The following is a 72,089-nucleotide window of genomic DNA, read 5'->3' as shown; positions in this document are numbered from 1 at the left end:
AAGATTGATTCACCCATAATCTATACATTAGAGTCTCTTCAAATTCCTCAACTCTCTTCCTCTCCATTGTCAAATCCTTGAGAGGCATTTTACCAAACCTTGTTCTCACCATATTTATCACTGTGAGAGAGCTGTTTGGATTTCTGGGAAGCAGTTAGGAAGGAACCAATCTTCATTGGTTGATGCTATGGTCTAGTAGCGGAATCCGGGAAGTTAGAAAAGAAAAAGGTTCGGCGCAACCTCGTTGGAGCAAGAAGCTTGGAGGGCTTAGGTGCACTGGGTAGATTAGGCTTGGAGGGTCTATTACTGTCCATGTATCCCAACTATATTTTCTAGTGGATTGTTTACCGCTTGGAGGGTGGCGGAGAGGTTTTACGCCGAGGGCTTCGGTTTCCTCTTCGATAACACATCGCGTGTTGTCTTTGTGTTTGCATCTTCCTTTCCTTTTATCTTTGCCTTTTATTATCTGCTGTGGGTTGTGATTTTGATTTGTCTTAGATAGTTTATCCAATTCTATATTGTAGCTTATGTTCATTTTCCGCACACTAGTTGTTTGACATAATGCTTGAATTGGTTAAGTTGTAATTTGGGGGTCTAAACGTTCAAGGGTGTTTATACACATATTTGAACTTTCAAAATTTAACCCTCTCTCTATTTATAGTTTTAAATTGAACATCACATAAGTGACTACAATGTCTCACATCTTTGTATAATGAACATCCCTTGTATATTTAGAATACTGAACCCATTCTTTTATAGAAATAATACTTTTTCTCCTACATAATTGATGGATCACTCTCTTTTTTTTTTATTATTTATTTATTTATTTATTATTATTATTTTTTTTTTTACAAGATAGTATTTCTACTCTAGCTTAATCTAAGTGTATATGTGTGTGAAATTCTCTCTTGGAGACTTGAACTCTGACCCTTGCCCTTTCTTCTCCCTCACACCCTACAAGCATTTATACTTGTGGAGTGACCACCGCACTAAAGGTGCGTGGTATAGATAAATCACTCTTGAACTATACACTCACGTAAGGAGAACAATTTATGTTAATGTTTCGTATTCATATCGTATTGGCGGGTCAAGTTAAAGTATTAATGTTCTACTATAACTTTGACTCATTTAATAACAATATCAAAAATACTCTAATATGACCCTTTTAGTATGGAAGTTGACATGACATGATCTGTGTAATAGGTTTAATAAATGGTACGTGTTGGACACAAATATGACCCACGTGAACCTGTTTAATAAACATATTCTATTAGTCAATGACCCATTTCAACCCATTTAAAGAATATGACACAAAATGGTTAATATGTTTTTATATTTTGTATGCATATAAATTATTATAAATATAAATAAATATGTTCTACGCAAATTCTATTTCTTAATAACATCGATTAAACTAATAAAGTACTAGTAGAATGCGAAGTAAAGGCTTTTTTCAAACATAATGAAGTTTCACTCAAATTTAATTATAAACATATTAAGAAAGATAGAATTAAATTAGAGAATTTTCCTTGTTTTGGATAAAAAAGTTAGAGATGTTAGTTAATTAGACCCCTGAAAATATAGATTGTTTAATCTAATTTAAAGTCAAGTTATTACTTAGTTCAATTAACCAGATTTAGGTTAAACAAACATCAATCATATTACAAATAGTGGAAAAGTAAAAATACAAACGATATGATGACCTAGGAAAACTAATGGAATCATCTAGTTTAAAGGTAAAAAACTTGGGGAGGATTTAATCTAAAAAATCCACAAGGCAACAATTTACTAATAAGATGGAAGTTTTTATAATAGACTTAACCCTAAATCTACTACTACCTCTTGTAGTACTTATTCACGTGACCATACACAGCTCCAAATTCATGGACTCTTCTATTATTAATCTGTTGCACACAAACACTCTAGTTTGTGATGCCAAGACCACCCTTGAAGGTTTAAATCTCTAGCACCTTTGATAACTAGTGATGGTAGCAACTTCTACAATACCAGATCTTGAAGTTCTTTAAAGAATAACACTAGTAGAAGATTTGAGAGAGTTTTGGGTACAAAAACATTATATCTACAATAGGAGGCATAAGAAGCACTCTTCTCTCTCTAAAACCGCCTTTAAAATGTGCCTTAGGGTTTCTTTAAATACCAGGAGAATTAGATCTGAAACCCTAATTACTTAATGGGCTTAATGAGCTATTGGGTTTTAAATAAATTCTGCAGAAACGCATCTCGATTGATCAAACTTGGTATGTTTCAAATTTCATAAACCTATAGTTTTCTTATTCTTGTATTTTAACTTGCAGCACCTTAAGCATTGTCTAATTATACCTATAGACTTAGGAATCTATATCTACATAAGATTGTGTTAATGGTTTGCCAATTGTTTAAAACTTTTAGAAACTAACAAGAGACTTTAAAGTTTTAATAAGAACTTATTTAAATTCTTTTATCTATTCAGTTCTATATTTAAAATTTAAATTTATGTTGGATAAAAACAATATTTATTTATGAGTTAAATAAGCTCATGTTAAAATAGGTCAGCTCATCTTGACATGAATAATGAATCATGTCATTTCATGTTGATTGCGGGTAAAGCAGCTCAAATAGGAAATTACCTATTCATTAATTAATCATGTTTGGGTGGATTGACTTGCTTTGACCTAAGTCCATTTATAGTAAAATTTTGACCCAGAAAATATGCGGATCATATTTGTGGATTGTGCCAAATATTACTAACTCTCTTAAGATCTAATTTTATATTTGATATAAAAGTTTTTACCCCATTGTAGAGAAATCTTTATGGGTTATTGGTGTAGGTACAAATAAATATTTTCTCTATTTTGTTGTTGTTGTTGTGTGTGTGTATTTTACTTTATGTGAAACAAAAGATTTTTATTTTGAAGTGAAAGTTCAAATAGTGTATGAAACATCCTTGAACGTTTAGACCCCCAATAACAAAATTACCAATTCAAGCTTTATGACAAACAATAAGTGTGCGGAAAATGAACACAAACTATAAACAGAATAGGTAAACAATCTAAGCCAATTAAAATCACATCCACAGCATAAAGTAAAAGGCAAAGATTAAGGGAAGAGAGATGCAAACACAAGGACAACACAACGATGTGTTATCGAAGAGGAAACCGAAGCGCTCGGTATAAAACCTCTCCGCCGCCCTCCAAGCAGTAAGTAATCCACTAGAAAATGTAGTTGGGATACATGAACATCAATAGACCCTCCAAGCCTAATCTACCCAGTGTACCTAAGCCCTCCAAGCTTCTTGCTCCAACGAGGTTGCGCCAAACCTATTTCTTTTCTAGCTTCCCGGATTCCGCTACTTGACCATAACATCAACCAATGTGAAATTGGTTCCTTCCTAATTGCTTCCCAAAATCACCAAACAGCCCTCTCACAGAAATGGATATGATGAGAAAATGTTTTGGTAATAGGCCTTTCAAGGATTTAACAATGGAGAGAAAGAGAGTAGAGGAATTTGAAGAGTCTCTTATGTGAAGATTGTGGATGAATCAATCTTGTTTTACTCTAGGGTTTTTCTTTCAAAATTCTCTCTGGAAGCTCTCTTTCTTTTGTAGGTATGAGGGGTATTTATACTTGGGTGAGAATGGAATGTGAAGAGTCAGGTTTTTCAAAACAGGACTAGCTTGTGGCTTGGCCTTGCGGCTTGACTGAGTTGCGAGATCTAGCTGCGAGATAATTGAATGACCAGTTGTCCTATTTTGTCCTGTAGTGCTCCAACTAGCATGACGCTTCAACTTTTGGCATGCTTGGCACGTGTGCAGCTTCTGGCGGCTTGCAACCGCGAGTCACCCGTGGGATCTAGTCGCGAGTTTCCGTTTTTCTTGCACACTCTTGAGCATTTCTTCAAACTATCTCACTCACTACCCTTACAAGAATCCCACCTAAATACAGGGTTACTAATTGCTAAAATACAAGCAAATTTGGTACGGAATAAAGCCAACAAAATGGTTGATTAAATTCAACCTTACAATCTCCCCCTTTGGCTATTCCGTGACAAAACCCTAAAACAGACTCTAAACTTAACATGTGAGTTGGGAACAGTTGAACATAACTCACTCACACCTAACTCTAGAAACTTTGAAGCTTTTGAATCATATGAACATGAATCTCCTGAAACACAACAATACACCATGATCATTGTATGCAGAAAAGCATGAAATGCATATGAAGCAAGCATGATGTGATCAAGCAAAGATGGAGTCAAGAAACAAATCATGGCTTGATCAAACAATTAATCACTACAAGGTAGTGACCACAATGCTCATTCACACTTGGAATGAACACTTGGACATACAAGCTAACAAGAACAATGCAAGTCACTTGTATGCCTAACACTCAATCAATGCATAATACACTAAGTATATTTATCTAGGAACAATCCTACAAGGGCACAAGAGTGACAGTACTTAACAAGAAAATGCATGACATTTAGTTAGAAGTACTGATATAACAAAGCATAAAGGCTGCATAAAGTATGGTACAAACCATAAAGCCTACAGATAATGAAAACAAACCCTAAAAGCTTACAAAAGTAACATGGGTACAAACCACATTATATACTGAAAAACATCATCAATATATAAAAAGTAAACCATCCATGAGTTATGAGTTAGAACCAAACATAAACCATAACTACAATGTATCAAACCCATAATAACAACAATGATCCAAAACATAATACTAAAACTATAAACATAAACAAAGTAAACAAGATAAACACTGTTCTTGACTGCTTTTGACTGCTCCCCCTCAAATGTACTCCCCCTCAAGAGCTACATGAATCTCAAAAACTTCTCCCCCTTTTTGACCGGAATGGCCAAAGGGTCACTGCTCATGATGTGTGGTGATGCTATCAAATTTTGCTGTGAGAACATTAAGTTGGTCCTGCATGGCTGCTATCCTCTCAGACTGCTCGGTCTGGACCTCTCTGAGTCCATCAAGTCTATCCAGGATGACCTGAAATGCATCTGGAGGTATATCTAAAGAAGTTGATGCTCTAGTCCTTTTGCCTTTCCTTCTAGGTGTTGAAGTTGATGCCTGACCTGCTGCCTCTGCCTCAGTCTCCATTGGGACACCCTCTCCTTCATCACCTTCATCTTCTTCACCTGGAAGATGAACACTTATCCTCTTGAAGGTTTGCTTGTTAATTGCTAAAGGTGTAGACATAGGACTGATGTCTCGAGGGATTGCAACACCTTTCTTTCTAAAAATCCTCATGAGTAGGCTAGGAAAGATCAGTTTAGGCCTAGAAGTGGTTCTAGTCTCATCCACAATAGTATCAAATATGTGGGAGTTGATATCAATGAATGTCTTTTCCTTGAGCTCCATCAGAAAAATAGCTCTGGCATTGTTAATTGTAGTCAACTTTTTTATAGGATACAGGTTAAACATCATGATAACAGTGAGACAGCTCATGTCCACTGGAAAGGCTGTGGTATTAAGACATTTCCCTTCTGTCTGTCCACCAATCCTCTACTGTACAGTTTCTATAGAAAGCATCCTATCCTTATATTTTATGAACTTATGATCTTCTAACCCCTCAAGACCCAGCACATCATCAATGTCATGTGCATCTAAGGTAAATTTTGTTCCTCTAACCTAGCAGCTCAACTCTTCTTCCCTTATCACAACATTGGAGTAAAACTCCCTAATCAAGGGTTCACACAACTGGTAAATCACTTAGCAGCTTTTCCCATCCTCTCCCCTCAAAACAACTAGGGCTAAAGGTGTCTCTCAAATCCTCCAAATCCACATACCTTTCTTGTATGATTCCTGCCTTTAAGAAAAAATTCTTGTATCTCTCAAAATAGGAAACAGACCTAAACAGATTATGGTCCATTTTCATTCTTTTATCTGCTTTCTTGGCAGGTGTTTTCTTCTTTGGGGATGAAGGAGCTATCTGTAGATAAGCAGAAAAGGCCACAACAACAAAGCACAGTACATGTATATAAAAAAATTAGTACTCTGTTAATGTCATAAAGAGATAAGAGTAGAGCAACAAGACCGAAGATGGCTTAAAGTCAGGTATAGAGGAAATGGCTCAAATCATAAACCAACAACTCAAATAAGTGTACCCATTGGTAGACACTCAAGACCAAACAACATTTTGGAGACAAGTTCTAAAGATGCATAAAATAACATCACACAAGGGGCAAACATATGTCAATGAGACATATCTTGATGAGTATGAGATGACACAAAATACTCAAGACAAAAGCACACACTAGATAAACTAACACAGAATCAAATCAATAAAACCCAACAAACAAAACTCAATCAATTTGAATCAACTAAATTAAAGTTAGTTAAAACGAAATGGGTATAAGACAGTCAACAAACCCTAAGCATAGAGTAAGACAAATAATAATGAAAAAATTTAGCAACCTAAACAAGTTCACACAAACCAAGACCTTCAACAAGTCATACATGGACAAAACTCAACACCGAATCACCAACCCAACTCAAATCAGAAAATCAACTAAAAGAATCAAGAGGGAAAAGCTCAAAACAAGAAATACTAAGTGAGAAAGTGAGAACCCATAACTTTTTCTTGAGGATTTGAGAAGGAATGAAGCAAAAATTGGGGTTCGTAGAGAGTGACACGGAGTGTTTAGGTAAGTTACAGTTGAGAGAGAAAGTGAATAGACATAAAAAGTTCGAGGGAAAAATGAAAAAGATTTTAAAAACTGTCCTTACTGTGCAAAACACGCATTTTTTGCGACTGAGGTAAGTCGCTAGGAAGTCGCTGACATCACCCACCAAAAACACTTCAATTCAAAAGTTTTGAAAATTTTGCTAAATGTTTTTTGCGACTGGAAGTCTCACTCGCGAGGGAGTCGTGAGCTGAGTCGCGAAAATCTCTGTGTACCCCTCGCAACTAGACCTTCCACTCGCGAACAAGTTGCCAAAACAGACTCACGAGCTCACGATTGAGGCATGTGACTTGTCTGACCCGCGACTGAGTCGCCAAAACAAGGCAACACTGTTTTTGAAAATTTTAGTTTTTGTGAGAACATAATACTTTCCAAAAACAACTAGAACACTCAAAAATCTTTTTGTGTTTGAATCAACAAAGATTGAGCATGTGAAAACACATTTTATCAAGTACAATCACACAAATGAATATGGCATTCATTGAACATAAACTTGTGTGTTGTATGTGGATATTAACAATGAGATAGTCCTTAGTCTAATGTGAAACTTCAATGATCAATTCAACCAAGGCATACACAATTAGTACTAGATCATGTGACCCATCTCAATTATAAAAGTATGCATATATGACCTCCCACAAGACTTGATTACATAATTTGGAGCTTTACATTTGACTCCACTTTCAATCATAACATTTGATCTTTTTGATCCTTTTGAAACAATCACCTTTCATTGTGAGAGTGATATTTGATATTTCACCTTGATGAGATAGCATTTGGCTTTTTGAACAATCATACACTTTATTTTTGGTCACTTTCCCTTTTTTCTAGTCAAATACTAATATGTGCGACAGGCTTTTGCAGCTCAATATCTCTTTACATTTTGAGATTTACATTTGGTGAGCTCTTTTTAGCAAAAACAAAAAAAATAAAGAGTGGGAAGATATATAGCCACAAGTCTATGCATGTCTCAAGATCAACATAGTCATTCACTAATCATTCATGACAAGTTTGAAGATCTATTTACAACAGTCACATAGATTTCAAGATTTCTTCCACAGTGATAAGAGTGCAAAGGAACAAGCTACGCTTGTAAATGCACAAACCCATTAGCACAAATGTACAAGGCAAAACGATTTTTGAGACAAAACTCAACAATGTCGATCAAACTTTTTGATTTTCTACTTTTTATATGGTTTTTGGATTTTTGACACAAAAGAAGGAAAAGATTGATCAAAAGCAACATTAAAAAAAAATTGAATGATAGAATGCAAAAACAAACAAACAAATTTCAACCCACACAATTAATAAGCAAACAACCAAACAAAGTCACAAAGCGTAGGAAGTATTGATGCATGGACATGTTGTAATGCTTATGCATGAGTACCCTTTTTCACCCACACGTCACTTGCGTTTGGGGTGATTTCCTTATAGGATTGGGTATGAGAGTTAGGGCTTTCAAACCTTCGTGTGAAGCTTTCCAAACAGTTGGTGAAAGCACCAGTCATCTTCATCACGTCCATCATTCCGGGATCACCACTTTGATCTCTTGATGGTTCACCAGCCCAATTTCTCCTGTCATTTCTAGGTCCTTGTGACCTTGGATTTGTTGCACTATTCATTGCTCTCAGCTTTTGACAATTTGGTCGAGTATGCCCTTGAAGTCTGCAGTGATGACACACATAGTTCGATCTAGGACCTCTTTGTGATCGTGGACGAGACTTGGCTCGGGATTCAGACCTGCCCACAGATTGATTACGGGGGTTGTTCAACATTCGTTGGTTCTCCACATTCCTCTTCTCCTCCATCTTGGGCTTCTCAGCAGTAGAGTCAACTTTAAATGGCTCTTTGGCCTTTATAAACTTCACTTCTTTGGTAATATTTCCAGATGAGCTAATCCTTCCGGTATATCCCAACCCAGATTTGTCTGAAAAATGCTTTTGAGATGAAATAACGTCATCTAGCTTCTTGGTGGAGACCCTCTCTATCTTAGCATTTGCTTGCAAAACCTTTTGCTCAAGAAATCTCACTTTTGTGTAGGCTTCTGACAGCTCACCATTCAATGTCTCTATCTCACATTTGGCCTCCTTATAGCGAATTAGGAGACTTTTATAGTCCTCCTCTGCCTTCTTCATCTTTCTCACAGCTGCCTTGGCCACCCTTGTGTACTCACCCGACTTCTCTAGGAGTGAGTTATAATTCTCTTGAAGATTGGTTGTGCTTTCATCTTCTTTAGCATCTGATTCTTCAACAACTCCCAATAATTCTTCATCACTATGTTCTCCAAGTTCTTGTACAAGCAAATTCAACTCGTCTGAAGACTCAACATGGGCAATAGTCGTAAAAGCAGAATAATTCCCTTCTTCATCACAGCTTTCCTCAGAATCTGAGTTGGATGAATCCAAGTCACTCAGTGTCGTGGCATACACCTTACCTTTTGATTTCAAATAATTCGGACATTCTTTCTTAAAGTGTCAATGCCCGTTGCATTCAAAACAAGTGACACCTTGTGTAGATTGGGATTCTTTTCCATCTTTCTTTTTGAATTCCCTTTTCTCTCTTCCTGAACTTTGGAATTTTCGAAAATTTTTCATAAGGTATGCAACATCTTTGTCAACCACATCCTCATCCGATGAGTCATGGACTTCCAACTTTTCATTAATGGTCTTAAGAGCAAGAGATTTGCTCTTCCGTTGAGTGGGCAGCGACATTTCATAAGTCTGAAGAGAACCAATAAGCTCTTGGATTTTGATGTCATCAAGGTCCTTACTCTCTTCAATCGCTGTCACTTTGGCATGAAAACTTTCCGGCAATAACCGAAGGATCTTCCTTACTATTTTAGAATACTTCGTTTTCTCCCCTAAATTGAACTTGCTGACAACCACCTCATTCAGCTTGCTATAGAAAGAGTCAAAGGACTCACTCTTTTTGAGCTCCTCAAACCGAGTGGTTAGCATCTGCAGCTTGGTGTCTTTCACTTTCTTCGTGCCTTCGTAGGTGGTCTCCAATATCTCCCATGCTTCTTTGGCAATGGTAATGTGAGAAATCCTGTGAAACTCATCTAGAGACACACTACGGAAAATTGCGTTAAGTGCTTTACTGTTAGTATTAGATGCGGCGAGTGCTACCTTATCCCATGTGGATTTGGCTTCCTCAGGCCTGGTCCAACCTATATCAACAGCATCCCAAACTGATTCGTCAATGGAACATAAAAATGCTCTCATGCAGACCTTCCAAAAAGCATAATTACTACCATCAAAATATGGAGGTGCATTTAGGGATTGAGACCGGTCCATCTCAATATGGGGTTAAGGATTACACTATGGTAATGAAACCAATAAAAGTGTACCCACTCTGATACCAATTGAAAGTTCAAATAGTATATGAAACACTCTTGAACGTTTAGACTCCCAATAATAAAATTACCAATTCAAGCTTTATGACAAACAATAAGTGTGCGGAAAATGAACACAAACTATAAACAAAATAGGTAAACAATCTAAACCAATTAAAATCACATCCACAACAGAAAGTAAAAGGCAAAGATTAAGGGAAGAGAGATGCAAACACAAGGACAACACAACGATGTGTTATCGAAGAGGAAACCGAAGCCCTCGGCGTAAAACCTCTTCACCTCCCTCCAAGCGGTAAGTAATCCACTAGAAAATGTAATTGGGATACATGAACAGTAATAGACCCTCCAAGCCTAATCTACCTAGTGTACCTAAGCCCTCCAAACTTCTTGCTTCAACGAGGTTGCGCTGAACCTATTTCTTTTCTAGCTTCCCGGATTCCGCTACTTGACCATAGCATTAACCAATGTGAAATTGGTTTCTTCCTAACTACTTCCTAAAAATACCAAACAGCCCTCTCACAAAAATGGATATGGTAAGAAAAGGTTTTGGTAAAAGGCCTCTCAAGGATTTAACAATGGAGAGGAAGAGAGTAGAGGAATTTGAAGAGTCTCTTATGTGAAGATTGTGGATGAATCAATCTTGTTTTACTCTAGGGTTTCTCTCTCAAAATTCTCTCTGAAAGCTCTCTTTCTTTTATGGGTATGAGGGGTATTTATACTTGGATGAGAATGGAATGTGAAGAGTCAAGTTTTTCAAAACAGGACTGGCTCGCGGCTTGACTGAGTCGCGAGATCCAGCCGCGAGATCCAGCCGTGAGATAACTGAACGACTAGTTGTCCTATTTTGTCCTGTAGTGCTCCAGCTAGCATGACGCTTCAACTTCTGACATGCCTGGCACGTGTGCAGCTTCTAGCGGCTTGTAGCCGCGAGATCCAGTCGCGAGTCTCTGTTTTTCTTGCACACTTTTGAGCATTTCTTCACACTATCTCACTCACTACACTTACAAGAATCTCACCTAAATACAGGGTTACTAATTGCTGAAATACAAGCAAATTTGGTACGGAATAAAGCCAACAAGATGGTTGATTAAATTCAACCTTACATGAAGCTAATAAGATAAAAGGGAAATCACGCACACTCACTTGCATAGATAATACACACACTTAGTTTTTTTAATTAAAATTGAAAATCGTAACTTAAAGTCATGATTTCTATGTAAAAATGGTGAGTGTGTATACTTTGCGTAAGTGAGAGTGCAAAATAGATGTTATTACTTCAAATAAAAATGGATTTATGAAGTGAAATGAAAAGTGCGTGTAAAAATGTGCCCCAATAAACGGTTATATACCCAAGTAAGATTAGCTCCCACCCTTAGCCAGGCTCTTCCACGTAGCCCTGTCTTTACTGAAAATTTCTTTTTTGAAAATCGCTGCAGTATTGAACAAAATACTTTGTTAGAAGCATGGTAGGATACGAACGAAGAATATGAGCACAAAAATAAGTTTTCGAGGGAATGCTATCATTAGTAAGTCAGTGTATACGAAGAAAAGCTAAAGCCTAGGAATTGCAAGAAGAGTGAATATTAGGAACAATTATTAGTGTACATAGTGAAAAAAGTTGTTTACTTGATGGTATTTGAGCTTCATCACCATCATCACAAGCATCATTCTCGAACTCACTAGGAAGGCCTGTACAAAGAACATATAATTAAATTAATTATGTTATTATGTTTGTTCTAATCCATAATATCAAGAATGTTTCGGGCTCAAAGTAAGTTGAGTCAAACAGAAATATTTTTGTTGAGAAAGAACATGATATATAGCCGCAGAGACATACAAATAATAGAGGAATTTCTTCAGTTTGCCCATGCGGGATGATTCGGGATAACTTCTGAAAACATATGACATTTTCGCTAGCAGGTGAAGACATGTCAGGCCACTTGCTTCCTCTTTATTTTCAAGTTCATTTATTTCCCCTTCTTTTGCGAGTTCCTTTTCCTTTCTCAGTACCCATAGAGCGGTGTCTGCATTTGGAAGATAGAGCATGTTAAAGCATGCTATTTATATATGTATCAAAATTATGTGAACTAAAGTTTCTTATTTCAACATTTTGAAAGTAAGACAATAAGAGAGATCAGAGAGACCAAAGTGTTGGCCTATGACAGCAATATGGAGAATGGACATCTGGTCTTTTCTTCCACAGTGATAACTTAAATCCCCAACTTTAGTAGCCAAATATTTGACCATTTTTGTCTGACCGAGGGCAACGGCCCTATATATCGGGGTTTCACCCAGATTGTTTTTGTCCTTGAGAAGCTCTTCTATAGTTTGCCATCGTCTACTCTATACACCCGCTGGTGTTTCCTAACCGAGAATTCTGCTGTTTCAACTCTCAGTTATTGCCACCTTGTGAAAAGTATTTGTATGTTCTTCATCTGTAAGGCATCGAATAAACTAGAGGGTGGTTCAACAAGATCAGTCAAGCAGTGAAGCAGTTCCTTTCCTTCGCTGTATGCTGCAATATGAAACGCAGTGTCCTTGTCGACTGACAAAGGAGAAAAGAGGTCCTTGGGATTATTTTTGAAGTAGTCTTTCATTGTATCCCATTCCCCCTTCAAGCCTGCCAGATAGGGCTTCCTTAGTGTCACACCCCAAACCCAAAAGGGTCTAAAGCATGAGAAAGACATCTCAAAAGTACCTGTAAATTTTTTCCTTTTTGACAATTCAATCCAAATAAATCATATCAAGTACTAACATTAAGAACGGTCATAATAATTCCATTAAATATACTCTCAAAGTAAGTCATAGCTCTATGCAATAATTACAAGAATCATTGGCCACAAAAGAATGGAGGTTTGAATAAATACAATTACATATAAATAACTTGTCCCATTAGTAGAAATAAAGTCATAACCACTATAACTACTGCTAGCCTCCAAAAAGCTGTCTCGAAATGATTGTTGCCTACTCTGAAAAGTTTGTAAAGTAATGGGATAAGACAAAGCCCAATAAATAGCATAATTAATGGGAGTGGGGGAAATGTAAGGTCATGCTAATGAGCATTTTACAAATATGCTATAATTTTAGGGATTTCCATTTGAATTCTGCAAATTAAATTTCCCTAATATCATGACAAGAATGATAGATATATTGTAGCACCAAGCTTCCCAAAGTAACTATGAAACTACATATTAGTCAATGTGAGCCATAAGTATATTCAATACCATTTCAAAACCAAAAACCTCACCTAAGGTCACATGACAAGGTCATCACATAGACGGGGACATCACACAGACGGGGTAATCACCAATATCATGCCACAATGACAAATCCACATAAAAAGCTCACAAGTTAATGTATTTGAAATATACAGTTCACTTCCAAGTAGTTTCATAAAATATTTTAATAACCAAATATTCATAATATTCTCAAGGTCCTCAAAACCATTTCTTGTCATAAGTATTTTGCATAAATTTTCCAAATAATACAAGCTAAGATAAAGTATCTTTAGAATTTGCAAATAATGTAATAAATCCATAAAATCCATTCCCAAGAATTTTATAAAAGATGTTTATATTTTCCAAGCTAACAAATCATGCATTTTCTCATATGCATTACCAAATATGATGCACTTTTCTTAAATAGTCATATATAATAGGGCCACAACACAATACTCTTTAAGAAAACATGGTTCCACAAATAATTTTTCAAAACATGTTTGACCCAAAAACAACGTTTATGCAACATGATTATTTTCCAAAAATTTCATCAAAAAACTACTTACCTCGCAACCCGCCAAAAGCCTAATCCTCCAAACCCCAAAGGAGATTAGCTAGTACCTAAACATTACCAAACAACCCTATCATGATAAGCATAAGGATTGACATTGTATCTAGCTACGAATAATAAGTTGCTAGATAAGAAATTAATTAGGCTAGCCTTAGTACTTAACCTCACAAATAATGTATTTCACTTTCAAAGTTTCTCAACAATTTCTTTTACAAGACTTAGACTCCAATTTATAATCATGTCATTCAAAACCTCTCCTTTACCATAAGAGATCCTAGCACTTTATGAATTTCTTCCACCATATATGCAAACCATTTTCAAGAGACCCATGAAACAACATATACAACAATATCTTCCAAGACTAACAATTTAAATCTTTAACTAGCTCCAAATAAACTCAATAAAATTATATTTACCATTTATTTCAAATTAAAAAGCCAAAACCCCCAAATCTTCACCACTTAGACAACCACCATTGTAAAAACTATAATCCCACTTATCAAATAACTCCACCAACACAAAACCCATATATATAAACACATGAATATCACATATCTCTCCAAATCTCTCGCCATCTCTCTCTTAATTTGCAGCGTGGATTAGTTGTGTCACATATCATCTTTATGAATGCGCTTTGGTTTTATAGATGGCTATCATATCATCATGTGCTTCTAAGAGAGTGGAAAGGTATCTACTTTTTCGTTATTATTGTTCGCAAACATATGGTATAAATACTAAATTTGATGCTCTTTTGCAGTTGCGTTTCTTTTACGATTTTTGTAATAGAAGACTCTTATGAATCTTTGTACGAAAGGTACATAACTTTTCTTCAGTTACAGCACTAGTGTGGATGAAGTCTTGTCTCATTGTTTTGTATTAAGTATTAATTAATAATTATGTACTCTTCCGATTGAAGGCTAATTGCATAAAGAAGAATGGATCCTATTTTGCTTAACTAATCCAGAAAAATAAATTTCATGAATTGGAGCATCGTGATTCGTGAGGAAGGCCCTTCATGGGGACCAGTCATCTTTGTCGTTTCAAAAATCTGCAAATAAGGCAAAACGGCACAACAAGTCTATTAGGATTTTTAGACCCCCTTGGTTGATTTTATAGCGGAAATAAATAACTTCAAATAAATTAACCAATAATGAATTCAGATTGATTTCCAGGTTAATTGTCACTGATTAAATATATCACCAATAAAACAATAAAGCAGTAAATCCAGCGGAAATAATAGAAGAAAAAAATATGATGACCTAAGAAAATTGTGAAACTATGGTTTCATAGTAAAAAAAACCTGGAGATGATTTAATATAAATAATCTTTGAGACTACATATCCATTAATAGAATCAAAGTTTGTACAATAGATTTAACCTTAAATATATTGCTACCTCATATAGTACTTACTAGTGTGATTACATGTAGTTTCAAATCCACAGACTCTTCTATATTGGACTATTGAATACCAACTTCTCTATTTGTGGCTCTAAGATCTCCACTCAAAAGTTTGATTAGCAACTATGGCTAACTTCCCTATTTATGACTGATGATGCCAAAAAAAGAATCACTAGTAAGTCACACGGTCCTCACGTTCTCGAAACAATACCTGCGCAACACAAAAAAAGAAGACCTAACAAAGAGCATCGGTGTGGTGCCGGACAAATACCCTCTGAAGGTCAAGTTAGAACTTCTCACAACTCTAAAGTGCCAGAGTTGAGGTGAATTATGCGTACCTTTTTTTTTAGAGCCATTGGACTTTTACAATAGTGTAGAACCGACCTTCGTTTCTTACATAGGAAGGTGTTTCCTTATGGAGAAGATCATCATTAATGGGCGTATATTACGGGATCCTTCTTATGGTAGAATCCTATTCATATCAGGACTCTATCGATTAGGGTTGATCATGGAATGTAAGTTATTTCCATTTAGGATTCCTTGGAGGTTACCCGAACCATGTGGATGTCACGTGGCTTCTTGACCCGTCCACCTTACGCCCATGCATCCTGGATCCGTCCATCGTTAGCGCCATCAGGTTTATTTGAACAGACCCATCGTCCCTAATTTTGCCCTCTTCAATGACATTGGTTATATGTGTTTTAGAACTCTCATAGGTTAAATAGGTGGAGACTCAGATCTATTCTTTGAAAAGTTTAGGGTTTCTGCCTTTCTGACCTCTTAATAAGTTGTGCTTAATAGGCCTTTATATAGACTCTCTATTAGGGTTACAAAACCCACGTATATAGCTAACTTAATAAATCACGTCAGATCTGTCTAAGGTTCATCTCTCCACCCTCGACTTTCAGTTATCAAAAAAACTAATAATAAATAAATCTTAGCTAGGCTATTTGTATTAGACTATCCCACTCTTTGCATTTCAACTTGTGGAGCATCACAGTCGAAACAAGAAAAAAGATCTGATAATGGAGAGTGCAAGGGTATCTACTTTGTTGAGTTAAATAGTAAAGTTTCTAAATAGTATAAGGTAATAATATAAAGACTAAAATTTGATGCTCTTTTCCACATAAATTCAATTCAAACTTTTATTCTACGGTTTGTAATGGAATACTTGTTAAATCTTATTGTGGGGATGGATTGGTGAATTAGAGAACCCCACGAGAGATGAGGTGATTGATGTTATGGTGATGCTTGTAGGCGGAGAGAGATAATTTTTCGAAGGGGTACAAGCTAAACCTAACAAAATTCTTAAGTAAAAGAATTCATGACCAAAAACAAATATTAAGATTGGGTTGGATCAGGTTGGTTTTGACGGGTTGATGGATTAGCTGCACACCCTTAATCTCATTCTCACTTCTTCTTCTTCTTCTTTTTTATTTTTTTTATTTTTTTTATTTTTATTTTTCAAATTGTTAGAGGCAGATTTGGTGCAGTGTTGCCGAATTTCCTTTTTAGTGTGCTACTTCATTTCGGTCTTTGAAATTTCATTGTCTCTGCCTCCACCTCTTCACTAGCCATAGGGAAATCACATTGTCGTTTACTTTAAGACTGGATGCCCAAGTAGAATCTGCCTTTACTAGCAACTCAGTGGGTTCTAAAGCAGATATTTGATTTGTCTTCATCTTCTAGAGTTCATCGATAGTCGGACATTCTATACAATATACATGATATACATGCATGAGTCGGGGGTATAGGAATGAATTGATTTTTTTTAACCTAAAAAAAAAGGTAATAACGAGTGCACACTCACTATTGTATACAAAGGACGAATGCAAATCTTTTGTACCACTTTTTGTGTACTACTCTATATTCTACCAATTACTACTTGCCATATGTATGATTGCATCTTATTTATAGGGGTAATTACACATAACCCACCTGTGGTTTGGGTGAAAATCACTTTGCCTACCCGTGGTTTGAAAAATATCACTTAACCCACCTGAGGTATGTTTCTGTCAATCTCTGTAACCCACCTCAATCCCAGTTATTACAAAAACACATCTTAACCCCAAAACAGAACATAACATGAATCAAAACACCCAAAACTCAAAAAAAAATCGAGAGAGAGACCTGTGGTGAGATCAACGTGTTCTTCGTGGTTTGGAGTGTCTAGAGGGGGAGAAAACACAAGTTTCGCAACATTGAAGCTAGGGGAAGGTATGTGTGACTGCTGTTAATCTAAATTTGGGTTCTTGATGTCATTTTTTACCGCGACCCACCCACATAGTTAGGGTTTGTCAAATTTTCTCAAAATTGGTGTATGTTAAATGTGCATTTTGCTATTTATATGTAGAATTGCTAAGGATGTAGCTAATGTATTGCTATGGTTGTTTATATAATGCGTATACCTAAAAGAATCAAGTTTATTTGTCAGTGATTACACTTGTTTGTGAACTATGGGTAGTGTGGTCCCTATGAATTTATTGGGAATTTGGTTTTGCATGTGCTATATGTGGTCCTTTGGCCGTGTGTTGTCTCTTTTGGCTTGTTGTCATTTTCAGCATGTCAGTATGTAAACAAACTACTTATTTTAAACAAACTACTAAATTTAAACAAACTACTTTTTTAAAACAAACTACTTATTTTAATTGCAGATGGTTGACTTCACATTTGACATTGAAATTCATGTTGGGGGATATTTTGTGGAGGACCCAACCCTTAAATATGTGGGTGGGTCTGTACATACATTGACAAAGATTGACCCTGATAAGTTGGGTTTATTTGAAATTCGAGATTTATGCCATCTAGTTGGTGCTCCTAAAGAACACAGTAGATATAGGTATTTACTTCCTGAAGGTAATGTAGAGGATGATATAAGGGACATAGAAACAGATGCAGATGTGGTGAACATGATTACCCTTTATAGGGCATGACCAGCTAACAAAATCATAATCTATACTGACATAGATGTGGAGCCACTGGCAATTGAGCATCCTGATGGAGGGGGAGTGGCAGATGATGGTGTAGGTGGTGATGTAGGTGGTGTTGGTGGTGATGGAGGGAGGGATGAAATAGATGTGGAGAGTGATTATGATGAAGTTGTATTGGAGGAAGAAAAATATGATGAGAATGTTTAGGATGTTGAGAATCTTGGTGATAGAGTTGAAGAACAGGATGCTGAGGTTGGTGCAAGGGTTGAAGAACAGAATGTTGAAGGAGATGATGATGATGATTGGCTATATGAAGGCCTAGAGGGGGATGACTTTGGTGATAACATATTTGCTGCTCCAAACTCAGCTCCACGAGGTTCTACTCCAAAATCAAGTGGTGCTCCCAATATAGCCCCAAAATTAAGCAATGCACCCCATGTAGCCCCAGAATCACGCAATGCACCACATGCAGACCCTGAGTGGGCTGAGCCAGCTCTTAAGGATGACCTGGTAAGCATGGACGGGTTTGATGATGAGCAGGTACCTAAGCAACCAGAGTTTAATGCTAAGAATGACATGAGAAATGTTGTACTAAAGAAGAAGATGAAGTTTCCTAATGCAAATGTGTTCAAAGCTGCTTTGAGGGAGTATGCAATTAAAAAACTTATTGACATCAAATTCAAGTTTAATGAGAGGACCAAGATATCAATTCACTATAAGAATGAGTATGGGTGGAGATGTTATGCATCTTAAATAAGTGGAGAGGTAACATTTTAGATTAAGACCTTGACTGATGACTGTACTTGCCACAAGTCTTTTAAAAATAGCCAAGCAACATCAACTTATATTACTAAGAGGTTCATTGAGGATTTTAGCAAAAATCCAAAATGGTGTACACAACTATGTGATGCAAAATTTATCTGTTGACCTAAGTGTAAACCAAGTGTATAGGTCAAAAAGAAAGGTAAAGGATTTGATCAATGGAGATGAGCAACTGTAGTATGGTGTCCTTAGGGACTATGCACAAATGATAAACACTGTAGACAAGGGAGTAAGGTTATACTACATATAGAAATGGTTGATGAGACTTCCCAGCCAAAATTTAAGAAGATGTATGTTAGGTTCAATGCTCAGAAGGTAGGAATTTTAGGTGGATGCAGGCCATTTATATGGAAGTTTATTTATTACTACTACAGATTGTGTCTAAGTAGATTTTTTCAATACAGAGTGTATGGAAGCGGTTATTGTGGAATGGTTGTTATGGTATGTGTAGGTCATTGATAATTGACCAATACTTCTTTCATTATATGCCCAGAGACTAGTGGCATGACTAATACTTCTTTCATTGAATGGTTGTTATGGTATGCACAAAACAATACTCAATAATTGACCAATTCTTTGTTGATTGACACATCAAAACATTACATCAATAGGCTAGTGCTATTACAATGCAAATTCATTAACACCATTGCCATAACTATCTCTACTAACTAATTAACTACTTCAGGGCAACAACCTAGGTCTCTTCACTCTAGAGAACTCAATTGAGCCAAAACACAACAACAACAACAAAAACAACATAACAATAACAAAAAATATCCATGACAAAATGCATACAAACTTCCACATTCTTTGCTTCTTTTCAGCAAACATGGCCTTTTCCGTAACTTTTGCACAAATAGCTTGAGCCTTTCTCTCCATTTCCTTGGCTTTGACTTCCTCTTCAAGAGCCTTTTCTACCATTTGCCTAGCTGCTTCTGCCGTTTCCAAAGCTGTCCTTTCCCTCTCATTGGCAAGTTAGAAAGCACTCTGAAGCCTAGACATCCTCTCTAGAGCCAAAGGTGCAGTTTCATTCCCACAAAGACAGGTTGGGTTATCAAGCCAAACAAAGAAAGGACACTTAGGACCAACCTTATAACGGCTACAACCCAAGAACCTCCTCCCAAAATTGTACAAACTCAAACTTGTTCTCAAAATACAAGTCTACTCATTGCACATATGCCCATATGAACCCAAGAAATTACCACTTGATGAAGGCATATCAACAAAACATGATTCCTGGGAAGCCCAAATTTAGAGTTTCACATAGTAAGTTGGCACTTGAATAAAATCTGAAACCCTAAATCGAGAACAGACACAAATACCTTGATTTTCTTTATTGAAACTACCTCTCCTAGCTTCGATGTTGTGAAACTTGTGTTTTCTCCCCCTCTAGACACTCCAAACCATGAAGAATACGTTGATCTCACCACAGGTCTCTCTCTCGAAAAGTTTTTGAGTTTTGGGTGTTTTGATTCACGTTATGTTGTGTTTTAGGGTTAAGAGGTGTTTTTGTAACGGTTGGGACTAAGGTGGGTTACGGAGATTAACGGAAACATACCTCAGGTAGGTTAAGTGATACTTTTCAAACCATGAGTAGGCAAAGTGATTTTCGCCCAAACCACAAGTGGGTTATGTGTAATTACCTCTTATTTAAAACTTCAGTTATTTTATAAGGAAAGTAAAATCAAAACATGACAAGTAATGATTTATGAAATATAGAGTGGTACACAAAAAGTGGTAAGAAGATTTGTATTCACAAAGTATACACATTCACTTTTTTGCACTAACCTTGTGAGCTGAAATCACAATTTCCACTTAAAAGTCATGATTTCAAGTCCATCAAGTCACCACTTTAATACAAAAAAAGTGAATGTATTTACTTTGTGTGCAAACATGTGTGAAATACACACCACTCAAAAAGAAAGATACTAGGATTTTTATGGTTAAAAGTTTTGAATACATTCTACTTTGTTATCCATAAATAAAACAAGTTAACAATAAGAACAAAATTGATTACTAAAATATAGGAACCAAAATGATAATTTGGGTTTCTTTTTTTCTTGGTTTCGCTACCGTAAATGAAGTTTCTTTATCACAAATCAAAGCACACTGAAGAGAAATATCTAACTTCTCGTTGTCTTATTACATATAGATTAATGTCAATACATTATGATAACAGGCCTTTGACATTTGGTGAATGATGGGAACAAAATGAACGCCGCCTTATAGTCAAAATCCAAAAGCCTATTCTCATGAGAGTTTATTGAGCTTCTTGGTCCTCAAGTAAGGAGGAAGGAATTTTTCGGGATATACCTTCTTCTTTATTTTCTTGGTAAGGGTGTGCAATAATTTGTTGAATGCAGCATACAACGGGAACTGCATAAGCGCAAACACAGAGACAGGAAGGAATGCAGCAGTATAAATCAGAGTTTTAGTCCAAGCTTTCTTTTGAAAATGAAGGAGGAGAAAAATAGTTGCTGCAAAAGAAAGCGTGGTCGTTGTCACGGAGAAGAAGAGCAATGTGAAGCCTATTAGTAACTTCCGAGGGAGAGATGCCTTGAAATTTTCATACTCAAATGGAGACGAGAGGATGGAGAGGAACATGACAACAGAAGTCAAGGAGCACGCAAGGGAAATAACATCCATGATGGTGAAGAGGACGAAGAATGGAGAGTCGATGAAATTAGGACGGCCTGAAGCATCGTTACCTCCAGGGACGGTGTAGGCAGCAGCGAAAACTACAGTGGCAACAAGGACAGAAACTGCAGAGCACGATTGAGAGGTGTCCTTTATCCACTTTTGTGCCAGCTCGAGAAGGCCAGCATGTGTTTCTTGAAATAACTCGTCTGCAGTCTTACCTTTATTGTTGCAGTGAATAATATAATGGGAGGGAATTATATTCCGCACGTGCTGCGTGGAGACAATTAGTCAACAAAAATGAGCTTCATTCTACACTACCAAACTAGCAATCTAGCATCATATCTGCTATACAACTCTAATAAAATTTTAATAATGAAAATCAAAACGACTAGAATTTATTTGGTACTAATACAATTTCAACAAAAAACAAAATAATTGTATACAAATTATTCACTTTTCTCTTTTTGAAAAAAAAATCAAGTTACTGACTTTTCCATTATTTACAAGCCAAATAAAATATATGTTTATTATCTAATTAGACTAATTTCATATTCCATAATTTTCAAATAGTTTTCTAAGTAAAAAAAAAATACACAAACTAGTCATTTTTGTGTAACCAGATAGCATCATGGCACCCAAATCTCAAGTTTAACATGTTTGATGTTCACAAAAAGTCAAAATTCATAATTAAGACACATGCACACAAGGTTTCACTGTATAATCAGTAATCGCATGAATAGATTAAGTGACCAATTTGTTTCTATAGTGTTCCTTGTACCAATTTTTTATTTTTTATACCAATTTTTCATATATATAAAATTTAATTGGAGACCTTTTTTTTTAATTGTTAGCCCCACCATCACCCGAAAATTTCAAATTACTAGTAGTTTGTCCACAAATTGACATCATTTTTTGAAGTGGTTAACGTCCTAAAAATGGATGAACCACTTAAGTTTAACCTATTTAGGTATTTTTTTAACTTAAAAAAAAAAAAAAAAAGTTAAAGAAAGGGGCCATAAGTATGGGCTAACAACTCATTTTCATTTTTTTGATGTATTTGGGTCAATTTAATTATTTTGAGAAAATTAGGTGATACTTTTGAAAATCTTAACCCTAAAATTGTAAATATATTTAATAAAAGAAAAGGCAATTAAAGATGTGTTTCTCGACTTAAAAAGATACTATGATTTTTTTAGTTTAGGACATGTTCTATGGAGAAAAGAAAAGTTTTTCATTCAGCATTGTGATTATTATATTTCTATTATTTTATATAATAAAACACATATTACTAAGGCTTGTAGAAAAATTGATTTTTTTCAAATCATGTCTTTTCCAATTATCCAAAATTAATACTCGATAGGGCTGGCTTACCTTAAGCCAACTCAATTCCTCTTGCAATTGGAAAGCAGGACCTGCAGCTTGTTCTCTTGACTCTCTCCCATAATATCTCTTCCCTTCTGCAACATGATGCAATAGGGTGTTGCCATTCTTATCAATCCGTGAAGCCAATCTACATTTCATTATCACTTTCATCTTCTTTACCCCGATGAAATATATCCCACTGACGGTGGCCAGTGGCCACATGCAATATGTTTTTCTCATCGTCATTGATGTACTCAATTACCTGTGGATACGATTCAGTCATCTTGTCAAATATTTCTACTATGCCATTGCTGGCTGCTTCAAGCAATGGGTGGTAAGATTTCTGATGATTTCTTTCAGTGGGTTGTCCCTTGGATGTGCCTTCTCCTCCCACTTCCTTTGTACCAGATGTTTGACCTTGTTCGCGAACAAGGTCAAACATCTTTTGACAAAGATAGAGGAAATCGCCTCTATCTTTGTCAACAGAGGTGTCTACTTTCTCTAAGGAAATAGTGGCTTCATTATTTAATTCGTGAGAAAAATCCTTCCACGTATAATCTGCCTCTACTAGCAACTCGGTGAGTTCTGAAGCTGATGAATGCATTCTCTTCATCTTCCAGAGTTTATCGATAGCCGGCCATCCTATACAATATACATGATGTATCATATATGCATGAGGAGAGAGAGGCCACTATGTATCTTGATCAAAATAACATCAACTTAATTTTTTTAAAATTTTTAGATATTATCTCTTGTAAGAAGTAGACCAAATTATCCATATAATAATTCAACATGTAGATATCACCATGTGAAAGATTGATGAGATTAACTTTGTTTTGATATAGGAGTATAAAATTGAATTATATACCATAAACTTATTGAGTTGTTACGTGATTGATTTGATATGCTTTCATACATATTTTCTTTTTCTTTTCCTTCAAAAAAGAGTGATGACTATTCTCAACCAAAAGAGAAAAAAAAAAAAAAAGTACCTAGGAAAACAGTTCATTTTGATAACTATTCATTTTCCCTCAATCTCCTCAGCTTTTTCTAAATAGATGCTATTGTACCCATGAAAATGTTCAATGACAGGAGCTACGACTCTCATGTGAGACCACTAGCAATGGGAGATGTAAAAAAAATACTTATTTTATATCTTCAAACACTATTTTATCAATCCATTCAACAATACACCCAACATCTTAGTTTTTATTTTTACATACAATCTAATAAAATAATATAAACTATCCTATCAACTCATTCTCTCTCTTTCTTCTTTTTTCTACTTTTATATTTATTTTTATGTTTAGCAACTATGAATAGTAGGTTGTATACTTGTATATATATAACCTTACTATTCATGGTTGCTAAAATTTTTTAGCAACTCACCCCAGATGAAGCTCAATTTTAGCAACTTGGGGGGTTTAACACACCCTCAATGCTAATGCCCACAAAGAGTACAAATCAGTACTACGGCTCCTACAACTGCAAGGGAATGAGCATATCGAAGGGATTGAATTGCAGAGGAGAAACTGAGAGATTAGTAATTGATAAAGGAGCAGCAGCGAATATCTTGGAAACGGAGGGAGAAGAAGCTTTGAGAAATGAGCAGGTCTTGGGGGAGTGTGGTGAATACATATAATTAAATGTTTCAGAAAATTAAAAAATTAATATTGCATTACCAAAGTGGATATAGTATTTCAAAAAATATGATTTTTAAAAAAAGAAAAAGTAGAAAATATTGAATTTATGAACCGTGATTTAGTCAAAGAACACAAAACCTGATGTAAATGAATTCATTAGCGCATTAGATAAATTAAACCAACTAAGCAATAAATGGACAAAAAAATAGATAGAAGAACTAAATCATTAAAAAAAAAAAAAAAAGAACTAAATTCTTTCTTTTCTTAAATTAGAAGGTCTGAATTAACATAGGAAAAGAAATTGAGGATAAAAATGAAACTGATTATATTTAAGAAATGAATAATATGGTTTATCCCAATTTAAAATTTAATTGTCAACAATTATCTCAATTTATACCTGTTCACATCAACTGATATAATATTAACTCGATAACTTGTAAATTTTAATCATCTTTCTCTCTTTATAGTTTTAAATTGAAGATCACATAAGTGACTACAAAATATCAAAATTCTGTATGATGAACACCCCATCCATATTTAGAATTTAGTATATTCATTCAATAATGATCGGGAGTCATGTAATACTGGGCCCATTATTTTATAGAAATAATAATTTTTTTCTCCTACAAAATTAAAGGATAACTCCTAATCTATACTCTAAAGGAGGGAAGACAATTCATCTTGGTCGATCATGTTCATATCGTATCGGAAAGTTGTGTCAAAGTAGGGATATTTTACTATATGAATGATGAATCTACCCTAATTCGACTCATTTGATAATTATATCAAAACTCTTCACTACTCACTTGAACCTTTTATAGTATGTGGGTTGACACGACACAACTTCCGTGTTTAATAAACACTATGTGTTGGAAACTGATACAATGTCCCAATTAACTTGTTTAACAAATATATTTTATTAGTGAATGACTCGTTTCAACCCATCTAAAGAAGATGGGGCTAATAACACTTTGTCATTCTAAACTATATCTTAAATTACACTTTGCACGATAAACTTCCTAAATGCACGATTAGCACTCTAAACTATAAATCATGTTACACTTTGCACCTTGCCATCAATTCTACCATTATTTTGGATGGAAAACCTAAGTTTAGGATGCAAAGTATAATTGAAAGTATAGTTTAGGGTAACAAAATGTAAATTCTGTATTTGTTTTTAAGGGATTGAGAATAGGGGCAATATGGTCTTTTTACATGATGCCATCCAAGATAACAGCATAATTAGGGTGTAAACCGTGCATTTTGAAAGTTTATAGTATCAAGTGTAATTTGGGGTATAATTTAAGGTGATAAAGTGTAATTTACCCAAGAATATGACACAAAACGGTTAATATGTTTTTATATATTATAAGTATATAAATTATAATAAATATAAATAAATATATTTTATACAAATTCTATGTCATAATAACATCAATTAAAGTACTTGTATAATATGACCTACAATTTTTTATTTCAAATCAATGAAATTTCACTCAAATTTGGTTATAAACAATTTAAGAAAGATAAAATTAAATAGGGGATTTTCTTTGTTTTGAGTAAAAATGTTAGACTTTAGATTTTTAACAAATTGTTCATTAATATTCTTAAGCATTTGCTTCAGTATTTACAATTCAAATTTATGTTAGATAAAAATAATATTTATTGACATGTCAAAACAGTTTAACCCATATTGACATGAATAACGAATTAGATCATTTTGTGTTTATTGCTAATAAAGTTGATTTTTAGATTTAGACCCCTGAATAAACAGTGTTTACCCAGTTTTAAGATCAAGTTGTTAATTAGATCAATTATGAAAGTCTTAGGTTAAACAAACAAATATACTATTATGCAATTGTTAAAAATTAAATAAGACACGATATGATGACCTAAGAAATCTTATGAAACAACTTATTTCAAAGGAAAAAACCTAAGAGGACTTGGCCTAATCAATCCTGAGGTAACAGTTTCACTATAAGCTAGAGATTTACAATCGAGAATAACAATTCATAGTAAATCTAACTTTAATTACCGAACTGTGCTCTATATCCCACAAACTTCCTTTATAGTGAACTACTTCAATGTGAAACCCCAATCCACGCACTTCAAAATCCTATTGAAGCTTTAGATCTCCAGTATACTTGATAGCTAAAAGTTAACAACTTGATTCCACTAGTTCAATGAGTATGTGTGTGATCTTTCGTAATGGCTTGAAAGAGTAGAAGGTACAAAACCTCTTAGCTCTCAAAAGAGTGGCTCCCAAGTCTTAGAGAGCGTACATTAGGGTTTCGCTTAAATACTAAGCGTAGTTGGACTAAAACTCAAATCACTAATTACGCTTAATGAGCTGAAATATAAATTCTTGAAATCGAATTTCAATAGGTCGAAATTGTTAAATTTTGATTCCTTGAATCTGCAGTTTCATGTTCATGTACATTGTCTTGGCAGTATCTTGAGTATTGTATAATCATTCTTATAGACACTATAATCTATATTTAGATAGGTTTATGTTCATGTGTTTGCCGATAAATCTATACACATATATAGTACCTAACATAGATCAACAAAAAATTGACTTATATATTAATTGTGTTAAAAGTGGCTTGCTTGCTCCCCGCCCCAAACCTATTTCTACAAAATATTAACCCACAAGAAATACGAATTGTATTTGTGGATTGTGTTAAATATTATTATTCCTCTCAAGTTCTATTTTTATACTAAAAAAAAAAAAGTTTTATCTCGTTGTAGCGAAAATTTTCCAAATAGAGGAAGAGGCCTAAATCCAACCAATGGACTTTATAGCAAAACACTAGATTTCTCTTCCTTTCATGTTTTAATGAGAATAGTCACTATTGGTTATAGGTATAGCCGTGTAAGTACAGAATACAAATCATCTGTACCATTTTTTGTATACCACTTTACATTCTATTAATTACACCTTGCTATGTGTGTATATATATATATATATATATATATATTTTTTTTTTTCATTTTCAACTCCAATTATTTTATAAGGAAAGTAAAATCAATACATTACAAATATATTATTGGTGGAATATAGAGTGGTACACAAAAAATAGTATAGGGAATTTGTATTTGTAAATATGTGCGAATAAATATTTTTCATTCGATGTAGGATTGACACAAAGATTTTTCTTCTAAAGCTTAAAAAATTAAAAAGGACTTATGAAGTAAATTAAAGTGTATGCAGAACATGTGCCCGGTGAACTGTAAATTAAGGTCGCACCTTTAGCTATGGCCCTCCACATAGCTCTGTATCTTTTAATTAAAATTGCTGCACTTTGAATAAAATACTTGGTTAGAAGCATAATAGCATACAAATGAAGGAATACAAAGAAAGTGTTTATTTGATCACTTGACGGTATTTGAGCATCATTACCATCATCAGAAACGTCATCATCCTCGAACTGACTAGGAAGGCCTGTACTCAGAACATATATATGATTAAATTAATTATGTTATTATCTTAGTTCTAAACCATAATATTAAGAATGCTTCCGGCGCTCAAAGTAAATGGAACAACATAGAACCATAGGGACATACAATAATAGAGGAATTTCTTCAGTTTGGCCATGTAGGTATATTCCGAATAACTTCTGAAAACATGTGGCATTTTCGCTAGCAGGTGAAGACATGTCAGGCCATTTTGTTCCTCCTTTTTTGCAAGTTCCCTGTCCTTTCTCAGTAGCCATATAGCGGCGTCTGCATTTGAAAGATAGAGCATGTTAAAGCATGCTATTTGTATATGTAGAAAAATTATGTGTACTAAAGTTTGTTATTTAAACGTTCAACAATTTGAAAGTAAGACAGTAAGAGAGATCAGAGAGACCAAAGTGTTGGCCTATGACAGCAATATGGAGAATGGACATTTTGTCTTTTCTTCTTCGAAAGTGAGAACTTAAATCCCCAACTTTAGTAGCCAAATATTTGGCCATTTTTGTCTGACCGAGGGCAACGGCCCTATATATCGGGGTTTCACCCAGATTGTTTTCAGCCTTGAGAAGATCTTCTAGTGTGCCTTCGCCTGAATAGAGTTGAGATGGCTCTTGGAGTTTTCCAACCAAGAAATTTGCTGTTTTAACTCTGTCAGTCGCGGCCACCTCGTGAAAAGTATTATTACCATGTTGGTTCTTCTTGTTTAATTAAGGCGTCGAACAAACTAGAGGTGGCTGGTAGTAAGTTAACCAAATGTTGAAGCAGTTCCTTTTCTTCACTGTATGCTGCAATATGAAACGCAGTGTCCTCTTCTACTGTCATCTGAGAACAGAGTTGCGCGCGATTTTTCTCGAAGAAGCTTTTCATGACGTCCCACTGTCCGCCCAAGGCTGCCAGATAAGGCTTCCTTAGCCTTGAAATCTTTTCCCAATTTATCTCTTTTCCTTCCTCCAAATCTCTCTCCATTTCTCGTGGATTAGTTGTGTCTCATACTATCATTGTGACTGCCCTTTTGTTTTATAGATCATGGCTATCAAATCATGTGCTTCTAAGAAAGTGGAAGGGGAATCTACTTTTTGGCTATTATTGCTCGGTTTGACGGTAAAGTTCGTAAACACTATTAGTATGGTATAAATACTAAATTCGATGCCCTTTTATATATGCATTTCTTTTCCCATTTTTGTAACAGAAGACTGTCGTGAATCTTTGTTTGAAAGGTAAAAAACATTTCTCTAGTGTGGATGAAGTCATGTCTCATTCTCTCGTGACGCACGCTTACACTATATATTAATTAATTATGTACGCTTCCGCTTGAAGGCTAATTGCATAATGAAGAATGGAGTCTATTTTGGAGCATTGCGAAGGAGGTCCTTCATGTTGCGAGGTCAGAGTTGTCATTAGCAAAATCTGTAAATAAGGCAAAACCGCACAAGTAATCAATGACTTTCAAATGGCACAACTTAGAAGGTAGAATGATTAAGATCAATCATCGTACACCTTTGGTGTGATAGTCATTTCACAAGTATAAGTATTTGTGGGTGTGGGGATAAGGGTCAAGATTTAAGTCTTTAGGAGAAAGTTTCACACGTATATATACACTTAGATTAGGTTAAAATGAAATTTCTATTTTGTATTAAAAAAAATGATTAAGATCCATACAGCTTAGTATTTTTTTTTTTGAGAAACATACAGCTTAGTAGAAAATAAAGATTTTAAAAATAACACATATACACTTTAATTAAGTTAGAATATAATTTCTATCTTGTATTAAAAAAATGATTAAAATCCATTCAGCTTGGCAGAAAATAAATATTTTAAAAATAATAATAATTATAATAGTGTACATTTTTAAACAAAATATATATTGTGGCTAATTATAAGTGTAAAACTATTTAAATAGCATTTTTTTTTTTTTTAAGGGATTGAATGTACGGGTAAGTTCTTTGCTTTCCAAGTCTCCCGCAAATCCAAATCTTGATACTTGAGTCTAACTAACGAAGGGCGGTCTCATGAAAAAAAATAAAAACTTACTACAGGATAAAAACTTTAAAATGTTAATTATAATATTTTTTTTTGTAAGTACTATTTAATAATGACCTTTTCTTTTCTCTTATTTATATCACTGAAAAAATGAGCCACACCCTATAAATTAGGGCAAAGAATTGGCATCTCGATGCTCTTCATCCTCAACTTTCAAATTATTAAAAAAGGTAATAATAAAAAATAAAAAATAAATCTTAGGTAGGCTATTTGTATATTACTATTAGACTATCCCACTCTTTGCATTTCAACGTGCGGAGCATCACAGTCGAAGCAAGAAAAAGGACCTGATAATTAGTGGAAGGGTATCTACTTTGCTGACTCAAACACTAAAGTTTCTAGACAATATTTTGGAATAATATAAAGACTAAAATTATTCGATGCTCTTTTCCACATAAATTCAATTTAAACTATTATTCTATGGTTTGTAATGAAATATTGTTGTTAAATCTTATTATGGGGATGGATTGGTGAATTAAAGAGCCCACGAGAGATGAGGTGATTGATGTTATGGTGATTCTTGCAGGCGGAGAGAGAATTTTTCGAAGGGGGAAAAGGTTAAACATAACAAAATTCTTAAGTAAAAGAATTCATGACCCAAAACAAATATATATTATTATTACTTTTTATTTTTTAAGCTTCTTTGTATTAAAAGCATTGCACCGGTTCTCAACTTGTTATTCAAACTATCCCAACTTTACCCTTTGTGGTGTTTAAACCACTTAGATGTGAGCAAAAACTATAGAAGAAAAGAGGTACAGACATTTATTGAACACAGTTTTGAGATACATTATGTCTGAGGCACAAACATTTATTACATAGTTTTCTTGTTAGTATTCAACACATTTAAAAATAAAATAAAATCATAGTAGCTCATGTTGTGTCACTTTCATCAATAGGAAATTACAATGAGCAACAAGTGATTCCAAAAGCCTAATATCTTAGCTCTCTCAAACGGACATGGTGTATTGAGGGTTTGGGGAATTAGAGGTTAAAGTGACCCCTTTGGTTTCCCTAGATAAACAGTGACTTTGAGAAATTACTTGCCATGCATTCTTGAGCAAGTACCTGTAGGTTTTTGATAATGATCGATAGAGAGGGTAATATGAAAGTGCAAAGAGTCCAACTGGAATGAAAGAGACAGCATATAGGATCACTTTTCTCCACCCTTCCCCATTGTGTATCATAAGGAGTACTGTTGCTGCAAATGCTATCATCATGATGAGGACAGAGAAGAACAACAAAGTTAAGCCGTATGTCAACTTATTAGGAAGAGAATGTCTAAAGTCTGCAAATCGAAATGGTGATGCTGTGATTCCAAGAAATACAACCACTGATGTCAAAGCAAATGAAATTGATAGTACGTCTGCCACTGTAAAAACCACAAAAAATGGTTGATTGAGGAGGACTGGGGCACCAATCTGACCATTTGAGCCTCCAGGTATTGTATAAGCTGCGGCAAAGGCAACAGTAGCAATGAGAACAGCCACAAGTGAACATCCTTCAGCAGTGCGCTTTATCCATTCTATGGCTTTTTGCCGGAGTTCTTTATTTGTTTTATCAAATAATCCCTCTGCAGTCAACTTTTGATTGTTGCGGTGATCAAAGTAATGGGATGGCGTAACTTCCTTCACACGCTGCATATGATAGCATAAAAAAAAGAATGAGATAACTATTTAAATTGAGAGGCAAGGAAAAACCTAAATATAAAAGAAAATTATAAAATGACATTTTGGAGACCATGATACTCTTTTAACTTTGGTAAAATTCTAGAAGCAAGATCAAAGCCATTAGAGATTCAAAATTGTGCATCAAGTGAACTTCAACCACTGTGAGAATATGTAGTCTACACTCTACAATGTCATAAAGAATAGAGTGGATGTGTTTGTGTAGTATGTGGTAGCATGAACACCTAAAGCATATGAGAAAAAAGGGTGCTAGAAGTGTAATACCTCAAACCAAACCAACTCCTCTTGCAATTCAAGTGCAGGGCCTTGGATCTTCTCAGGCACATAATCCTTATTTTTTTTCCCAACTGTGTAGTATGGAATTCCCATCTTCATCAATTTTTTGTACTAGTCTATTCAATGATAACTCCATTTTTGTTACAAGCTCAAAAATCTTTAATTGGCGGTACTTGATTGCTATATGCAATATATTTCGCCCTTTCTCATCAATATGCTCAACTGACTGGGGGTACAAGCTTAATATTTGTTCAACAATCTCTACACAGCCTGACTTAGTTGCTAGGAACAAAGGAGTTTTTATTGCTGCATCTGAATTTTTTGTTGCCCCTTCCTCTGCACCAAGAAAACTCATGGGGGTTCCCTCCGCAACTCTTTTCTCTACCGTCGAACTACCACCGTGCTTGTGGAGGGTAGGCTTACCATGACATATCTCTTTCTATTAGGAAATTGGCAAGCTTCACAGCACATTGATATTTTTGCTTTTGTTTTTCCATTGCTTCTTTCTTGGTGGAACTACAATATAAGATGACTATTCTTGAAATGGGTCAGTATTTGTTGCATATAAAATAAATTGTACCATAAAACAGAATATTAAACGAAGTTCATGTAAACTATCCAAGAATGTAGCATAATGACTTTTACGAGAGGGAATTATTAAGAAATTTAGTCATAAACTTTTTTTTTTTTTCATTTATTTTTATCTACTACATAATAAGTTCAATTATACCAACCAGAATTGAGTAATCCCTTTTCACCATCACGTTGAAAAGCTCCAGGGTTGCATGATAGAAGCTGAAGGCCAGTCATCCCATCCCCGTCTCGTTCCCCAAGTAATTGTCCGAACTTAGTTGTAATGTCCAAGGCCAACTCTGTTTTCAAATTTTATACAAGGGAAAGAAGACAATAAAATAGATTACTTAAAGATGAAATGAGTGCATAGTTACATGATTTTTACGAATCAAAGAGAACTAACCAAAATGCTGTGCAAGGATCGCAATGTGTAGAATTGTGGTTTTATCACTCCTCTGGAGGAAGAGTTTCTGATTGGGCTCATCATAATCAGCAATTTTTTTGGCAAGAAAGTTGAACATGATCTGCTTGCCATAACGGACTGATCGAAACAGCACCGTCTCTCCTAGGTGGTTACGCATGCATAACAATCCTGGAGCTTTCTCTAACACTTTCTTAGCCACATCAATTGAATAATTGGATATGGCCGCCTCGTGGAGGATAGTGTTTCCAATATGGTTTTGGCGGGTCAGTTTATCAAGATGGCGATTAGGCAATTCCTCTAGAAGTCTCAGTACCAAGTCATGTTTCTTGGCATAACTGGCCACCTGGAGCACTGTGTCATCGTGTATAGTTAATATGTGCAGTCCATGCTCATCAACTTCTTCACAAAGTTGTTCCACTGTCCCTTTGTCTTCGCTCTGCAAAGCTTTGTACAGTTTTGCATTTAATATTTGAGTTCTTGCCATGGAACAACTTGATTGAGATGTGTTCACTTGTTGAAGCTGCGAATTTCTCCGTGAATCAACAATTGAAGTGAAAGCAAAGTGATGGAAGAGTTTTTTAAGCAGTCTGAAGTAATAATAATAATAATAATAATAATAATAATAATAATGATAATAACAATAAGAAACTACACAAAAATTTTCATAAGTTGATAAAGTGGTAATTTTCTTTATGTATCAATTATATTTGAAATGACATCATTTTCACATTAGTTGTTATGAAAATATTATGAAAATAAGCCATAACTAGTCAAGATAGCGGAGTAAAATAACAGCTCCATCCTGGAAAAGAAGTGCTCCATGATTGGTTTAAAATTCTCTATTAATCTCTTTGAACCAGTAATTAATTTACAATTACAGAACACTCTTTGTTTTTTAGAAACAGAGGACTCTGTTCTTAAGTTGAAACAGAGTCTGACAGAATGAAAAAACCACCTAAGAAACTCTTAACGGCTAGTACACATGGATAACTGAATCTTACAATAACCAATCATATCACAACACCTACAAAATATGACTAGTAGTTTATAAATACATTAGCCTAAGCTACTGTCGTATCTTGAGCTTTCATCTTCAACGGAATAAACAAAAATGCAACACACAAAGACTTCTTACTACTACACAATATGATGGGCCATTGAGATGCTATGTTCATTCGTTGGAGGCAGAGCAAGCGTATGGCCTAAGAAAATTTTATGATAAAAAAATTTTAAATTGTTGTCTAATATTTTTATCATAGGTTATGCTAGGAAAACCGTAAATTTAACAACATAAAATTTATAAACTAGTATGTCACTAATCACAAAACAAAATTCATACATTTATTAATTAAGTTGTTAAAGTTTACCAATCTCAATTATTACCACAACAATTTGTAAACGTTTTATAATAAAATTTGTAGTTGCTTTCTATTTTTTCTCACACCTCCAAAATACCATACAAATAGAAGTACTTGAATATTTTATATTTTATTTAACAAAAAACAATAATGGGTAAAAATTTCCCGTCTATGTTTTGGGTACACAATTTCCCCTCTTATGTTTGAAACCAACCAATTTTTCCCTCTATGTTTGGGAAATGAGCAAATACTTTCAATCTATTACTTTTTCAGTTAAATTTAATAAAATTACAATGATTACAAATGCAATCTAAAATACTCTGAAGATCACTTCAAGATATATAATTCTAAATATTTAACCCGAGTAGAACTCGTCAACTTATCTCAAACTCTCTAATTAACTTATATATCTTCTAATCTAATTAATTATAGTGGAATCCATCATTTCAGACGAAACAATAGTATAGTGAGTAGTGACGAATAAAATTTTTACAAGAATATAAACCCAACTGGCACTTTTCCATCAAAAAAATTTTTAAGTATCAAGACAATATTCCTTAGTTTGTGTTAACTGCTAGTTGAGAGGAATGTGGCTTCATTAGACAATAAAAGTGGACAGTCATAAACTATTAAACTTTTAAGAAACGTACGATCACTCACTAGTTTGAATATCACAATCCCCCCTTTTTTTTGGGAGATGAAAGGTCAATTCTTAAATATATATATATATATATATATATATATATATATATATATATATACACATATATATAAACATTAGAAAGTGGAGAAAAAAAGTATGTTGTGTTAGAATATATTAGGATATTACAAAATCACAGTACAACATGGTTCCAACTTCCAATAATATGCTATATATTCTATCATCTAAGATACTGATCAATTACAATGCTCGACAGATTACGGGATTAAGAAAGAGCATTATTTGCTACATTTAGGGTCCGTTTGGATACAGCTGAAAACTGAAAACTGAAAAACACTGTAGCGAAATAATTTTTAAATGTGTGAATAGTATCGTGGGACCCATTTTTAATGAAAAAGTTACTGAAAAGTGAAATTTGTGGGTCTGTGAACAGTACACGATGTGCTGTGATTGGTCCAAAAAAATTTTGAAAAGTCAAAGTTTGCGGCTACTGTTCATTGAACAGTGCATGAACAGTAGCTGCAACACCCAAAACGCGTGAAAAAAAAAAAAAAAAAAAAAAAAAAAAAAAAAAAAAAAAAAAAACTGAAAAACGCAAACGCAGGATTGGGCAGAAAACGCCCAATCCAAACGCACTCTTAATGGATTTTGTAGGTATAATTTTTCTTGAGAAGAATTTTTTAGGTATAATTGATCACTTCTTGTCATTTATTACCATTATTATTAAGCTTAGTTAATACTTAAGATTTAATTAAGAGGTATTGTAGGGGTAAAATTCCCAAGTCAAACAATGGGCCTTGGGCCCTATACAGAGTCCAACTACGACCACAGGGAGAAATGGGCTGCCAAAACAAATGCTAACCCAACCCTAATAAGTCCAAACTTATTTAAAGGAGACGTCCGAGGAGGAGTGTCTCCTCAGACGCACCGAATACAAGCCCAACGTGCACCCTATCCATAATAAGGAGTCATTCCAAACAAATATTAGTAATAAGGATAAGTCTCAAAAAGCAGGAAGGAGGAAGGAAAGATAAGTCTCATGATAGAGAAAATCTTCACAAACAAAAATTCCACTTGGTGAATTTCAAGTCACCACTCCTAAGGAATCCATTAATTAAGAATAAAATGGTTACAAGTATAAGAAATCTTACCAAACTAGACTATTCTAACATACTAACTTACAGTTGAACCTATTGACCAATGCTAGTATCAACTTCAATACCCAATTGGACCTGTTCTTGTAAAGGCTTCTCCCTACACATATCTCATTATGTGACTAACTCCATAGCATGTTGCAGTTGATTTGAAGCAACTTCACACAAAAACACCAATAAGATCTTCAATTGTTGGTGCTAGAAACTTTGCTTGGAACTGAGCCCAAAGATGCACAAGCGTTGTTGCAATATCTCCTTCTTTTACTTTATGAACTCCTAGGTTCAAAAAGTGGAGGCTAAGGTTTCAATAATGAAGCTATGGGAAACCTTATAGAGCATTAGGGTTTTTTGTATCTACCACCTTATTTATATAGGAGCTTAATGGGCCTTTTAAATAGGCCTTCCTATTAGGTTACACAAACCCATAAACAATATCCACTTAGAATAAAACATTGCAGGCTATATCAAAAATCATGTAGCTCAATTGATCGAGAGGAATTGAGATAGGGATCAAACTTTATTAATTCTTGATAGATTGACAGGTATTGAGGAGGTATTGAGACCTAGAGTTCAACTTTTCTTGAGCAATTATTTGAGTATTTTTCATGTCTTCAATAATACCACTTGTTGGACAATAAATGATCTTCTTGAACACATTGAAACTAAGACTAAGCCTGAGTTTGGATAGAGTTGAAACTCACTTTCAACTACGTTTGCGCAAAATTAGTAGTTCCCGTGCACTGTTTACGGCACCTACAAGTACTTTTTAAAGCAAAATCTTCATTAAAATTGGATCTCACAGCACTATTTGCACATTTAAAAATTATTTTATTATAGTGTTTTCAGTTTTCAGGAATAAACAGTATCAAATAGACTCTAAATTGCAAATAAAGTGCGTTTTGATTTCAGATATGACAATATACAAAAGTAAGACCCTTACACCTAGGAATTATTCTAATCACATTGGAACAAGGTAGTGAATCTCGTATTGTACCGGTCGGTATGACCGAAAATTTCTATACCAGCACCTACTCTGGTATAGAAATGCCTGTGTTTTGTTTTAGATTAAATATCGGTCTTACTGGGTTGATCCAGTCATACTAGAGCAAATACCGAATTCCGGCCGATAAATGCATACCAGATCGAAACAAAAAAGAGTGAGCTATCAAATCTCAAAGTCGCTCTCCCTCCTCTCAATAACTTACTGGATTAACGTTGATCACGTCACCTATGCAGTAAACATGCTTCTTTGTCACCCTCACCTTGTTGATCTATCTCCCTTCTTCGTCATCATCTTTTTCTTTTTCATTTAGTCTGCTCCTCTAGTTTATTTTCTTCTTTATTTTTGTTTTATACGGGTCTTAATTTATGTGCTGCTTGCCGTGTGAGAGTGTGACTAGTGTGAGTTTGATTCTACTGACCTCTGGAGGGGTAATTTTTTTTGAGTTGAAGTGAATGGTTAAAAAGATTTCTTGGAACTATAAGAAATTGTACAAATAGTCAAATATTACTCCAATAGCTATCTACCACTCTTGTTTCATGGGAAATTGTTTATCATTCGATATCAATATTGTAGGCTTGTGCTCTATTGAGTAGTCAAATAAAATATTGGGCTTGGATAGAGGTTTAAAATAGTTTGGACATGGTCTAGTAGCATAAACAAAATAAATAGGAATTTAAGTTCTAATTAAATATATTAAGTTATTTTTTAAGATTAATAAGCTCTAATTATTTATATAAATTCATATATATATATATATATAAATTGCGGTAAATCCGAAACGGTACATCGGTATTGATTGTTATCGAAATATATCGTTTCACTTGGTCAAATCGGTACAGCTTCTGATGCGAAATTGACTCCCTTACATTGGAACCCTTATTCTTGTGCATGAAAAGAGGGAGTTTTAGCTTTGAGCAAAAAATATCTAGCTTCTCTTTTCCGTCTCATTCTTCACTGTTATGGTTCTAGTACCATTTTATGAAAATTCAAGTTGTGCTTTTAGTTCATAGTATGCTTTGAAATATTATTATTTTGGTTTGGCTAAAATCTAAATTGCACTTTCTAAGTTTGGCTAAAATTCATTTCACTCTTGTAACTTAATTTTCATTTAATTGAGTCTTTTAAATTTCAAATTTATTTAATTTAGGTCTTATAACCAATTTTTTTAAAATCGCCATTAAAAAAAATATATTGTTTTCACATGTAAAAAATCTATAAAATTAATATAAAAAATTAACGATATTTTTTTGTGGTAATTTCTTTTTCAAAAAATCTTTTTTATCTGTTAATTGCGTCTTTAATGGAATCGGACAAAAAAACTGATTTGAATAAATTTAAAATTTAAAGAACTCAATTGAACAAAATTAATGTTAGAAGACTGAAATGAATTTCTATTAAATTTTAAGGGTGCAATTTGCATTTTCACATTTTTTTAAGCATCTTTGTACTTTGTTCATCCCATTGGGTTTCGGCTAATTATATATTCAAATTATAGCCATTTCCCTTTGTGGGATTTAAACTCCTTAAGTGTGAGCAAAAACTGTGAGGAGGAAAGAAGTGAACCATCATTGTATTTGGGATACTTCAATTGGGAAATGGGATGATAGCGAAAAAATACAAACATAAATTACACACACACAGATATATATATATATATATATATATATATTGGGAATCAATTACATAGTTTTCTAGGTAGTATTCAACACATAAAAATAAAATAAAAGAAACAAAAAATAAAATAAAATAAAAAAAGCTCTGACACTTTTGTCTAATAGGAAATTCTTATAGGCGACAAGTGATTCCAAAAGCCTATCATTATAGCACTCTCAAACGGACATGGTCGATTGATGGTTTGAGGGATTAGAGGTTCGAGTGTAGAATTTGGTCTCCCTAGGCCTAGAAAGCGGAATTACACACCATGCCTTCTCGAGAAAGTTCTCAAAGGTTTTTGATAGTGAGAGATAGAGAGGGAAATATGAAAGTGCGCAGAGCCCTACTGGCATGAAAGAGACGGCATATAGGATAGTTTTAGTCAACTCTTCCCCCTTATGTATCATGAGGAGGATTGTAGTTCCAAGCGCTATCATCATCATGAAGACGGAGAGGAACAACAAAGTTAAGCCTCTCCTCAACTTATTAGGAAGGGAATGACTAAAGTCCACTAATCGAAATGGTGATGTGGTGATAGCGAGAAATACAACCACTGATGTCAAAGCAAATGAAATTGACAGTACGTCTGCCACGGTGAAAACCACAAAGAATGGATGATTGACGAGAACTGGGTAACCGGTAGCATCATCGGTTCCTCCAGGTATGTATAGGCTGCAGCAAAGGCAACAGTGGCAATGAGAACTGCCATAATGGAACATCCTTCGGAGGTGCGCTTTATCCATTCTACAACTTTCTGCCGGAGTACTTTGTTTGTTTCTTCGAACAATCCCTCTGCAGTAAGCCTTTGATTGTTACGGTGGGCAATGAAATGGATTGGTGTAACTTTCTTCACACGCTGCACATGATAATATATAGAACAGACAATAAAGACATAGCTGTTTTAATTGAGAGCCAAGTGCACACCTAAGTATGAAAGCAAACTATGAAATGACATTTTAGTCATTGATCCACATGCTTGAAGCTTAGCTTTATGAGTAACCTATGATGCTCTTTTAGAGAGCCTGGTAAAACCATGGAAGCAAGAATCAAGCCACCAGAGTTGTGCTTCACGTGATCCTTGATCACTTGGAAACTACGTAGACCAGCGAGGCATGAAGAAAAATGTGGATGTGGATGTGTTTGTGTTTGAGTATGTTCATGCATGCACAGCTAAAACATAGAGAAAAAGAGTACTAGAAGTGTAACACCTCAAACCAATGCAACTCCTCTTGCAGTTCGAGTGCTGGGCCTTGCATCTTCTCAGGCACATAATCCTTAATTTTTTTCCCAACTGTATGTAGTATGGAATTCCCATCAAGGTCAAGTTTTCGTTCCAGTCTACTCAATGGTAACCCCATTTTCGTTACAAGCTCGAAAACCTTTAATTGGCGGTACTTAATTTCTATATGCAATATGTTCCGTCCTTTATCATCAACATGCTCAACTGATTGTGGGTATAATTTGATTATTTCTTGAACAATCTCCACATAGCCCGACTTAGTTGCAAGGAACAAATGAATTTTTGTTTCCCATTTCAGTTTTTTTGTTGCGCCATCTTCTGCACCTTGAGAACTCATGGAACTATCACGATACTTGTGGAGGATAGGCTTAGTCTGGCCCGATGGAGGAAAAGTAGTCTCCCATGAAGTATCCCTTTCTATTAGGAACTTGGCAAGCCGCAAAGCTGATTGATATCTTTGCTCTCGTTTTCTAGCTGCTTCCCGTTTGGTAAAACTACAATCTAAGTTGACTGTTCATGAATTGGAAGTCAGTAATTGTTGCATATAAATTTTCTTTTGATAAATTGTTGCACATATAAATTAATTGAACTTTAAAAGGGAAGTTATACCGAGCTCATCTAAAGCATTTGAAATATCTATAACATAATGATTTTTATTTAAGGGAATTCCTCATAAATCAGTCGCAAACCATTTGAATTTGAATTTGAATTTTATTTTTATTTTTATTTTTGCCCCCTACAAAATGTCATTAATACTTTATTACGTAGGCACAATGCAGATAATGGGTGGCAGCTGTGGTAACAACAGAGATAGTTGTTAATGGCAGACTGGCAGTAGAGGCGGCTACGAGGGGCGAGGGTACAAAAGAATTATGCACAATATTTGCAACCTTTTCTTATTTATTTATTTATTGACAACAAAAACATTATTGTTGAATAAGATGCTATACTAAACACGTGGAAAATGCAGAAAATATTTTTCGTAAAACAAACAAAAATTTATTAAAGATGTGTACTTGACAAATTTTGTTTAAAGCTTTTTAAGTAGAATATCCACGTTACTAAACTAGTGATGAATATAAATTCGATCTCTGTACCGTTGTTTGTGTATTACTCTATATTTCATCAATCACAACTTGTCATATATTAATTTTGTTAGTTTTTAGACCCCTTAAAACAATTGATTTAACCTAGGTAATTAGCCAAGTTGTTACTTAGTCCAATTAAATAAGTCTATGTTATCACAATAACAAAGATCAAAACATGCAAAGCAGCGGAAAATAAAGAACACACAATATGATCACCCAGAAAACTAAACCGGTAAAAACTTAGGGAGGATTTGACCTAGCTATCCTTAAGGTAAACTTGAATCCACTATCTTGAAAGAATTGAAGTTTATACAATAAGACTTACAAGCCCCCACGCTCGACTTCTTATTACTACCAACCAGTAGAACTTACTAACACGACCACATGCAAGCTCCGAATCCACGGACTCCTTCTTTCTTGGATTCACCACCAGATACAAGCACACCCGCTTGTGTTTTCTTTAAGCTTCAATAATAGCAATTGAATTGATCATCAATGTGTAGATAAATCTTCTCCTTGAAAACTCTAAGTTTGTGTAAAGGAAAGCTCCTCTAGATTTCACAAGAGATTTACACAAACTGTAATATGAGCAACACTAAAATGTGGCTAGGGTTTGCCTTTTATACTTAGAACAAATAAGAAATCCTAAAAACGTTTTAAAACACCTAGGGCTGAGTTGGAAAATTTTGCAGAAAAAACATTCTGCCCAAGCTTTGATCGATTGAGCCTAAGTTTCGATCGATCGAGCCAGGCCGAAAGGCATAATACTTTCCTGCATTAACTCGATTCCAACTTTACATAAATGCACAACTTTAAGCTAGACTAAAACACTTCTAAACACATTGTCTTGATCATGGTTTGCCAACAATACAAATTAGAGTTCTAAATACATAAAAACCTAAGTCTTTAGAACCTAACAAATTTTACTTTTTTTATGAAATACTGGAGTTGAAAATGGGAAAAAAAATATACGCACAACAAGTTGTGATTAAAATGATATAGAGGATTTGTATTCCCTGGTGATTCTTGAGGGTCGAGGGATGGGTGGAAAGTTTATGAAAATGGATTAAAATTGTATCTGAAATGCTTTCAACTTGTGGTAGTCATCCTTCATTGAGAAATACTAAAAGAGAAAGGAAATGTACTAAGTATGAAATTGATTATTCTTCAATATATGCAAATGATGGTTACAAGAGTTCAAGCTCTCACTTTATTGGCCACACATGGCTTAATCCTATTGGCTTACTGATTAAGCATGTGCATTCACGGCTAATTAACCCATGCAATCATAGTGTTACATGTGCCAATATCTCTGACTAACAAATACGGGGTTTTTAACATTTAATTCTCTCCATGTTAAAAAAAAAAAAAAAAAAAAAAACATTATCCTCAAGGTTTTGTTGTTGTTTCCCAATGTGCATGCTTCTTTATCAAAGCTTCTTTAATTTTCAATAAACAGTTTTCTAATATGAATGATTAATATATGCCCTAAGAATATACATTAACCGGACCTATGAAAAAAGGCTTTAAACATGCACTATGTAGACATGCATTAAGGAAACTAATACAGGAATTTACACGAATACAATAACAAGATAAAGATTGATAATACCAACCAGTATTGACGATTTGCTCAAGTAATCCCCTTCCATCATCACGTTGAAAACCAGGGTTGCATGATAAAAGCTGAAGGCCTGTCATCCCATCACCGTCTTGTTCACAAACTAATTGTTCGAACTTATTTCCGATTTCCAAGGCCAACTCTGTTTTCCAATTTTATACAAAATTTCATTAAAAGAGAAGGCTTTGATTCCCTCGCATTCAAAATTTCACCTCTCTTATTTTATATTCTTTTTTATGCGTTAAAATGTATCAATTGTGGATATGTGTGAAATAGAATGTAAACTGGCCTAAGAGAAATTTTTTTCCTTAGTTGAAATGTGACACATGTGCATAGTTATTTGATGTCACGCGATGGGGGAACTAACCAAAGTGGTGTGCAAGAATAGCCATGTGTAGAATAGTGGTTTTATCTGTCCTCCGGAGGAAGAGTTTCTGATTTTCTTCATCATAACCTGAAATTTTTCCTGCAAGAAAGTTGAACACCTTCCGCTTGCCATAATGAGCTGTCCGAAAAAGTGCCATCTCTCTAAGGTGATTACGCATGCACAACAATCCTGGAGCTTTCTGTAACATTTTCTTTGCCGGCTCAAGCGATCGGTTGGATATGGCTGCCTCGTGGAAGATAGTGTTTCCGACATGGTTTTGCCGGTTCAGTTTATCAAAATGGCGGTCAGGTAAGTCTTCTAGGAGTCCCAGTACCAAGTCGGGAATGTTGGCAAAAGTGGCCGCATGGAGCACTGTGTCGTCGTTTATGGTCAACTAGTGTTTAACTTGCGCAATACGCAAGATCGTTTTACATATTAATGAATTTTGCATTTAACATAAACTTATCATACTTCTACAATATATATTCAAACTTTAATAACATAGTATATTTAAGCATATAGTGTCCAATACCTAAAACTATATACATTAAGCTGTTATGAATATGGGGACATACAGGTTCAGGCATGTGGGTCAATGGTGACAAAGGAGCAGCCCCATGCTATGTTAATACCATTGGAGTACTTCCTCATGGGATATGAGCCATCTCAATTAAGTGTCAGCCCAAGGAGTCCCTTGAGTCCATCTTGCATTGCCCCGGAACTTCTTTCACTTGAAAGTATGGACTTAAAGTTGGTACATAAAAGGGGGGAAAAAGGAAAGATGTAAGGGAAAAAAAAAAAAAATTTAGAAAAGGAAGTATATATTGTCATTCTTTAATTTGTAACCATCTATGTATATTAGTTGAGGTTGACTGAACTGTCTATAAATCCTCCAATAATTATTCATCAGTGACAAACAGATTGTGATAATAAGAACAATAATTGATGGTGACTTTGCTTTTTCCTAGTTTTAAAATGTCTTCTTCTTGGCACCTTATTTAGTTGCAGCTTAATGGTAAAACAAATAAACCAAACATAAGGATGATCAACACATACACACCCTAAGAGCATTCACATTAGTTGGTTGGATAATATGAATTTACCATCAAAGAATAGCTGCAAGGCTGTCATAGCAATAGAGATTTCACAAACTATAAACAAAAAATTAACCAAAAGATATTGAGATGATACCACTAAAAACCTGTCAACTTAATAGCAATCACATTCATTGTTTTATTATTGAAAATTCACCCACCAGCAACCATAAAATTACAACAACAAAATACATTTTCTACAATTGTCTACCATTAAAATAAAAGTTTAAAGTAGCTAACCCTAGTAATTATGCAGATAGGGTGAAATATTGACTAAAATCTATGAAATAATCAACTTTGTGTAAATAACATTACACTTTTAGATTTCAAAGTTCCATAATTTCAATCCCTCTTTAAAAATAGTACAACAGGTAGGAGGAAAAACAAAAACTGAAAATTAAATTGAATTCTGTAGTTGCTATTTTTCCTCCAATTTTTCTTCTTCTTTGATGCATTTTGTTTAGTAGCATTGTTTCGTTTGCGAAGCATTTGAATAAGCATGCTATCATCTTCTCATTTTCCATCTTCAACAGGTTTATAAGCTGCAAATAGAGAATTGCTGTGAGAATCAAGATGATATTTTCTTTCATAGTAGTTAATTTTCTCAAAAGCTAAACAAACAAAAATATTTAAAAAAAAAAAATAAGCTAAATTATATTATTTTCAAGCTTGCATAGCCCCAAATCTTGCAAACAAAAAATGGTAATTCTCTGTCTTTCTTACAGTTTTTTTTTTTTTTTGCATTCAAGAAGCCCCAAAGGAAATTGGGGAAAAAAAAACTGTTAACTAATTGACAATGTAAAGACTCACAGATTGAAAAGCTTTAAAATCAATACTTGCAAAGAAAATGAAACATGCCCATCAAACCAATATGCTCCAATTCCATATCCAATTTTGAAAGTCTTCCATGTGGAACATTCTCCGTCCCAAGTCAAAGATTAACTTATGACTGAATAGAAGTTTAGCAATATATATTACAAATCAAAACCAAATCTTACACGAATACCCTCAGCAAAACTGCTTCTAACCTAAATACATACCTTAATTACAAAAAAATTCAGATTATTTAAAACTAGTCGCTAACCCGTGCGATGCACAGAATAGTCATACAAAAATTTTAAATTTTCATTTTGTTTAAAGTTATGATCAATTGAAAATAAAAGTTACAATTTAATAGGAAAAAAATTCTAGTACCAATAATACATGATAAGTCCAACACCAATAATAATTTGGTATTCTTTGCTATCTGTAATAATTTGGTATACCTAAAATTTATGCTAAACATGAAATTAATAATTATTCCCAATACTTAAAAATCATATGCAATAGGAATAATATTTTTTTTTTTTTTAAAAACTAAAGAAATTGTTAACAAACCTAGAGTGGTAGTAATAAAGTTTGCAGTTGTTTATCTAAAACTGAGAGTAGGACCTCCATAATAAGTATTGTTAAGTTATTAGTTTTTTTGAGAGATAAGTTATTAATATGTAATAGAAAATAATGTAGATAATCTAATATAACTCAAGTTATTTAATAATTTCAAAAAAGTATATCAAAACCACTAAAAAGTAAGTGACATGAGGTTCGGAAAGTAGTTGGTAAAAAAAAAGTTTTAAATTCCTTACACTTTTCAAATTGCTCAAGTCCATTCCGTTTTTCCCTTCTTTATTTATTTATTTTCTTTTGTTCTTTTTTTTTTTTTCCTTCTCTTCCGTTTTCAAATTCTCTCATCTTTACCACTTTGGAGTTTATTTTATTTTATTTTATTATTTTTTTTAACATCTATCATCCAAAAAAAATGTTTTAATTTCCTCATTCTTTTCAAATTGCTCAACGGCACAAGTACATTCCGTTTCTCCCTTCTTTTTCTTCTAATTTTTTTCTTCTCCACCTTTTTCAAACTCTCTCATTTTTATGTCTTTGTTATTTTTTTTACTTCAATCTTGAATTGCTCTCATCCACATATTTATTCATTTTACTTTCAGAATGCCTTATCTTTTATTTTCCCAATCCTATACAACAACATGTTATTTTTTTACAAAAAATCTTGCAGAACCATTGTGTTTTCACCATGCTCCTTTCTTTTTCTTTTTATTATTTTATTTTATTTTATTTCGTCAAAATATTTTGCAGAAGCATTCATGTCAACATTTGATAGATTTCTTGGTGGTGATAAGGTGTTGTTCAGATCTTTTAGAAAAAAAAAAAAAAAAAAAAAAAAAAAAAAAAAAAAAAAAAAAAAAAAAAAAAAAACGAATCTTTCAATGTATCTGTTGGTTTGGGGTTTAAGATGGGTGTAATTTGGCAATTTCATTTAGTGTATTTTTTTCCTTAATAGAATCAATCGATTTTCTTAAGTCATTAGTTGATTATTTTCACTTATGTATATGAGTTTTTGATACAAATACTATACTACTTGATATATCCTATTGTCACCCCAATAATTCACCTGTAGTCTTAATTTGTAGCCAATTTTTCTTTACCATGCATATGAGAAAAGGTATCTAACCTTTAAAGTTGATTTGGCAACGCTTTGCTGGCTGGCATCACCGAAAAGAGAAGTCCTATTGCAAATAAGAGAAAAAAACTTTTCTGGATAAATTTGTTTCAAAGTTTTCAACAGGAAATAAATTTTGGAGAGAGAGAGAGAGGGGGGGAAAGAAGTTCGTAGAGAGAGATATAAAAAATATTGTATATTTATAACTACCGCCCAAGAGAGTGAAATGTTGTGTCTAAAGTTATAGGCAGTTGGTTATTTTTTTATAAAGTTTAGCAGGAAAAGAGCCAAAGAAAAAGAAAAAGAAGAAAATAAATACAAATAATTGAACAACTACCAACTAATAAAGTCAAAACGTTTGGCATAAACCACCAAACGAAAAGGCAGTTTTTTGTTTGAGTTCTTAAAATGTTAATGTGGCATTTATTTATGTAGCCACATGGCGTAATGAGGTAAGGTCAATAAAAAGTCAAACGGCTATTAGTTATTATATAGATAAATAAATCTAACCCAAATAAATCTAACCCAAATACCTAAAACAAAACCAATCCAATCAAAATACCCATGATATTTATCACCTAAGAGATTAGTAGTTTATAAAAGAGATGAGATGATTGCATACGGTATTACAGTTTTAATCCAGATCTAATTCAAATACTCAAAACAAAATTTATTTTAAACCCAATACCATAATTAAAACCAAATCTAACTCAAATATCTAATCTAAAACAATCCAACCAAGTGCATTTGAAGATGCTAATTCAGCATTAGCTAACCTTTTTTTTTTTTTCTTTTGAATTCCAATGTGCCTCTAACATTTATATACTGCAAAAAGTAAATGTATCTTAGAAACTAGATAAGGAACTAAAAAAAAAAAATCATAAATGCATATAAACCACAAAGTTTGATCATAATCTATGTTTTGTTTAAGCTACCTCAGGACATAAATTTTCTTAACCTCATTAATATTAGACACATATTCTCCTTAGTCTATCCATTCAATAGATGTTTAATTCAATTTCACAACTCCTACTAAACCATACTAACTAACAAAAAAAAATCATATTTAAGTCTAAACTTATATGCATTTTATAATGCATAACATACATGACAACCAAAAAACTTGACTGGCATTTAAATCATCATTGATCCAAATATATTGCATACGGTATTACAAACCTTTTTAAGCCCTTTGAACATTTCTATAAGCTTTCTATAAATCTTGAACATAGAAAAACTACTAAAAACTGCAGTTATTGTCCCAACAAAATGCACCTAAGACTTTTCTTTTGCCAACAAATTTCTATGTACAAAATATAAATGTCTACACTAAGCTAGGAAGTCTCAGATGTCTTCCATCACAGCTATTATTTGCCAAGGCAGAGCCCCTTTCTTAGAAATATTTCCCCACCAATCTTTTTTTTTTTGGTAGAAGAGATTGTATATAGTAGAGATAAACTATATGGTTTTTACTTCTACGTTACCTACCATAGAAATACAAAGAGTAGTACAACCTCAACAACCATTATGATTTTAATCAATAATATTGTGCACTAACACATCAGGCATAAACTGTCAATATGATTGGTTAGTAATAGGAAAAGAAGAAAACCTAAGAGCTCATAAATTTAGCAAAGTAAACATACATACATCATGATTAACGCTTTGCATGAGATTCTGTGTGTTTTTTGAAGAACAAAATTGTTTTTGAAGGTTGGTTTATTTCACTTAATGTAATAGTAAAATATGAAAGGGGGTGGATGGTTAATTGTTCAAATAATGATGCTAATAAAGTGCAAGTTTTTTGCTAATAGAAATAAAATTGACTGGCATTGTTTTCGAGTGCAAGGACAGATTGGGGATAATGTATGTAAGAGGAAAAGCTACGGAAATAGAATTGATATTTCTAATTGAAATTACCTCTGCTTATATCTCTACAAGTTCTTTTACAGTCTTAGATACAAATTTCTCAGTCGCTTTGTCAAACGGAATGAATGTTATTGAATCGGTTTTACTTTCTACTTGGACATGTATCCTATACTTGTTTCAGTTGCAAAGTTGTTAGTATAATGTATATTTATATTATGTGTGCATTTGTAAATTTACAAATAGTTTTTCTCGTTTACCTTTGATACCTTTGTCTCTAAGTTCCACTCCAAGTCCTTTATTTAAGATATTGATTTTCCATTATGCAAGGAAAGTTCTCCATCCTGTAGTTCACGTGGTCTCCTTGGTATAATTTGTGTAACATTAATGTCCATTGTGGTGTTCAATCTATGCATCACCATTTGACATGTTTTTCTGTTAGTTTGTTGAATATTTAATTTTCTTATATTTAAAAAAAAAAAAAAAAAAAAAAAAAAAAAAAAAAAAAAAGAAAAGGAAATAGCATGGCAGTAGTTACTTCCATTATAATTTAACCCTCCAAAATTCTATCAAGATTTTTCCAAAAAGCATTTTATTCACATGTTGCAAGGGCAAAACTGAAACAAAAGAGAGACTACTACACGTTGATGGGTGACTGTAAGACCAATTTCTTAATGCAATCTTAAGTTACAGGTTGGAAATTAAGGATCGTTTGTCAATAGATCATGCCTACTGTCAAATTGTAGTACATTTTCAAACTATAGTAAGACCAAGCACCAAAGTTTACTAAAGACATATAACCCCTCTATTTATGATAATTTTCATTACATAAGATTAAAGGTGGATTATAATATTCAAAATATTATCCACAGCCATCAAAATCTCATACTCTAAGAAATGATAATATGTATTTGTACAATGATAATCTATTCTTCTTGGTTAGGATTAGTTGCATTTTGTCAAGTGGAATGTTCAACAACAATTGCTGGTCTTCTATTGTTTTCTCTTCACATTTAAGTGCCAAAAAGAACTTAAAAAGAAAATAAATGGGAATATAGACATTATCCGTCACCAACAACTTTATTGTACCCCTGTTTTGTCCTCTATATTCAACACTTATAAGAGGCATTAAAAAAACTCAGTAAATCTTCATGCTGGTCATGCCAATATGCACTAAAAATATGAAATAAAATAACATTTTAAAATAAGATAAGTTTGAAGAAACAATTAACAGAAATAATAGAAGTCCTATACACAAATAGAAAGAAGTACAAAGTGTGCCATATAAGAAAGGTGAAAAAGAATTAAAAGTTTAAAACCTATGTTAATGACAGATTGTTGTAGACAATAAAGGCTATCCTGCAAAGAAGATTAGCCAGCCGCATTGGGTCTACCAATCATCTTGAAATTGCATCCTTTGTTGGTAACACTTCTAATTCTCTCACGTCTCATTGCCTCCCTACTCTTTGCTCTCTACATAGATCGAAATATAAATAACACAAACAGAAACAATAGACACCATAGGTTAAAATTCAATCATAACTCTAAAACAAAGAAAGAACTGATGAGGTATCAAAAAAAAAAAAACTTGAGGAACATTTATAGGTCCATGCCAATTAAAAATAACTGATGTCCACACCGTTATAATTCGACACAATCCAAGGGCTCCAACAAAAGGGAAACAAAAATAGAGAAACCAAGATTTTGAATCAGGAATTTAACAAAAAACCAAGGCACGAATTTAAAAATGCTCATTAGGGGAAAAAAAAAATTCTAACCCAATTACTGTAGCCAAATCCAAATCTAACTGAAATACATAAATCCAAACCTATCCAACCAAATGACTAAACATAAAATCAAGTTATGGACTAAACATAAAATCAAGTTATGGCATAATTTAAAAACGAATAAACAATAACCTTTACCTGTAGTGGTTCTGGCTACATGACAGATTCTCTACTCGTCTCCACAACTTACTGAAATTTCATGGTATTTAAATACCAGAAGTAATCCACAATTATAAAAGTATACTAACAAATGTTATTGAAATTTGAGACCAAAAAAAAAAACCTTTAGAACTTGATGCATTTCCTTTTACTATTATACTTTTAGATTTAACAATTTAAACCCATTAAAATCCAACATCAAAAACAACAAAATCAAGACTTAAAAGTCTCTTTTAAAAAAATATATAGAGAAAGTTATTCTATCAGATTTCAAAATCCCATAATTTCACTCCCCTTGAAAAAACAGAACAGGTAAGAGGCCAATAAAACTCAGGTAGGATTTTCATATTGTGAGTGTTTTCCCTAATTTTTAACAAATAGAGAGGAAAAGGGTTATAAATCCAAATTCCTAAATTGACAGCAAACCATAATCGAAGAGAATGTAAGGAAAAGAAATTAATACCTTTGCTTTGATTAAATTAGAGACTCTAGATCTGCAGAGAAAGAAATTGAATGATTTAAATCCAAAAAAGAAGAATTCAAACAAACAATTACCGAAGATATTTAATAAAAATAGTCAAATATCAGAACTCCGATTTCCTTAACCCTAATTTCAGGAAACAAAATCTCATTGCAATTGTATAAGTGGAAAACATATAACAAAATTAATTTAACTTTAAATTTGTGAAAAAAAAAAAAAAAAAAAGTCAGAGAAAGAATAGGAACCCGATGAAGGCATTGTTAATCAAAAGAACTCTTGTTAATTTCTAAGTTTTAATCAGGAACTAAAACCTAACTTTGAAAATAGATAAAAGGTCAAATCTTCCTTCTAAATTTGGGAAAAATTTTAAAACAAAAAGAATAGGTACCCATCAAAAGCATGTCGTAATGGGCGGGGTATGACTCCTCTTCGTTCTTGTCGCTTCATCTTCCTTACTTCTTCTTATTCTAGGGAAAGAAATTAGCGAATCCCCACTATGCCGCAATCTTTTTTTTTTTCTCCTTCCCTTTCTCTATATCGCTACGAACTATGCTTGGTTCCTCTATAAAAGAATAGGTACCCATCAAAAGCATATCGTAATGGGCAGGGTATGACTCCTCTTCGTTCTTGTTGCTTCATCTTCCTTGCTTTTTCTTATTCTAGGGAAAGAAATTAGCGAATCCCCACTGTGCCGCAATCTTTTTTTTTCCTCCTTCCCTTTCTCTGTATCGCTACGAATTCTGCTTGGTTCCTCTATCTTTGTATCCCTTAATCAAAACCAAATCTGATCCAAAATACCATTCTAAATCATAATTAACACCCAATTGATTCTCCAAATAAAAACCCAAAACCCTAAATTTTTAAATTTAAAACAGAACTTACCAGTAGCGATTTTGATGGTTGGGTAGCAAGTGGAGGTTTACGGTGATGGCAGAAAATCTGACAAGAAGGGAGAGACATCTTTTCATTCTTGATTGCAAACTACAGTTTTTGATCTCTCGATCTCTCTCTCCTTCTCCGTTCTCTGCCTCTCTATTTTTCTGTCTCTCTTTTTTCTCGGTCTCTCTTTCTCCTTTCTCCGTGTAGCAATCTTTTTCTTTCTTTTCTTTTCTTTTCTTTTTTGTCTTAAGCGGTTAGTTTTCTTTTATTCCAAGAGGGCTTCAAACAGTGTTTAACGTAGTGAAAAATTATAATTTATCACTTTTAAACGATGTTATAGTGTTATGAAAGAATATAATGTATCGCTTTTTAAAGTGAAACATGCCTGAATTTTGGATAGACACTTATCCTATTTGTCACCAACTCCTTAATTGTAGGAATCCACTTTCTCTCAGCTTCTGCTATTATATATACTAGCATTTAACCCGCGCAATTCGTGGGATTATTTTATGAGTTAAAAAAAATCAACTTAATATATTATACTTAATGTGATGGTAAAATATGGAAGTAGGTAGATGGTTAGTTGTTTAGATAATGATGCTAATGTGCAGGTGTTCTTCTAAAAGACAGACATAACCTGGCATCAACACATAATTTAGAAAAAAAAATGTTAATTGAAATCTCATAAGTTATAACTAATTGGTTCAAGGTTTTTTTTAAAGGTTGTGGGTTCAAGAGAATATAGTTATTGAAGTATGAAATAAGTAGGAGAGAAACTTGGCTAATAAAATCAATCTATAAAAGATTTTCCTCTTGTATTAAGAGTTGTCCTAACAACATTTATTTGAAACTTAATCTCTTCCCTTGGTATCTCTATCACATAGGATTAAAAATTCTTAAGTTAGATAGTGTTCATTATTCTTAGAACTAGTCCAATATTTTCCAACAGCTTCACTTTCAGTCATCAGACTCATCACAATCCAAAATTTGATGGTATTTACAAAGGAGCTTGACAAATTACATTGAATTAAAACAGATATGTCTTTTCACAATTAGTTGGAGCCAAACAAACTAACCTTTAATGCAATATAATCGCAATCATGTTGAAATAGTCTTTGAAGGCAAGAGTTATGAAATAAAACTTGAACATAATTAAATCAATGGCTAAACTCGTATTCACCACCAACACCACTGCAATTTTTTTGCATAGGTGAATCCAAATGTTCAAAGGTTCTACACATTCATTTTGTCACATTTTTAACCCAATGTACTCACAAAAACAGAAAATACCAAACATAGAATTTCATAAATTTAAAAGATCACAAAAAAAAAAAAATACATATAGAATTTCATAGACTTGATAGAGTGTGTTATCCTTCAGATTAATACATATAGGTTGAAACAAAGACACATTTTTAACCCCAACCAACATTTCTTGTGATTTGTGACAACTGTGTAACAACCACCTGCCATTTGTCAATATTTATCTATAAGTTGATTTGGCTAAAAATACAAAACCATAATATTAGTTAGAATGCCACAAAGATGTAATATTAGCCCAACAAAGATGTAATGGTTTATAGGATATTAGCACTATGATTTAAGTCATTAGTGTTTCAGATACAATCTAATAGTAAAAGCATAAAGTAAACTTAGAACAAACAATTATCATTAGAAATCTACCAAGAAAGCCACTTAATATGCTTTTTATTTTTTATTTTTTAAGTGAGTAACTAAAATATAATATTGGTTCTGTTAGTGACAAAATTCCTTGTAATCCTTAAAATATCATTTGTTGGAGTAATATCAAGACACATAAAATACTTCCAGGACTTATAAATGTGATTCAAACTCAGGATGATTTTTGCAATTTCTATGACACCTATAACAACTATTATTTTGTCTACCCTTTAATTTTTCATTTTCTTTTTCCTTCTTTGACTTTCCTTTATTTGTTTTTTTTTTTTTTTTTTCATCTTTTGATTTTGGCAATTTTTGACTTTATTAATAATCAAAGACATGAAATTTGTGACCTAGGAATAAAATCATATAACCAATTGCTGCACAAAAATGATAGTGGCAACATCATCTTCATCTAACACATATATTAGGTAACTTTAATGCAATTCTTTATTATGTTAATAATGAAAATCTATACAATGCTAACAAAAGAATTATAAAAAAGATGAAGAAAAAGATAGAGATAATTTAGTAGAAAACAAACCTGAAAAAGAAAGGACTTAAAGCAATATCACAGTCAAAGTAAATCTTTTCCTTTCACTTGTGGCTCAATTGACCTAAAATTTCATGGAATCAAATAGTTAAACATAGTGATAAGTTACTGAATTCCATGCTCTTTCTAAGGATGACGCCATCATTGCCCAACATTTTCATTAATCTTTAACCTATATCATAGTCACAGAGTTAGTCTCTCTCTCCCACCCTCTAATTTCATAGTGATTACAAAATTAAGAAAACAATTATAATATATGAAGTACATTACTAATTACATAAAAACAAATGGAAAATATAAAACAAACTTATAAAAACCCGGAGGAGAAAGAAGAAACGGAACAAAGTGGCAGATTTTTAAGTGGGGAGCTTTCCTACATGTTGCAATGGCCTTAATTGCAAAGAAAGATTTAAACCCTCCTATCATTGGACTTCTTAACCAAAATTCTCAAAAAAGAAACAGTACCCAAGGCAGTTTCATATTCTTAAACACTTCTACCTTCTGCATAACTTCGATTTTTTTTTTTTTTGTTGGGCTACCAACCATGGTGCTAAAAAACTTTCAAAAAATACAAAATGGCCGTACAAATGGACTACAAGTAGTAGGAAGGGGTAATCACAAATTTAAAAATAATTAATTTTTTAAGGACCATGCTATCAATAACTTATCAAGGAAAACTCATAGCAAAATGAATTGCATGGTTAACATTGGGAATAAGGCCAAAATCTAACTCCAACATTGGTCCCATAGGCCATGAATTCAATCATGCAGGCCATACTCTGTAATTATTGAATCAGCACATATAGCTGATTACGTACATACTTTTAGATCAATCCTCACGTGCCCCAATTATACAAATATAAATAATCATATATCTTAGGCAACAAACTTAAGTGGACCTTGAGGCAGCTTGTACAAAACTTGAACATAAATCCATTATTAGGACCTAACAGTTGCATCCCCTACAAAAATGCCTATGTTGGATAAGTTTGATTGGATCAATTGCAAACTTAGTTTTTCCAATTAAACACTAACAATCTATTATTAATCCAATAAGTAAGCATTTCATGCACATACTAATTTGATTTCAAAAAAAGTTATAGAGAATTACTACAATAAGTAAACCATTTAGCAAAATATTCTACATAATATAATCTTTTCAAGGCAGGCATTTTATCAAACACACATCATACATTATTGTTGCAATCACTGCTGCATATAATCTTATCAAAGAACTACCTACAAATACATTCAACCCAAAACCCAGCAACTAAATCCTTTGGTAGACTAAGTTCTCCAAATTGCAACTGCCAATACTTCGAATGAAATTGTTGAGGCTGAAAGTATATAGAACACATACAGTACATTAAACACACACACATACATGAAGGGGAAAAACCTCATAGATCATTTAATCTAAAAATAAGATGTCAAAAGCTCAAACATGTAAAAGCGGCAAAAGAAACATCACAAATTTATGCATAAAGCCATGCCTATATGATTTCTAAATAATCCAAATGCAGCAACACATATACATCTCATAAAGAACAAATAACATATTTAGGGGAAAAAAGATCATATTTAATGCACAAATTTAAAAATAAAGAGTAAAACTTACTGTTAGCAGTCCTGGTGAGTTAGTGATTGGAAGGTACATGTTGGCAGGAAGCTGGCTTGACAGAGGGGCTAACCTACATATTTCTATCTCCCTCACAAAAACAGCAGCAAGAGAATTAACTCCTACATCCTTCGCAATCTTTAATAGTCAGAAACTGATTCACATGCCCAGGTGCATTATAGAGGTACAGAACTATAGAGATTGTAATCTTTAGGAGGCAACAAACAAATGTGCAAGATCTGGAAGACAGCATCAAAAACAGGTCATTCTGAGCTTTAGTAGTTGGAAACAGATTCACATGCTCAGGTGTAGGATAAAGAAGGCAGAAAGTGACATGGGGGATTCGCTCTTTTTTTATAGAAATGGGGATTTGTAAAAGTTTTCTTTCATGGTGACTCCTTGAAGGCTTTTAAGGCATTAGCAAGACTTCTAAAGCCAATTTGAGCATAGAAACTATAAGACTTCTTAAGTAAAATGTAATCTAATGTAAATATTATCGTGGACTTAGAGATTCATAAATAAAAGGGACAAAGGAGTAAAGGAGGAAAGAAAGGCCAAACTAAATACCGAGTCTAGATGCTGAATATTAAGGAATTAGAGAGAGAGAGAGAGAGTTAGAAATGAGTTTCCTTCCATTATCAACACCAAGTCTACAACGTAGTTTTTTTTTTTTTTTTTAATAATTTTTAAATGAGGAAGAGGCAAAACTAAAGATTTTTTTTGAGGTAATTGTTTAAATAATTCAAGCAAAACTAAAAAAGAATAACACTGAATCACTGACTCTAAATGCAGCAGAATACACCCCCTTACATCAGAATTCAATAATTGTTCAACATCTATAGTTTTGAATGTAACTACAGAACTTATTTTTTTAATTCTATTTCATTAATTGTTTAGGCAGATTACAGGCAACTGTGTTTCTTTTGTAAAATAACACTAAACTAATCATAGATTAATCTCAAAAGCCAATTCTTGCTAGATTTTAAAAAGATAGCACAAATTTTGCTGCTAAATCTTGCCTCCTGAAAGGAATTATATAATGATGAGAAATCTAATTGAACATTCATAAAGAACTTATATTTCTCAATGTCCTACCATTTAAAAATAAAAAAAAATAAATAAATAAATAAATAAAATAAATAAAAAACTTGATATAGAACTTGTATTTACAGAAAAAACTAAAAATTGTTGAACTTGCTTCATTTAAAAGGCATATATAGAGAGAGAAATTGATGAGGAGAATATTGTAAATTGCTTCAGGTGGTGTGGCACATGGGAAGTAAAAGCAATGGTGTTTTCTTTTGGAATTGGAAATTTGGCAAACAAAAACCTTTTAGGTAGATTTGTTCTGATTTCTACCCCATAACAACTACATAGTACTGTTACTATGACATGATAGAGACATTATAATGAAAAGTTATAATTAAAAATAATGCATTGTTAAGAAATATATATGCAGTATGTATAATTGAAATGAAAGAAATTAAAGTATAAAGATAGCTTTAAGTGAAAAACAAACCATCAAAAACTAACAAACACCTGGAGTTGTTGTTTCATATTGTTCTAGTATAGGGAAATTCAAAATCCAACTACGGAACTTAGGTTTTGATGATGGAAAGTTCTAGTGTATAGTGTATTAAATTGCTACTTATGTTGTTGACATAGAATGCCTAAATGCACATTAGAAAAAAATGCAATGACCAATGGCAACTAAAACCAAGAGGCACAAACCATGGAGTGGATATAAACTAATGCAAGAGTAAGTAAATCATTTTGTCAAACGCATGGTTTGCACAAAATTACAATATCTAAGATATTATCGATTGTTATTATATATAAAAAGAATTAAAACAGAAACACACAACTTATTGGCACATTGAACTGTTCCTACAACGCAACATGTCTAACATTTGTTTGATTCGGCACCTCTTAAAAGAAAAAGAAAGTTTTCATATCACCAAAGCAAACATGGTATAATCTGGAAAATAGTCTAAATCAAAACGTACAATGGTAAAATTAGTGGAAGGAAATAAAAACACGGCAAATGTTGCAATATTGGGTTTTTACTTTTTTTTAACAATGCAATACGGTAGCGTGACTGTGTGAACATCGAGGGTGGAAGGAAAAAGAAATTGAGCTACCCAAATTACACAAACAAATTTTCACTCAGAAGGAGAAGAAGATTAATAAATAAAATCCAAAGCACTACAACTGAAAGGGGAAAACGAAAGAAATCAGTTTTATCGGTAGTGGTTTCTCTGGCTGACCGGTGGCGGCAGGCTAGTGAAGGCAGGCCTCTGTTCTTTCTCTTCAAGTATCTGGGTTTCTTATCGCAGAGGAAAAAGAGCATAACAAAAAAAGGGGAAAACTGAAGAGAAGAAAGAATATATAAGAAGGCAGATAGAGTGGTTACATACTGAAGCGGTGTGGGTTTTTAAAAGTTAAAAGTAAATTTTTGGTGAACATGTATGAGGATAAGAATGAAATCAAATTTAACCCAAACGTCTAAATCGATATCAATCCAACCAAATATAAGTATACAACCAAATCCATAAATTTTAATAATGAAAAAAACAAAAAACTTTACCGTGGGGTCATAAGAGTCTGATAGTGGTGGGAGATCGGACATTACTTTGGCAGGCATACGGTCGGTGAACTCTCCCTCTTGCGAACTCCCTCTCTAGCTTTTTTTTTGGAATTGGTTTTTTGGGTTGTACCAAAATGGTTCTCCCTCTTCTCTAATGACCCAGATAGCAAGCCAAAAAAAAAGAAATCAAAACAAAACAAAATATGAAACTGAAATTCATGAAAGCAAAGGAACAAAACCGAGAAACTGAAAATTCCTAATAACAATTCAGTTAAAATTTAATACAAAACCCAGAAATAGAAAATTCCTAATAACAATTCAGTTTGAATTTAATCTTCTAGGTTGTTTCCCTACATTGACAGCAAACATATTTGAAGACAATAGGGTAAGAGATTAGTTGAAAATTACTGAGAAAGAATGGTCTGATATCAAGAGTTCCTGGGAAAGGTTTTTTTCGTGCTTATATTGAAGGCCGCTTCATCTTCCTTCCTCCTTATTTCGGGAAAAAAATAGAATGGAAAACGTCTCTAAATTCTGATCTTAGATTTAATGGAAACTAAGAAAGGTATCTAAGATCAGAATTTGAGAAACAGGGTCTGCGAAATCTTGTTTTGAAACTTTTTGATTTCTTATGCCCAATCGATGTAGTCTTTACCGTTTGCCTCTTTCTATTTCTTTCTCGTGTCCCAGGCCTCATCGCATCTCTCTCTCTCTCTGCATAGTATTGTAACCGGTTAATTTTTTTATTTATAAGGAGGCTTTTAAACGGTGTTTTTGCATTGCCAAACATTATAATATATCACTTTTTAAAGTAACACGTGACTGAATTTTAGATAGGTAGTTATCCTATTTGTCATCACCTCCTTAATTGTAGGAATCAACTTTCTCTCAGCTTCTGCTATTATATATAGTATATGATATGATATATATATATGTGCAATCCGTGCTCATCAATATCTTCACAGAGTTGTCTCACTGTCGTCGCATCTTCTTTCCCCAAAGCATCGTACAGTTTTGCATTTAAACTATGCTTTGTTGGCATGGAAAGCCTCGATTGAGGTGTGCTCACTTGTTGATGCTACAAAATTTCTCATTAATGGATCAAATGTGAAGTCACTGAAGTGAAAACAAAGTGATGAAAGAGTTCTTCTAGCGCAGCCTAAAAATAAAAAATAAAATAAAATAATAGAGAGCTATGTTTGTATGAGATATGGGAGCAATATAAGAGCTCCAATATCTGATTTTTTAAAAAATTATTTTTTACTTCTGTATCATAAATTGAATCATTTTCTTTACTTTTTTTTTTTTTTTTTTTGAATAGGAAAAATAGAATCATTTTGATGTGATGAGGATTCTCAGATGACGACATGTTTTCTAGGAGTATAACCTATTACTTTGTTCAACATCCAAGGTTCCACAACAAAGGAAATGAAAATATTATTTTGCTACATTTATATAAATGTAGCCTATTTAAGCCCTAATATTAGTAGTGCAACAACAAACAACAATAGTAATAATCACTGTAGTTTCTATAATAAAAAAAAAAAAAAAATCATTTTTTTAGGAAAAAAAACAATCATTGTAGTAGTGAAATAATAATAAGAACAATAAAAAAAAAAAACTTAATAACAATTTACGGTAGCGATGATATTGATATTGGCAGCATCAATAACAACAAAAAAAATGAAGACGATAATTATACTAATAGAAATATTGATAATACTAATGATGATGATTTAAGAAGCAATAACAATAGCAAGTTTTCCCAAGGTTTACCATCTTTCTATCTCCCTCTCTGTGCTACGTGAAATAGTTGTGTGTCTGATACCATCGCACTTTGTTTTATACATTGAGTACTTCATGCTCACATTTTTGCTAAATAGAATTTTGTAAACGTGTGTCACGTGACATTACTTCATCCACAAGGTTCTGCTAAATAGAAGTTTAAATTTGTAAGCGTGAGTCACAACACATGGCTTCGTGCACACACAAATCTTAAACTAGAAGTTTGTAAACGTGAGTCACAACACATGACTTCATCAACACAGTTTTGCTAAATAGAAGTTTGTAAATGTGAGTTACAAGATGCATATGATTTCATCAACACAGTTCTGCTAAATGGAAGTTTTGAATCATGCTTATATTGTTTTCTTACTCGATTATAATTTGTTAGTAAGAAACGTAGATGCCCATACACATGCATGATAGCAATCAATATTCAATAGGATAAAGCACCGGCGGGTCGCAATGATGGTATGTACGTGACACAACTTGAAAAAATCAATTTTAAGACCCCAGTGTGATTAACCTTCCGGAATTAATAAATCTTGTTGTTCATAAAAGCATAAATTAATAAATAAACTAATTCACAAAAATATTATTGACGAGTATCAATGTTAGGTCGTCTAAATCAAAGACGACCTCAGCTGCGTCCGAAGTATAGATGGGCACAGGGGCAAGACCTCGTTGGTATGTATGTTTGCGCACATTGAAGGTGTAGATGAATGCCATCAAGAACAACTGACAAGCAATAACTACGTCGGATCAGTTACAAAGGCAATAATGGCACAACGGTCACCCGTTACACCTTAAATGGAGTCATCATTGTCAATTAATGCCATGTTCCTCTCAGGAGAAAAATGCTCAGAGCAACATTAACAGTCATTACTACACCCACCCGAGGCAAGCTATAAAAAGGCAAATAGAACTGAGGTAAAGGACATGAAAAAATTACTAGAGAGAGAACTGTGAGAAATTTATTCTGAGAATTCGTAATCTAAATTTGGCATCAGAGCATTCTCAGCTGGCCCCACGCCAGCTTAACACTCCTTTGCTTTTACTTGTTTTAACCATAGGTCTCAGAGGTCGTCCATCGACACTAATGAGGAGCATATTGACGAGGTCCATTTTTGGCTTCATCAGTTTAGCACTGTTTGTGGGGAACAAATACGTGTAACGAGTTGATTCTTACTCAAACCATTGTGCTCCTACCGATAAAGTTTCTATCTTGAGATGGACAACGCAACAGCAGTGCCTCCAGATCTTGTGGTGATGGCTTAACAGATCCAAGCCCTGACAGCAAATGTGCCAGAGCTAATGAGACAAAATGAAGAGCTGAAGCGACGAGCCCATCCAGAGGGCAGTAACACTTCGCATCATCGGAGAAGTCATAGTACACATGATGAGGAAGCTAGCAACCCTGGGAATAGCAAGGGAAAAGATACAACAGAGTACACTGGACAGTCTACACCTAACAACGACCATTTGATGCAGAATTTATGGAAGGAGCTCGACGAAGTGAAAAATTCCATGAAGGGAAAGACAGCAATGAACCTGGATAACATGCTTAAACAGACGAATTCACCCTACAGCCAATGTCTTGGAGTGCCCCCTACCTCCTAAATTCTGTCTGTCGTAACTAGAGTTCTACGATGGTACAAAGGACCCCCTCTACCATATAGGGGCCTTCAAGACCATTTTGAACCTACAACAGACCCTAGACGAAGTTATTTGTAGATCATTCCCTGCCACCCTCAGAGGGGGCTGCGAGGGTTTGGTTTAACAAGTTGCCAGCGTCTTCCATAGCCAATTTCGAGCAACTCAGTGACTCACTTGTTTGTCATTTCATTGGAGGACAATGTCACAAGAGGCCAACCTCATGCTTGTTAATAGTAAGGCAACAGGAAGGGGAGAGCTTAAGGGATTATGTGAAGCGATTCAACAAAGCAGTGTTGGAAATCGACAAAGCGGATGATCAGGTTATCATGACGACCTTCCAGGCAGGACTTAATAACCTTGACCTCATCTTTTCGTTAGGAAAGACGCCTCCAACCTCTATGATGGACCTGTTGTTCAAAGCCTAGAAATGTATGAATGGAGAGGACGCCCTTATGGCCAAGGGGCTAATGGGAAAACGAAAGAAGAAGGAGACTGGGGAGTCCTATGGAAAGAAGAAGGATCGCAAGGCTTTATACTCGGAGGCCAAGACCAGCAAGAGTAGCCCTGACGTCCCAAAGAAGAAGATGAATTTCACCCCGTTAGTTATGCCAGCGGACAAAATCCTCATGCAGATAAAGGATGAACCAGGGCTGAAATGGCCCAAGCCATTGAGCACGTCCTCAAGGAAGCGTGACCCAAAGAAGTACTGCCCTTTTCATAAGGATCATGGCCACTATACTGATGAGTGTCGTGATTTGAAAGAACAGATAGAAGAGCTAATCCAATGGGGAAAGCTTCAAAAGTTCATCAAGAGGGACCACTAGCCTCGCTCAAGAGTTGAGGATAAAACCCATGACGATGCCAAGGACGATGGACAAAACCATCCAAAGAAAGTTGTGGGAGAGATACAGACGATAATAGGAGGACCCGTATCAGGAGGATCGTACAAGTCTTTGAAGAAGACGTATTACAAGCAAGTTAATAGTGTCCATATGAAACATCCACCCCCGAAGTACCAACACTCAGAGAATGACGACATCACGTTTTCTGAACGAGATGCAAGTGGGATAAAACAACCCCATGATGATCCACTCGTCATTACATTAGGAATAGAAGGATTTGCCACAAGGAGAGTGTTAGTTGATAATGGAAGCTCGGCAGACATAATGTACATGATGGCTTATCAGCAGTTGAGAGTGGATCCCAAGAAGCTCAGACCCTTTAATTCTCCACTAGTCAGTTTCAGCGGAGATAGGATTTATCCAAAGGAATTGTCATATTATTCTTTATGGCTGGGACACACCCAGTACAAGTGACAATTCAAGTTGATTTCTTGATCGTTGACTACCCATCATCCTACAATGTCATTTTGGGACGACCTACTCTGAACAGGCTCAAGGCTGTAATGTCGACATATTGCTTGAAAATGAAGTTTCCAACTCCAAATGGGCCAAATATGTGGAGATCAGCTTTTGGCTAGGGAATGTTATCAAGTGTTCTTGGCTTCAAGAGAAAACCACACATGGATGGTGGAGGAAGAGCCAAAGGAGTCATCCCAAAAGCTGGAGGAGGTGAACCTAATAGACGGGGATAAGACAAAAGTAACAAAGGTGGGGACAGGACTCAACCATGTCTTGAAAAGTAGGATTGTGGAATTCCTTAAGCAAAATCTGGACGTCTGCTTGGACTCACGAAGATATGCCGAGGATAGACAATGAGGTGATAGAGCACAAGTTGAATGTCGACCCTACCAAGACGCCTGTCTAGCATAAACGTCAAGTTTTTGCCCTTAAACGAAAACAAGGCTGTTATGGAAGAGGTAGAGAAGCTTTTGACTGCTGGATTCATTCGGGAAGTCTATTATCCCAAGTGGTTAGCCAATGTCATCATGGTCAAGAAGTCCAACGGAAAATGGCGCATATGCGTGGACTTTACAGATCTTAACCAAGCCTGCCTTAAGGACAGTTTTCCACTTCCTAGGATCAATCAGTTGGTGGACTCAACAGCCGGCCAGGAGTTGTTGACTTTCATGGATGCATTTTTAAGTTATAACTAGATCTGCATGAACAAGGAGGACCAAGAGAAGATTGCATTTGTCACTAGTCAGGGGCTATACTAATACAGAGTTATGCCCTTTGGCCTGAAGAATGCAGAAGCCACTTACCGAAGATTAGTAAACCAGATGTTCCGTAGATAGATCGGACAGAACATGGAGGTTTATGTAGACGACATGCTCGTGAAGAGCAGGAAAGCAGAGCTGCATCTGGACAACCTCAGGGAGACCTTCGATACATTAAGGAAGTATCAAATGATGTTGAATCCGGCAAAGTGTGTATTCAGAGTTTCCTCCGGCAAGTTTTTAGGGTTCATGGTCTCACAGTGGGGTATAGAGGCTAACCCTGAGAAAGTCAAAGCCATGCTAGACATGACATCCCCAAGGAGTGTGAAGGAAGTTCAAAGGCTGATGGGACGCATACCAGCCTTGAACAGATTTGTGTCCAAAGCCACGGACAAGTGCCTCCTATTCTTTAAAACATTGAAACAAGCTTTCCATTGGACGGATGAGTATGAAGCCGCTTTCCAAGCACTGAAAGATTACTTATCCAAACCACCATTGCTAAATCTATCCGTTGAGGGGGAGGATTTGTTCCTATACTTAGTCGTCTCTCAAGCAGCAATAAGCTTGGCGCTAATTAGAGAAGAACTCTAGATTCAAAGGCCAGTCTACTACACAAGCCAGGCTTTCCAGGGTGCGGAAGCAAGATACCTAAGGATAGAGAAGCTGGTTTTTGCCTTGATCGTTGCATCAAGGAAGCTCCATCCCCACTTCCAAGCACACATGATACTGGTGATGACGGACCAACCATTGTGAAAGGCCATGGATAGGCCAGACGCAGTAGGGAGAATGGTTCAATAGGCAGTAGAATTGAGCCAGTTCAACGTTGACTACAGGCCTAGGACAGTAATCAAGGCCCAAACATTGGCAGATTTTGTCGCTGCATTCATTATAGTCGAGCAAGATCCAGAATCAGATTACTGGATGATGTACATGGACGGCTCAGCAACATCTAGCATGGGTGGAGTAGGAGTAATTCTCTTCTCCCCTGAGAATGACATCCTCAGGTGTGGGGTTCAACTCTAATTCCCAACAATGAATAATGAAATAGAGTATAAAGCAGTCTTGATGGGCCTTTGGGTGGCAAAGGCTCTGGGAGTGAGAAACCTGAAGTTGAACTCTGATTCAAAACTTGTGACCGGGCAGATGAACAGTGAGTACGAGGCTAAGGAGGACAGAATGAAGAGGTACTTAGTGTTGACTAATCAGTTAATTTCTAATTTTGATGATGTCAAGATTACCCAGGTACCCAGAGAAGAAAATTCAGAAGCAGACAAGGTTGCCAAACTGGCATCATCAGAGACTAGCGACAGATGACCTAATTTGCTTGTGGAGGTGCAGTATCTCCCAAGCATCGAAGGGCTTGAAGTGAGTTGCGTATGGTCAGAAGAAAGTTGGATGGACCCAATACTCACTTACATCAAGACTGGCAATCTTCCATTGGATCCAACCGAAGCTAGGAAAGTCAAGATTAGGTCGTCTAGGTTTACGATCTTGAATGACGAGCTTTACAAAAGGGGATTTTCTCAACCTTACTTGAAGTTCCTTGACCCAAGAGATGCTAAATACATTCTAAGGGAGATCCATGAAGGAGTATGTGGTAATCATTCTGGACCACGTTCACTCGTTGGACAGGTTGTGCGTGTAGGGTACTTCTGGCCAACAATGTAGAAGGATGCGGCTTAGGTCGTCCAAAAGTGCGACAAATGCCAACGATTTGGGAATGTGCAACATGTCCCAGTAGAGCATTTGATGAGCATTACTTCACCTTGGCCATTCTCCACATGGGGAATAGACATAATGGGCCCCCTACCCCATGGTAAGAAGCACATAAAATTCCTAGTCATTGCTATTGATTACTTCACGAAGTGGGTGGAAGTAGAACCTCTTGCAGTCATAACAGAGGCCAAGATACAACACTTCGTATGGAAGAATATTGTTTGCCGATTTGAGATTCCATGAGTCATTATCTCCAACAATGGACGACAATTCGACAGTCGTAAGTTCAGGGATTTCTGTAAGGAGTTGGGGATAAGGAACCACTATTCTTCACCTGGTCATCCATAGGCCAATGGCAAAACAGAGGTCACAAATCAGACTTTGCTCAAGCTGATTAAAACCTGACTTGAGGGGGTAAAGGGGGCATGGCCTGACGAGCTCCCAAGAGTGCTATGGGCTTATAGAACGATGGTGAGAACTCCAACGGGTGAAACTCCCTTCAAAATGGCATTTGGGATAGAAGTAGTAGTTCCTATGGAGATCGGCGTGTCGAGCATTAGAAGGGCATGGTACGACGAGCACAATAATGACGAGGGCCTCAAGCTAGCCCTAGACTGTTTGCCCAAAGTCAAAGATGATGCATCTCAAAGAATGGCACTATACTAGGAGAGGATGACGAGGTATTACAACCAAAGGGCAAGCTGAAGCATTTCAATTCTAGAGATTTGGTTCTGAGGAAGGTCTCACAAGCCACCAAAATCTGAATGAAGGGAAACTTGGCCCCAGCTGGGAAGGCCCATACAAGGTCGTCTGTTATTCCAAAAGGGGAAGCTACTATCTAGAAGACGCAAAGGGAAAACCTTTACCTAATCTGTGGAATGCAGAATATCTTAAGAAGTATTATCAGTAAGGGAGCAAAACCTTAGCTCTAATAAGTCCCAAGGTTTGGAACATCTCGTTTATTTACTCACAGATAAGCGAGACCTCAATTTTTCATTAGGCATTTTGTTTCATTTCCCTTTCAGTACTTCATTTTTAGCACTTCTTGTGTTTCCATAAGTTTATACCCTTGTAATCCCTTTTTAAAAGCAAGGACGAATAAAATAGGCCAAGCGTCTATAGAGCCATTCTTGTTCAAAGCTATTCTTTTTCAACTGAATAAGACAAGCAAAACGCCTACTAAAGTTATCTCCTTTAATGGTAAACGTCCAGAGGATAAAAATCCCGTCAATATGAATGATGGAGTAAAATCTAAGATAAGTGATAAAATCATTATGTTTAAATCACAAGGATAAAAGTCTCGTCAACATGAATGACGAGGTAAAAATCCAAGATAAGTGATAAAAACATTATGTTTAAATCACAAGGATAAAAGTCTCGTCAACATGAATGATGAGGTAAAAATCCAAGATAAGTGATAAAAACTTTATGTTTAAAGCACAAGGATAAAAGTCTCGTCAACATGAATGACAAGGTAAAAATCCAAGATAAGTGATAAAAACTTTATGTTTAAAGCACAAGGATAAAAGTCTCGTCAACATGAATGACGAGGTGAAAATCCAAGATAAGTGATAAAAACATCATGTTTAAATCACAAGGATAAAAGTCTCATCAATATTTATAACGAGATAAAAATCCGAGACAAGTAATAAAAACATTATGTTTAAATCACAAGGATACAGTACCGTCAATATGCATGACAAGGTAAAAATCTGAGATCAGTGATAAAAATTTTAAGTGACAAGGTCAAAGTCCAAGATGTGCAAATGTTGTGTTTGAAATCAACTTACATGAGGCCTCGAAACCTCGTCAACAAGGTCCAACAATGATAGAATCACAAGAACATTCAACAACAAAGTTATAACACAAAACAACCAAGTTATAACATAAACAAAACAGAGAATTGTTCAAGATAAAAGCCTCAAAACAAGAAGGCAACCATTGTTTGTTAAAGGGCCCCCAAAAAACAAAGGGGGAACCCATCATTCTCAAAAATAAGGTAAAGAAGAGGAAATCAAAAGGCAGGAACGGCAGACTCATCAATGTCTTTTTCAATAACCTTGTCTTTTTCCTTAGTACCTGATTCAGTTCCTTCTTACTCCTTTGCTTTGTCTTCGAGAATCTCCATATCAATCTTCTCAAAATCCAGGCCAGAAAAGTCTATAGCCAAGCTGTGATGCTTCATTGTCCATTGGTGTAGGAGTTCAAAACCCTTAAAGTATTGCATGAACTGAAGATCGGAGAACTCCTTTGATTGCTTGAACTTTTGGATGATCTTCTCCCTCCCGTCGTCAATCTTTAGAAGGGCAGCTTGAATCTCCTCATCCTTCTGAACAGCGAAGGCCTTCTCCACATGCAAGGTTTCAGTGAGCTCCTTCACTTTCTAGTTCACTTCGTTCCTTTCGCTTATCGCAACGATCAAATCTTTCTTCAACTGGGAGCATTCAACCTCGACAGATTCTGCTTTTGATGTAGCCATCACGACCTTCTCCTCCACATTCAAATAATTAGTTGTGATGCGCAGTGACTCCCCAAGGACTTAACCGAAACAAGTAAAGATAAGAAGAAGAAAAATTGTGCACATCTACACGTATAAGTAAATTGAGAAAGACACACAAGAAGATCAGAATTGCATACTTGCACCAGCTTGTGAACGTGTCGACTGACGAGCTCATGCGAAGGAATAGACGACAAACCCTTCAATTCGTCATTGGTAATTACATTATACGCACAGCCTAAGGTTGTAGCAGGGTCGTCCCATACACTTATCTCGATTTTACTCTTACCCCTTGCACGAGTAACTAGAGGAGTAGCAGCAGTCACTTCTAGAGAAGGAGTTGGAGAAGGGGGGGTTTAGTATGGACAGACGGAGTTGGAATAACAGCATCAACTTTATCATCACTTAGCTTTCTCTTCTTCGAGTCAGAGGTCAGGTTGGCTAGAGGTTCGTTCTTCAAATTCTTAATGCGGGCATACTTGTCTTTGCTGTATCGGGTGGCCATTTCCGCTAAAAGAAAAGGGGGAAGAGAAAGAAAGAGGAGTAACTCCCAATAAAAAAAAAAAAAAAAAAGTAAAGAAAGTGGGGGACAGACAAGCTTACTTTTCTCTTCTTGTCGTATTTTCTCCAAGATGTACTTCGAAGGTTTAGGACCTAAGCAGCAATCAAATAGATGATGAGGATCAACAAAATCGTCAAAGTCCTCTACTTCATGTTCATAGGCGAGCGCAGCACGAACTCGATGACGATGTTTGTCTTCCAAGTCAGGACAATCAAGTGCTGCGAAGAACCAAAAAAAGAAATTCGTTAGACGAGTACTCTAGACGGTGAAAAGAAACAAAAGAGGATGACAAAAATACGCACCAAGTGTTGGGACTTCCCATTTTCGTAGTAATCTTAGGACTTCCCCCTAAAAATTGTCAGATAGGGTTTCTCAACCCTTCCCAGAAACAAAGAAGTATTGTGATTTCCAATCATGAAAGGAAGAAGGAAAACCTCTAACCACCATAGATTTCCTATCCCAAGGTGAAAGCTTGAAATAAAAATTCATTCACAGTTATCATTTCCCCATCGCAAGCAGACATCCAAATAGACATACAAATAATGATTGTCCTCCAGGCATTGGGGACAAGTTAACTAGGGGCAATTTGAAATTTGTTCAACAATTGCATAATGAACGGATGAACGGGGAAGCGGAGGCCACTCAAAAAGTCAGCCTCATAAAAACACACCTCCCCGTGAGCAAAATTGCAAGCTTTTTCACCCAGGTGAGGTAATCTAACAGAGGTACCTTTAGGGAATTGAAACCTTTTCCTAAAACCTTTTAGGTGACTCTCCTTTAAGGAATAAGATTCAGAAAGAGCATGCAAGGGGCACGAAGATGAGGACGAAGGCAATTTAGAAACTGCAGTATCAACTATCTTACTCATAGATTCTGCACTAGAAGGCAATCCTGTCTCCAACTCACTCGACCTAACATCATCTGCCCTATACTCAATGCTAGCCATCTCAAAATGGTATCTTATCAAAGATTTCCTAATCAAGGGATAGAGAAAAAGCAAAACGGGCTTAAAAGCAGAAGAATAGGGCATGAATAAGCTGGCTTGTGGATGGTAACCCGTAGAATATTCTAAGAAAACCCCTAACCTAGCAAAGAAGAATGAAATCGAGGGGCACTCTTGGCTAATGAATTCAAAACCAACCATCAAAGCATGTGAGGAAGAGGCCTTACCAGGAGAAATTTAAGTATGAAGATTCCTCAGCACAGCAAAGTCCAAAACAAATAGGGCAGAGGAAGAAGAACGATTTTTCTAAAAAGGAAAAATGAAATTAAGGCGCGCAAAAATCTATGAAATCACACATATGCCGCGAACAAAAGGCCTACATGTGTTTGTTCCTTGGAAGCCAGTCGTTTCTCATTAAGACGAGAGTCGAAATTTCGGGAACCGAGAAGATACATATCATCCAAATTCATGACAACCACGGAATGAGGGGGCAACTGACGAGTATCAATGTTAGGTCATCTAAATCAAAGACAACCTCAGCTGCGTCCGAAGTATAGATGGGCAAAGGGGCAAGACCTTGTTGGTATGAATGAAGATAGGTTTGCGCACATTGAAGGCACAAATGAATGCCATCAAGAACAGTTGACAAGCAATAACTACGTCGGATCAATTACAAAGGCAATAATGGCACAACGATCACCCGTTACACCTTAAATGGAGTCATTATTGTCAATTCATGCCACGTTCCTCTCAAGATAAAAACGCTGAAAGTTCAAATATGTGTATAAACACCCTTGAACGTTTAGACCCCCAATTTACAAATTAACCAATTCAAGCTTTATGTCAAACAACTAGTGTGCGGAAAATGAATATAAGCTATAATATAGAATTGGATAAACTATCTAAGCCAAATTAAAATCACAACCCACAACAGATAATAAAAGGCAAAGATAAAAGGGAAGGAAAATGCAAACACAAAGACAACACACGATGTGTTATCGGAGATGAAACTGAAGCCCTTGGCGTGAAACCTCTCCGCTGCTCTCCAAGCGGTAAAAAATCCACTAGAAAATGTAGTTGGGATACATGGACAGCAATAGACCCTCTAAGCCTAATCTACCCAATGCACCTAAGCCCTCCAAGCTTCTTGCTCCAACAAGGTTGCGTCGAACCTTTTTCTTTTCTAGCTTCCCGGATTCCGCTACTAGACCATAGCATCAACCAATGTAGATTGGTTCCTTCCTAACTGCTTCCCAGAAACCCAAATAGCCCTCTCACAGTGATGAATATGGTGAGAACAAGATTTGGTAAAATGCCTCTCAAGGATTTGACAATGGAGAGGAAGAGAGTTGAGGAATTTGAAGAGACTCTAATGTATAGATTGTAGGTGAATCAATCTTGTTTTTCTTTAGGGTTTCTCTCTCAAAATTCTCTCTGGAAGCTCTCTTTCATTTGTGGGTATAAGGGGTATTTATACTAGAGTGAGAGAGGAATGTGAAACGTTAGGTTTTACAAAACAGGGGTGGCTCGCGGCTTGACGTCGCGTCTGGACTGAGTCGCGAGATCTAGTCGCGAGATAACCATATGGCCAGTTGTCCTGTTTTGTCCTGTAATGCTCCAGCTAGCATGACTGTTCACCTTCTGGCACGCTTGGCACGTGTGCTGCGTCTGGCGGCTTGAAGCCGCGAGCCACCCGCGAGAACAAGCCGCGAGTCTCTGTTTTCTTGCACATTCTTGAGCAATCAACACTCTATCTCACTCACTACCCTTACAACAATCCCACCTAAATATAGGGTTATTAAATGCTGAAATATAAGCAAATTTGGCAAGGAATAAAGCCAATAAAATGGTTGATTAAATTCAACCTTACAAACGCTCAGAGCAGCATTAATAGACATTACTGCACCCACCCGAGGCAAGCTGTAAAAAGGCAAATAGAACTGAGGTAAAGGACATGAAAAAAATTACTAGAGAGAGAACTGTGAGAAATTTATTTTGAGAATTCGTAATCTGACTTTAGCATCGGAGCATTCTCAGCTGGCCCCACGTCGGCTTGACACTCCTTTGCTTTTTCTTGTTTTAACCACAAGTCTCGAAGGTCATCCATCAACACTGACAAGGAGCATACTGACGAGATCCATTTTTGACTTCATCAATTATTATTTATTTACACTTTATATAATAATATTTCAAAAAAGTCATAAAATAAAAAGAAGAATACCTCGTTCATGTTTTGATATATCTTATAACATGAAATGTAATTGATATTGCCAATTTCATGAGATTGAGGATGACCAACTTGAGGCGCAAATTATGTCAATATATGAAGACAATATACGCTATTTGCAAGATATTCTATCAACT

The 72,089-nt window shown here is 34.9% G+C and overlaps 1 protein-coding gene, 1 long non-coding RNA gene and 2 pseudogenes across 8 annotated transcripts; all 4 read right to left on the bottom strand.

Annotated features, from left to right (window-relative positions):
- Window positions 1-21,056: 21,056 nt before the first annotated feature.
- Window positions 21,057-29,069, bottom strand: LOC115989530 (ankyrin repeat-containing protein NPR4-like). Of its 3 annotated transcripts, XM_031113236.1 has the most exons (6): window positions 28,498-29,069; window positions 28,212-28,370; window positions 28,048-28,089; window positions 27,895-27,942; window positions 23,011-23,643; window positions 21,057-21,909 (listed from the first exon to the last, which is right to left on the bottom strand). In XM_031113236.1, exons 1-5 carry the CDS (start codon window positions 28,601-28,603, stop codon window positions 23,150-23,152), a joined length of 849 nt encoding a protein of 282 aa, XP_030969096.1. In that variant the 5' UTR covers window positions 28,604-29,069; the 3' UTR covers window positions 21,057-21,909; window positions 23,011-23,149. The 3 variants fall into 3 exon arrangements, with proteins under 3 accessions (XP_030969096.1, XP_030969095.1, XP_030969094.1); XM_031113235.1 differs by having other exon boundaries at window positions 28,212-29,069; XM_031113234.1 differs by having other exon boundaries at window positions 27,895-28,089.
- A 2,024-nt stretch (window positions 29,070-31,093) lies between these two features.
- Window positions 31,094-33,588, bottom strand: LOC115991057 (annotated as a pseudogene).
- A 5,521-nt stretch (window positions 33,589-39,109) lies between these two features.
- On the bottom strand, window positions 39,110-59,492 carry LOC115991056 (annotated as a pseudogene).
- Window positions 44,777-52,204, bottom strand: LOC115988801. 5 transcript variants are annotated; one of them, XR_004091657.1, is made up of 7 exons: window positions 52,016-52,204; window positions 51,522-51,917; window positions 51,116-51,146; window positions 50,632-50,682; window positions 50,026-50,179; window positions 48,967-49,114; window positions 44,777-44,885 (listed from the first exon to the last, which is right to left on the bottom strand). It is a non-coding gene; the product is annotated as an uncharacterized LOC115988801 (long non-coding RNA). The 5 variants fall into 5 exon arrangements; XR_004091658.1 differs by lacking the exon at window positions 44,777-44,885 and adding an exon at window positions 48,270-48,875; XR_004091656.1 differs by lacking the exon at window positions 44,777-44,885 and having other exon boundaries at window positions 48,270-49,114; window positions 51,522-51,935.
- Window positions 59,493-72,089: the final 12,597 nt, after the last annotated feature.

This window comes from Quercus lobata, chromosome 5 (assembly GCF_001633185.2).
Source record: "Quercus lobata isolate SW786 chromosome 5, ValleyOak3.0 Primary Assembly, whole genome shotgun sequence".
NCBI classification, from domain to species: Eukaryota; Viridiplantae; Streptophyta; class Magnoliopsida; order Fagales; family Fagaceae; genus Quercus; species Quercus lobata.
Note: the sequence above shows the minus strand (reverse complement) of the source record. Positions and strands in the feature narration are given on the sequence as shown.

Excerpts from the sequence above, each read along its gene's own strand:
- LOC115989530 (XM_031113234.1), bottom strand. The coding sequence starts at position 28,603 with ATGGCCAAATATTTGGCTACTAAAGTTGGGGATTTAAGTTCTCACTTT. Across the intron at positions 28,371-28,497 it reads TGTCATAGGCCAACACTTTG|ACGCCGCTATATGGCTACTG; the intron begins GTCTCTCTGATC and ends TTTCAAATGCAG. Across the intron at positions 28,090-28,211 it reads GAAGAAATTCCTCTATTATT|GCCTTCCTAGTCAGTTCGAG; the intron begins GTATGTCCCTAT and ends TTCTGAGTACAG.